General features: G+C 40.5%; 2 protein-coding genes and 1 pseudogene across 3 annotated transcripts; 1 reads left to right on the forward strand and 2 right to left on the reverse strand.

Moving 5' to 3' along the window:
* The first annotated feature begins 2,988 nt into the window (after positions 1-2,988).
* On the forward strand, positions 2,989-37,320 carry LOC309654224 (cyclin-Y-like protein 1). Its single transcript, XM_082478811.1, has 10 exons — positions 2,989-3,236; positions 12,334-12,408; positions 14,295-14,329; positions 20,382-20,482; positions 24,040-24,075; positions 26,273-26,324; positions 27,297-27,416; positions 31,222-31,388; positions 34,663-34,825; positions 36,388-37,320. The coding sequence occupies exons 1-10, from the start codon at positions 3,011-3,013 to the stop codon at positions 36,502-36,504; spliced, it is 1,092 nt and encodes a 363-aa protein (XP_082334937.1). The 5' UTR covers positions 2,989-3,010; the 3' UTR covers positions 36,505-37,320.
* LOC309654223 (10 kDa heat shock protein, mitochondrial) lies at positions 14,583-18,953 on the reverse strand. The gene has a single exon (XM_082478810.1). It carries the CDS (start codon positions 17,576-17,578, stop codon positions 17,270-17,272), a length of 309 nt encoding a protein of 102 aa, XP_082334936.1. The 5' UTR covers positions 17,579-18,953; the 3' UTR covers positions 14,583-17,269.
* A 19,516-nt stretch (positions 37,321-56,836) lies between the features above and the next one.
* On the reverse strand, positions 56,837-59,886 carry LOC309654222 (thioredoxin, mitochondrial pseudogene; annotated as a pseudogene). Its single transcript has one exon. The product of its transcript is annotated as a thioredoxin, mitochondrial pseudogene (transcript).
* Between the last annotated feature and the right edge of the window lie 2,172 nt (positions 59,887-62,058).

A 62,058-nucleotide genomic window follows, 5' to 3' on the forward strand; every position in this document is an offset into this window, starting at 1 on the left:
AGCGTGTTTCTCCTTGGGTTTATCCTGTATGGGACTCTCTGCACTTCCTGGACTTGGGTGGCTATTTCCTTTCCCATGTTAGGGAAGTTTTCGACTATAATCTCTTCAAATATTTTCTCTGGTCCTTTCTCTCTCTCTTCTCCTTCTGGGACCCCTATAATGCGAATGTTGTTGCGTTTCATGTTGTCCCAGAGGTCTCTTAGACTGTCTTCATTTCTTTTCATTCTTTTTTCTTTAGTCTGTTCCACAGCAGTGAATTCCACCATTCTGTCTTCCAGGTCACTTATCCGTTCTTCTGCCTCAGTTATTCTGCTATTGATTCCTTCTAGTGTAGTTTTCATTTCAGTTATTGTGTTGGTCATCTCTGTTTGTTTGTTCTTTAATTCTTCTAGGTCTTTGTTAAACATTTCTTGCATCTTCTCGGTCTTTGCCTCCATTCTTATTCCGAGGTCCTGGATCATCTTCACTATCATTATTCTGAATTCTTTCTCGGGAAGGTTGCCTATCTCCATTTCATTTAGTTGTTTTTCTGGGGTTTTTTCTTGTTCCTTCATCTGGTACATAGCCCTCTGCCTTTTCATCTTGCCTATCTTTCTCTAACTGTGTTTCTTGGTCCACAGACTGCAGGATTGTAGTTTTTCTTGCTTCTGCTGTCTGCCCTCTGGTGGTTGAGGCTATCTAAGAGGCTTGATGGGAGGCTCTGGTGGTGGGTAGAGCTCTCATTTACCAGTTTTATTTTACATAGGATGCCTCATTTACTAAAACCATAGATTCCAAGTTGCCCCATGAAAAATGTGATATTCTTAGCTGTCAACATTAGGGAATTTCCCCAATCACATTTTTAAATTGATTTAATGTGTTATTTTTGAAAACGTAAGTTGGGATATCACAAAATGGGCTTAGCCTGCAGAGGCTTACTTTCTACCAGAGAGCTCCATTTCCATGTTCTGCTTAACAGAACCCAAAATGATCTTCCTTCCCAAACCTCTTCCTTTTCCTGCACTATCTAAGAAAAAGTAACCACACTCTACATAGTTCCCTAAGCCAGAACCCTAGCAGCCATTTTTGCTTCTCTTTTCCCCTTCCCGCTCCATATCTACTCACTGAGCACTTCTATTCTACCTCCCAAATGACCTCAGATCCTTTCCCTCCACCCCAATCTCTGCCACTGCCTTTAGTTTGAACCCTCACTCCTCTCTTAGATGAATATAAAGTCTCTTAATGGGTTTTGTTGCTTCCATCAGTCCTACTTATTCTCAAGCGTGACCTCACTACAAACCACCTGATAGTGACTCCTTAACTTCACAACATTCAATGGCTCTCATGTTTCTGGGAAGAAAACCAAGCTCTTTACCCCAGCATCTACTTGGGATTAATAGATCTAGGTTTGAATTTCAGGTTTAAGTACTTTGCAGCAGTGTGACCTCAGACTATTGGGCTTTCTAAGCCTTTGTTTTCTCACCGTGCCTGAGGTCACTGAGGGCAGGACTATTTTTCACACACGGGTGCCTGGCATGTAGGAGGGACTAATCAATGTTGAATGAAGGGAAAGTATTTTAAAATCCACATCAAAAAATTGTTCCTCCTTAAAAAAAGAAAATCCTGATACCCTATGCCACTTCCAACCAAATTTGACTTCGACCTTTATTTTCTGATGATCACAATAAGGTGCCTTTGGGGATCCACACAATCAGGGATCAAATCCTGGCCACACCCCTGAGCAATCATGTGACCTTGGGAACGTGACTTAGCTTCTGTAAAATCTGTAAAATGAAGGTTTCTGAGGATTTTGTTCCCGAGGGTTAAATGAGTACCTCACTTGGAACAGGGGCGGGCGCATAGTGTTTACCAAATGTTAACTATCGTTATCATCTTCATCAAATCAAGACCGTGGTACTTCACTTTGTGACTCTCAAGTTTGTATGAGAAAATCGTGCTTTATGCGTTGTTGTTGGCTAAAGTAGGGAAACCTGGAAACTCCTGCCGTGGAAGAGAGCAACAGGCGAGAAAAGCGAGTTGCTGAATCCCAGCGCCTCAGAGGTGGGAGGGAGGAGTTCGGTACCTAATTTACTGATGAGGAAGTGGAGGGGTGACGTGTCCTCGAGTCTCATTCAAGACACAGCCACAGCTCTTTATTGAGAGTAGGACCAGGGCCCCGGGGGTTGCTATGGTTAAACTGTAGGTGGAAACTAACACTCTTTGGAAGGCAAGACAGGAGGAGCATTCAGTTATAAAAAACGGTCAAAAATTGGGGTGAAACTAAGTTCGTTGAGCAATACATCAAATGAGTCAACTGTGGACCCGGTGAAACCGAGTTGCTAACTGAACTGGCATTTTATGAACAGGGGCTTTCTACAGAGCCCACTGACTCAGGATGGCTTCGATTAACAAACTCCCGCGGCACTTCCCGCAGGACCGGAAAGCTCGGAGCGCGAGAGATGAATGGAAACCAGAGTCCGGGGCGCGCGCGCCGCTCGGGGGGCGGGGCAGCCGCGGGCGGGGGCGGGGCATTGTGAGTTACACGCCTGCGTTCCGAGGAGGGCGCGTGGAGGGAACTCTGGTCGTGATTGGTCCGTCGTAACCAGGTAACCAAAGGACACATTCCGGTAGGCAAGGGCCGGCCGGGCTAGTTACTTTCAGTCAGGAGGCGGCGGCGGAAGGAGGAGGAGCTCCGGCTGTGCTCTCTCCCTCAGTGGTTGTGCGTCTCAGCGCTTGTCTGGTTCCCACCCCTTTTAAATAAGCCGGTCTGGTCACCGCCCTCACAGACTAGTTGGCACCGGGGAGGCGGCGGCGGCGGGGGTGCGGCCGGGGCCGGGCCCCTGCCCGGGGCCCGGCGGCTGGGCGGACAGGAGAGCGGCGGGCGAAGTCGCGTCTGCATGTGCGGCACAGCCCCGGCATAGCCCGGGGCTGCCAGTGCCCGCCGCGCCATTGTTGGGGGAGGGGCGGCTTCTGAGCTCGGCGGAGTCGGGGGACGAGCGGAGGCGGCGGCGGCAAGGAGTGAAGGCGACCCATGGGGAACTCGCTGTGTTGTTGCCTGTGCCCCAATGCCAGCCCCAAGTCGGGCCGGCGCAGGGGGTCAGCGGAGCCGGACTGCGAGTCTGAGGTCTACAAGGCGGCGGCCGGGAACGCGGTGGCAGTAGCTCCGGCGGCAGCTACCGTGGAACCCGCCGAGTTGGATTTCGCAGGTGGCGAAGGCCACCACCTGCATCACATCAGCGACCGGGAGATGCCCGAAGGTAAGAAGCGGCTGGCGCGCCTCGCCCCTCGCGGGGTAGGCGCCGTCTGCTCTCGGGCTTACCTCTGGCCTCCACCGCCCCCAGGGTCCCCCGGGAGGGAGACGCCGCCTAGGGCTCCTTCTTGCCCGGAGTTGGCTCTCCCAGGGCTGGGCACCGGGAACGAAGGTTGGCTCTGCTTGGCATCCCCACCCCTTATTCTTTACCAGTCGCGTCCGGCCAGTCTCCTTCCCTCTTCCCTACCCGAATGCCCAATTCTTTCCCCCGTTCCCATTTCCCAGCCCGGCCTGAGACCCTCCAATCCGCGGCCCTTCCTGTTCGTGGTTCTATTTAACATCTCGTGGGACTTAGCAGAGACTTTCTGGTGTATTCTCTCTTTTCTTAATGCAAATTTAAATACTCTAACTTCGGCGTATCCATCCCGTCTCCCTATCCAGATGGTACCTAAGCGAAGGAACTAGGTAAGGGCCTGATGATAGACTTCTATTCGTTAAGGTAGTGGATACTCGAGACAATTAAGACAAACATTAGAGGATTTGTCATTTAAATTCAAAATAGAGATGGACAGAGTCAGTGTGGTGTTCTTAACTAAAATTCTTTGGATTTTAATGTTTTCAGTCGCCCTGATAGAAGCTACTTTATCCCTTCTAACTATAATTTGAACACGACAGGAAAGAAAATGGTGGGAGAGGGGCTTAAAATAACTGTGAACGGTGTGAAACGTTACTGCCACGGCTGCAGAGAATAGTTGTTGGGTTTTTTTTCTTTACCAGAGGAGACCCCATGGAGTTCTGATTACTTTTAAATTCCCACTTTGACACAAGTATGTCTTCAGCTGCACAGCCTTAACCGACTTCTTTTGCACGTTGCCTGTTCTAAGGGAGGGGTGAGGTGGTTCCTGAGACTGCTGGACAGAAGTTTCAAAGGAGAAAAAACAAATTCAGATTGTAATTTGTAATATAAAGGTTTGGGAGTTAACATACCACATCCATCCTGCAGAAAAATGTCTCCATGGCTCCCTCCTCCGCCCCCCCCACCCCGGTAGAATACTATTTAACTTTAAGAATGTTCAGGTAAAAGTTCTGAAGACTAAGTGGCTGGGGGTGGGTGTTGTCGGGGAGGAGAGGAGAGAGAGAAGAGAGGAAATGTTTGATTTTTGCCTCTAGAATTTTGGAAAGGGATGGCTCTAGGTTTAAAAAAAAAAAATTTCTGGGTAGCATAGTGGCACTTTAATAAAGACTGTTCTTTGAAGTATAAAACATTGTATCATAAAGATGTTAAAGCCCCACTGGCCCATTTGTTTCATTTAAATGCCAGAGATTATTTCATTATTTCATAGACGAAATGTCTTACAGCTCTTCTATTTAAATTTTAGTTGGGTTTATTTAATTTCTTTAAAAGTTAGAATAATTAAGCCTGTGGATTCACCCTTATGATGGACGTGGCTTTGTAAGTGGAAAGTACTCCCTTTTCAGAATAGTTAGATATTGTGAAAGAATGAACAAATTATGTGAATTAATTGTAGCTTTAAACACAAAGCATGTAAGTACTTGTGAAAACTGCTCTGCTTGTTGCTATAAGGTAAGCCTCTAAATGATTTTTAAAAACAGTTAGTAGTTGGCTAGTGTAGGATGAGAGACGAAAATTGGACCTTTATAGAATTCTTTTAAGATTTACAATGCATTTTCTTGTGTATTTCACTTGGCCCTTCCATCTACAAATAAGGCCCGTATATATTCTCCCTCTGTTGCCGATGAAGAAGCCAAGACTTAGAGATCTGAAATGACTGTGTAACACAGCTACTGAACAAAAGAGACAGACTTGGGAGGTGGTAGATATGCCAAATTCAGTTCTTGGGCTGCTTAAGAAACTGTTTAGAATGCACCTTATATTTTATAATTTATCCATAAGTTAGGCCTATCTCAGCATACTCCAGTTTTGATTATTGCCATTCCAGTTTATTGTACACAACTCAGAAGCAACATTTACCTCTCCATTCTCTGTCTGTACATACATTGCAATGGATATGAATAAAAGTAGAAGTCATGAAATAGCCTAAATTTATCAGTCAGGTAAACACGTTGATATAATTTAAAGAGTTTGTTCTGGTGAAATCCAATTGAAGCCGAGAATGCCCTGGACAGAGGGACATTAGGGGAAGCTGGTAAGCGGGCAGGTAAGGTACTAAGCATTTAGCATACGACTATGTATGATAAGGAAGGAGTGCTAAATCAGGAACTGGAAAAATAGAGTTCATGAGTACAGAATTTACCTTTTTATGTTTAACATGATTGTTAAAATTTCATTTCAATTTGTCTTTTTTGGGGGGGCATTCAATAAAGTGATAAGAGAAACCTCAACTTCAGCATTTGCCTATTAATTAAGTTTCCATAGAAACAAGGTCAGAACACCAAATATAAAGTACAGGCACATTGGAAGTTTGCTCTTAATGTCTTTCTTTCAGACAATTTTGTATCAGTTTCCCTGGAAACTGAGAAATACCTACTCAGATATAAAACATTTTGGCTTTTCTACAGTGAAGAATTATTTGGTTACTTAGAGAAAATCGTACATAAATGATGCTCTGTCTTGTTCTTCAGAAACATTGGAGAAGAACATGATTTCTTCAAGCCATCTCAAAAAAGTAACTCCTAAGAACGTAGTATAGATTTCAGATAGACTCAAAAGAATTTTTTACTACTTTGTCTTTAACAGTATATCTAATATAACTGATGGTAGTGTCATAATAGAAAAGAAGATGCTACGGTCCTATTATCTGATTTTATTTTTATTCATCAACTTTTCATACAGCCTTTATGTTCTGACCTTAGGAGCTTTGCTAATTTTCTGGTGAAAGGTGCTCTCTCAAGTGACCCCTACCTCCCATCCCCCTGAAGAGTGGGTAGGGAAGGAATTGGCAATATGATGTGGAAAAACCTCTGAGCAACAGATCTTTCCTTTTTTTGGTGACAGTATTAATGAACATTTGATGTAAAAGATTTAGAAAACACACAAAAGTCCTTCACTCACACTCAGAATATCCAGAATTTTTATTAATATTTTGGTGTTGATTCTTCCTGAACCTTTTGTATGCATATAAACATAACACTGTGTTTATTTTACAAAGATGGGATTGTTCTTTATGTGCCACTTTGTAACTTTTTGTTAGAAAGGAAAGTAACAACATGAAGCTTCTGGAACTGTGCTGACACCTAGAGAGTGCTCCAGGGTGATGTATTTCCATGCAGCTGCGCATAGCTCTACAGCCTGCCTTTTACCAACTGTTTACTGTGCCATCGAATGGTTGGAGCATAATTCATTTACCCAGCCTTTATGCTTGAGCATCTTTTATAATCCCATTATAATGCTTTATTCAGGGGACACAGATAAAAACTGATGCCTTGTATTGATACTTCCCTATAGCATTCTGATTGTACGCTTTGTCTTACGCCTTAATTAAATTCATAGGGTGAGTCATTTTGTAGTAAAGGTATTTGAACATTAAATGTTCTTTTCCCAAATTAAAGTTACCATTGATTTTTCACTGAACATTAGATTTCCTCTTTTAGGTTTTCGTGGTTCTTGGTAACCTGTCTTGTGTCTTTGATTCTGAGTAACTAAACTACTACTCTAAGAGATCTGAAATTAACTCTGGTCTTAGGTGACAGACACATCAAAAGACAGCATTAGAAGAAATCTTAGATGATGTGGGAAAATTGGGAGAAACTTAACTGGTTTTGGGTACACTGAAACATGATTATTAGGCACCATTCCAGAGGCAGGACAAACAGTGGTTAGACAAGACAAAACCCGTATCCTAACTCAGGTCCTTACTTTCTAGAGGTGCCTGGGGGCTGACGACACAAGAATAACATCAGGTAGTGAGAACAGTAAGAAAGAAAATGAAGGTAATGGGCTGGGGAGGAGGACAGTTTTACAAGGGGTGGTTAAAGACAGCTTCTCTCCTTAAGCGACCCATGAGCAGTCCTAAGAGAGCCGTGTGAGGCTGTGGGAGAAGAGGCTTCTGTGCAGTTCCTAAGAAGGGAATATGCTTGATGCGTGCCAAGGACAGAAAGATGGGTGGCTGCAGCTGAGTGAATGAATGACAGGAGGAATGTGGGGGATTAAGACCTTGTATGCCTAGTGGGCCTTGACCAAAAAATATGAATTTTAGTCTAATTGTAATGGGAAACCATTGAAGGATTATATGCAGGGGAATGATGTTAATTCTTAGAAAAAGGGAAGGGGGGTAGAGAGGGTGGAGGGAGATCAGACCAGCTACTGTGTGAGAATAGACTGTAAGGGTGGAAGGAAGCAGAGAGGGAGACCAGTTAGGAGGCTGGTGCGGTAGCTCAGGTGAGAGCCAACAGTGGCTTGAACAAAAAAGCGATATTAATAAGGGTCTAAAATAGGCTGTAGTATATAGATTGCTCTTGCATTTCATTTGATTCTCACCATGTTCTGAGTTAGGTAGTGTAGGAATTCTTCTCTTAGGTATAAATTGAGTTGTCCAAGGTTTTAAAAATGAGTATTGATAGAGAGTAGGACTGTAAATTCCAAATGCATGGCAGGCATATAGGAACAGAATTTATTGTTGACATTATGTGAGCTTCTTTGGAATACTACCTTTTTTCTCACCCTTTTTTGTTGTTGTTGTTTTAGTGTATTAAAGTAATAAAACTTAAGAGTTAAAACAGTAACACTGCGTAATGTGAAATGAAATGAAGGTAACTTGCAACCCAGAAAGGTTCTTAAAAGTCCAAGAAACTGAATAAAGTACTCTTTAGAAATATATAAAACCAGGTGTACTTACCTATGTGTCACCTCTCAGTCATGATCACTGTAACACTGATTGAGGATTAAAATAAGGCAAAACTGAGAACCAGGGTAGAGGCAGGTACAGAAGCAGTTGGAAACCAGAGCTGGGAAGTTTGGAAGCCAGGATTGTCAGAAGCTAGGAAAGCAGGATCAAGGCTTGGGTGAGCAGTAGCCTGGCAGGTGCAGGAGCCTGCTGTGTACCCGCTGGTGAGGCAGCCCAGCTCAGGGCTGGCTGGCAGGAGCTCCCTGACTGCGGTGGAAAGTGTGGACTCCAAGAGATGAAATCATCAGTTTACATGGTAATTGTAAAGATTGTAATGTTTGTATTATGAGCCATAAAACTAATACACTGCACAGTATAGGGATGCTAGGGCAGTTCAGTAAATGCAGTGGTTACCGTTAAGTAAACTGGTGCTCAGCAGTTGGCCCAGAAACTGCTGACATCTCCTGTTTATTTGGAATATATTGAAATCAATATGTCGATATTAATCGCTTTCTGAAATATGCTGCTTCTGTCAGATGCTTTCTTGGTCACTTCCCTCTCCCTCTAATATTTTAACAAGGAAAAATCATTTATCGACAGTTTGATAGCATAGTTGTAACACTTTTAGCCTTCAGTAATGCATTTCATTTGTTCTAAGTTGCCCATGTTTTCACACTTTTAACAACTGCAATTGAGATGGATCTTAACAACTGGTAGAATCTTAGATTGGAGGAAAAACAGTATTCAGTGTCGGTGGTGTTTTACAGGTTTCCTCTGAGGAATGTTTACATTAAGACCGAGTTTAATTTTTTTTTAATCATACTTTTTCTACATCGACCTATCATGCTGTCAAATAAGTTGCAATTTAAATTGATAATACAAAAATGATGGGTCTTAAAATACAGTTTTAATCATAACCCCTAATCATGAGCTCAAGAGTATTTCTCCTGGGTAAAACATTCTTAGAGGTTTCTAAAGAAATAACTTTCGGAAGAATCCATGTAATTTCCTGAATGCACAGTAATTTCCTGAAGTCTCTAAATTACTGTGTGTGCATGTGGTGGGGAGAGGGATGAGAGGGATGGTGGGTGGTAAAGCTTTGCTTAATAGTTGGCAGTCTTACCTTTGTGATAGTGAAGAGTGTGGTAGGTTTTATCATAGTCTCCTTAGGCTCTTGGGAAGATAGTTCATGGCAAGTGCAGAAATATTGTGTGTATGTATGAGTTTACTGTCTAATGGCTCACATGTCCATTCTATAAGATAGTGATGTGGTATTTTTCATTAGCAAAAAGTGCAAGTTATATAGAAAATTGTTAGTTATATAGGCTATAAACAAAAGATTAATATTTTCTGAAAACCTCATGCAGACTGACAGCAGTAGGGCCCTGGTGTTTACAGTACATTCAAATGATAGGCCAACTCACCAAAGTGGAAATAACACTGATAACTGTGGGAAAATGGTCAAACTGTGTAATCAAAAGAAATACAAATTAGATCTACAGTGAGGTTCCTCATTCATATCAGTAGGAATTTTTTTTTTTTTTTCAAGTATCCAAAGCAAGGGTAGGAACTCAAAATGTCATGATTGGTAGCATTATACCCTAATGTGCCCCCCACCTTCTTTAGGAAGCAATTTAGCATTGTACACGGAGCCGTGAAAGTGATCTAACCTTTTGGCTTAGTCATTCCACTTCCGAAGATCTTTGCTAAGGAGATAAAACCATTATTTTAAAAAACTATGCACGTGAAGATTTTCCTCATAATATTTTAAGAATAGAACTTTGTAAGCACCAATCCCCAGCAATAGGGGATTGGCTAAGTCCAGTATAGGAATAACACTTGATGGGCCAGTGTGTATTCATTAAACAATAAATATGCAACAGTGGGGTGGAGAGCGCTTGTTAGTAACAAGAAGACATAAATTGTACACTAATTAGAGCTTTTTATAACGTATAAGAAAAGCAACTAAAAGTAACGGTTGTGAATCATTGTGTGTTAATGATTGTGAATGGTTGTGTGTAATTTTTAAACAGAGCATCGTTTTGTCTCATGCAGATTTTTGTTCATGATATTTGTTAAAGGAATGAGCAAGTGACTTTTACCTTTCCCCACCTTTAGTGTGATCATCAGTACTGCTGATTAACCAGGTCTCCTTCAGTTGCAAGTTAAAAGAAAATCACAGAGTTAAGCACTACTTGACCCAGGAGTTAAATGATCTCCTCAGTTCTGCTCTCCTCTGTTGATGTCTCCTGAAAAGCCTTTCCCCTCATGATAGCAAGGGGAGTGTCCAGCAGCTCAAGACTAGCTAAGGATCCTAGAGTACAGTTCTGCCTTTCTCTTTTCTTGGCAAGTCCCAGGACAGCTGTGATTGATTGGCCGGTCCTGGGTCCTGTGCCTACCTTTGAACCCCCTAGGATAGAGTAGGGAGAGTGCCAGCTTTTTTCTGGTCACTTGGGCTAAGTTTACTTTTTTTTTTTTGCATGTTGTCATTTCTTTTATCCCAGCCTTCTTGATTTTTGTATTTAGATCTGTAGTAGCACATCTTGGTTTGGCGGGTGTGTGTGTGTGTGTGTGTGTGTTAAAGCTTGCTTCTCTTTGATTCTGGCACTTAATTTTCCTGGACTTCCATTGAAAATTGTTAAGTTTTACCATGCCATAGACACTGATAAATAATACAGCTACTTTGCAAACATTTCTGCTTATTTTTTAGATTCAAATGTAGTCTATTTACTTTCTTTTTGGTATAGGTAAGTAGTCATGAATTCTTTCGGAAGCTATAGGTTAGAGGCAGCTGTGAAAGTCTCTGCCTGCCATTTTGTGTACAGCTGAAATAATTTATTTTCCCATTGTCTTAATTTTTCAAATATGTAGGAGAAAAAAACTTTAAAATAATTATATGGGTCTTTTACATAAAAATGTTGAATAGAATATTTTCTCCAAAAGCAGCTTGATAAACTTCAAATTCAGTGAAGGAATTTTCATGAAGAACAAAGCAGTTGGTTTAGCTCTGTAAATTACTAGTGCTGGCAATGACATTAAAATGGATGGCTCAGATTCCTGTTAAAACGGGAAGTCCAAAATTACTGTTCGTGCAAAATTCTTTCTGGGTGGGAAAAGGGGATTCTAGGTAGATACATTTGTGAAATGCTGGGTTAGACAGAATTCACTACTAGACTAATTAGTTTTTAATATATCAATGTGTGTATTCTTTGGATTCTCTAAGAGGCAGGGATATATTTGTATTTCACTTTGACCATCAAAGCCATCTTTCAAAAACAGATCAGTTATTATGTGGTTTGGGAAATAATTGCCTTAACCATTACTCTTTATCTGAATCTTGGTCCAGTTTCTTAAAAGATTGGTTAAATGGCTTGAGATGGACTTTGCTGAGGAAATGTCATAGGGCTTTTATGTTTGTTTGTTTGTTTGAAACAACAACCTTACTATCCTGTGTGGTAGCTTGTGCTTGTTTTGTATTTCTGCCTAAATAGAAGACGCTATCCCACCTGGGTGCAAGGTGGGCTACAGGCAGACCCACCTTTTCGTGTAGGTATGGCCAAAATTTTTTTCTAGTAGCCCTATGATCTGCTCCAGAAAGTACTCTTAGTGAAGCCCCAAATTAATCATGCAGCGTGGAATGAAGAAGTGAGTTTAGCTTTGGAAATAGAGGGCAAAGTTAAAAATCACTATCATGGAAGTGTTCCTCTAGATTAGAACATTGAACTTTTATGTAGTCCTCTTAAATCTGCCATGATGAATAGCCCCCAGATAAACCACAGCCAATTAAATGAGTTCACTTGTTGAATGGAGTTAGAATTAGCCATTTGATTGTCTGAAGAACATTTGCCAAAAGCAACTCACTTCGTTTTGGCATATTTGATATATTGAGCTGGTATCTGACAGTAGTTGGCCACAGCATAACTTGCTTCTTGAGACTGTTCCTGGAATGTGCTAGTAATATCAGCTTTAAAAGAGGGTGACTGAATTTTTAATTGATAAATAGGAGGGGAGTCACATATATGATTCATCTAAAAATGGCATAGATTATTTAGGTGCAAGTTAAAGAAGTCTAAGACATAGCCATGGTTTTATTCCACATGTATGGAGAGTTTCTACAATTTTGCTGTTTCCCAATAGAATTTTTATATTGTGCCTTTACTAAAATTGCCTTTTTGTCATTACTAAAAGCTCTTCTCAAGACTATTAAAAGTGGTTTCCATCAATGTGTAGCTATCTTTAAAATCATGTACTTTTCTACTCAACTAAATCACCACACCTTTTTCTCTTCTTCCTATACAGACTTAGCTTTGGAACCAAACCCTTCTGACCACCCAAGTGCAAGCACACTTTTTCTGAGCAAATCTCGAACAGATGGTAAGGCAATGCTTTTTTTTTCCCTGAGAAAAAGAGTGAAAACTGTTCTTGTTTTGTGTATTATAGGAGGTACTTAGAAAAACTCTTACAGTGGTTTAAATGTTTCACTTTTTTATGTATTCACTTGTCTTATTTTAATATGTTGATGATACAGTTTCCTTTAGTTGTCAGTGTTTTAGGGAGGAGAACACTTGGACTATCTGTTTATACATTTTGCCACCTCTTTATCAACATAGTCAACTGGCCACATGATTTAGATGTGGTCTATTTCTCCATGCTACTTTGTCCTTTTCCCCTTGCTCCGAAGAGCACATATGTTAAAGACAAATGATAGGGTTTAGATCACAGTTAGGTTTTCATTTGATCAAATCAGAAAAATCAGTTGTTATATATGGGAATTGAGCCTTGTGATTTTGGCCCTGTTTTACACAGTGTTCAACCAGACGAGCCTATCTCACATCCAGATTTATGCTACTCAGAACTTTTAAGCTATTCAAAACTTTCTCATCCTAATGTAGTGCTGTGCCAGGGTAATAAGAGCAACATGCCATATGGGGTTTTCCAGAAGATTATCCTCAGCATGTGAAACTCATATAAATTTCCTGTGTCCTCCTTGTTTTAAGATGAGAATCAGAACCGTAGAATATTTTGCACTCCTGCTTGCCTGCTTGTCTTCCTTAATGTTATGTTAAATCCTAGTTTATTTGCTAAAAAGCCACACGTGACCAAGTTTTTCAGTTGATTACGAGAGCAGGAATACAAGAAGTGAACATTCCATAATATTTAAAGTGAAGCAGCACAATAAAAAACGGAGGTTTGGTTTTTTGTTGCTGTTGTTTTGCTTTTTGTTTTTTTCCGTTAGATCACTGGTTTTTATAAAAGGATATAACTCAGGAACAGCCAGATGGAAGAGATGCATAGGGCCAGGCATGGGGACAGGGCACAGAGCTTTGATGCCCTCTGCAAGGGTACTACATGCTCACCAACCTGGAAGCTCCTGGGGTTTCTAACTTGCATTTTTCTAGTGTGTGTACTTGAGCCACTCATTTCTGGTTAGGATTGCTCTATTTCTCAGTTTCTTCCAGAGCCATGAGCTGCTCACATGTAGAGGGGCTCTGGAGACAGTAAAAGAAAAGCTGTCCCATGCCTGTCTCTCTCTTCAGCCTTAAGGAATCCGTGCCTGTGATGCCTGTCTGGAGTTAAAGGAGGCAATGTGAGCAAGAGTGTGGCCTAAGACCCTCTTCAGGCTTTTATTCTTCTGGCCTTTGTTGGAGCAAAACAGTTTTGTGTGCTGTAGATATGTTCATTTAGGTCAGCACACTCATTTTAAAATTTACGTTTAACATAGGTTACTTTCCAGTTGTGTATTTTTTCAGTAAGGTATTTGAGTAGGTTACCATTAAGTGGTTCAGGATGCTTCCAGAGATCCTGGTGCGTTGGGAGATGAGTGCCTGGCCAGAAACTGGTTCGTAGAGTTGTCATCTGTAGACTGTGGTAATTAAAGTAAGCTGTGTGTAAATGAAGACTTAGAAAATACTCCTGGCTAGTAGTTCAGCTATGCAGCAGGTACATTTTTTTATTAGCTAAGTTTCTCACCTGGCCTAATTTGCTTTGTCCTTTTCTTTTGTAAATGGGGAGTCTTTCATTTGTACCTAATACAGAATATCTATTAGGTCAAAAAAGTGAAACTAAGTTTTTAGATTTTACTTATAGGACTCATCTTGCTGGGTGATTTAAATTATATATTTTGTTGGAAATTATTTTAAAAAATAGAATGGAATTTTATCTCATTGTGTTATTGGTAATCCATCAGATAATTAGTGACTACTTTTATTTTTCTATGGCATTTGTATCAGAATTCATCAGTTAATTTTTTTTATTCTTAGTGCGGGAAAAGAGGAGGAGCAACCGTTTAAACCATGTAAGTAAACAGTTGAAAAGTTAAGAAATTAATAGTTTGAATTAAAAATATGTCTGCCATGGTTCCTAAAAAATATGATGGATCCAATACTGTTAGCCTGAACCTCTTTTTTGTAGATTTTCTAAATCTCTATTTTCCTAATTCTCAAATGTATTCAGGAAAGTCTTTGACTTAGTAGTGCCCATTTTTTAAGGGTTCTGACATTTAAGTTAAATTTCACTAATACGGTTGTAGTATAAAGATCTGCCTTAAATTCTTTTGCCTTATTTTTTTGATCTTATTTTTTAACCAAAGTAATAAAAGTATAACAGGTAAGTTAATTTTTAGCACTGTCCATTGACTTCTTGTCATAGCAGGTGAAAGCTTAGCTTCTTCGCTCCACCATGACGTTATTTCCCTCCCTGTGTTCCCTCAACATGTATCAGTTTTTATTAAATCAGAATCAATGTTTACATTACTACGACTCTGCAAATATTGTGCATTGCTGAGCCATAGAGTTCTCTGACTGTGCCTCCTCCTTGTACACCCTTCATTCTTTTTCTTAAATATTAATGAAATTGGAGCACTTCTGCACTTCTCTAGGATAACCCAATCCCCCTTTTCCTAGCCAACGTGATCTCACACAGCCAAATGCAGTAAGTAGCTCCCTGCCCGGTCTCCCTGCTTTCACATTCTTCATTTTTTCTGTGGAATTAATTTCCTGACTATATTCACTTGCCTGTTTTCTAACAGCTATTTTTTTCCCCAAATGTTTTAACATTTGTCACATGCCTATCAAAAAAATTTTCCGTCTACTAAGCCACATCTGTTCCATTTTTTTCTTGGAGACACTTTGCCCCAATCTTTTGTCTTCCTACTCCCATATAGACTAGTGTTCCCCTAGGCCTGCTCTATGCCTCTTTCCCTGGGATATCTGTGTGAAGTCATCTGGGATCTCACATAACTCTGCTCTCTTATGTTGGATCCCCTATGTCCTAGATTCTGTTTCCCTCTTGTCTTGTTATACTTCCTTGTTTTACTGGAGCACATTTTCCTGGGAAAAGGGCACATGGGCAGAAAGTTTATAGAGATCTAGCCTCTCTGAAACTCCTTCTATTTGATAAAGTATAGAATTCTCAGTTGAAACTAATTTTTGCAGTTCTAAAGACATTTCCCTCTCATCTTCTCATTTACACTGTTGCTCTTAAACCTGTTGAACATTGTATGGTACATTGTGCATTACCGATTTTAGTCATTTTCCCCCATCCCTTCCTTCTCGGGAACCTTTTAGTACCTTCCCTCTCCCTGGGATTTTGAAATTTCATAATTTGGTTTGGTATAGACCTTTTTTGTGTGTTTCTTTGATATTCTGTTTTTTTCTTCCAGGTTCCTATTATTCAGATGTTGGAAGTCTTAGACTTACCAGATCGCTAACTTTTTTCCCCTCCTGCTTTGCATTTTGTCTTTTTGTCCTGCTTCCTGGAGATTTCCTTGACTGTGCTCTAATCCTTCTATTGAATATATTGTTTTGTCTACCTTATTTTCAATTTATAGAGTTCTCTTATATCCTGTCATTCTTTTTTTCACTGATGCAATTTCAAGTTTTCATTTGCTCCTGAGATTTTATCACTCCCATCAATTCCTTCTTCCTGTTTTGTTTTGTATTTTTAAAGCATCCTTATATTTTATTTTATTTATTTATTTTTTGGCTGCATTGGGTCTTGGTTTCTGCACGTGGGCTTTCTCTGGTTGCGGTGAGCTGGGCCTACTCTTTGTTGGGTGCGTGGGCTTCTCATTGCAGTGGCTTCTCTTGTTGCGGAGCACAGGCTCTAGGGCGTGCGGGCTTCAGTAGTTGCGGCTCATGGGCTCTAGAGCGCAGGCTCAGTAGTTGTGGCGCATGGGCTCAGTTGCTCTGTGGTGTGTGGGATCTTTCTGGGCCAGGGCTCGAACCCGTGTCCCCTGCATTGGCAGGCGGATTCTTAACCACTGCGCCACCAGGGAAGTCCCATTCCTTCTTCCTGTTTTGATCTCTCACTTGTTGGGGGCTTCCCTCAAACGTGTGATGGTCCTTGGCTGTCTGTTAAGATCTAATTGGAAGCATCACTTGGACAACTCGTTAACTGATGGGCCTCACTGCAAGGATTTGGGGACCACGCCTCTGAACTCTGAGCCTGCCTTGGGTTCTGTAAGACAAACTGGTTTTCTTGTTCCTGTCCTAGTCACTCTCTGTAGGTACCAAGGTTGTGCTTCCTCTGTTCTGCCATGTCAGTTACCACTCCTTTATCTAGTCTTTTCACCTTTCAAACATTAAAAATCATCTGCTGTTTATCCTGTCTTATGTATAGCTTTTTTAAAAAAGGCCTTTAATTCTAATGAGATGATATCTGAAAGAAGGGGGAGAGGAAATAGATTTGTGGTCAGTCTACTCAAACTTAGATTTATTCTTTGAGTATAGGTTCTGAGTTTGAAGTTTAATTCAATATAATTAACGATATTAATTCAGACAATATTTTTGATTATACCTATAATTAGAATATTATACTTTTCTACTAAGGCCTTGAGTATGAATTCTATTCAAACCACTCACCCTACCATATTGTCCATTAATGTGCAACATAGATGGAGTATTACAGACTTTTCAGTTAAAGTCATTGATTCTTAATAAACGTATCCAAAACTTGTGAAAAGGGGGAAGAAAAAAGTGAACTTCAGCTTTATTCTCTTTTTTTTTTTTTTTTTTTTCATTTATATACTTTTATTTGGGAATGTTTAAATCAATACAGAGAAAACGAAATTTCAGGGACACTGAATATCATTAGTTTGGATATCATTACTTTATTATAAAAGAAACACGGAAATTATTTACAGGATGAAAGATTTCAGAACTTCAGTGGCAGCTTCACGTGATGCCATTGGGGGAACGGGCAGCTTCACGTGATGCCATTTCAATAGTGACTTATTTTAGTCGACATATTTTCCAAGAATGTCACCATCTCTAAATAAGAAATAATCCTTGTCATCTAGAACTACTTTGGTGCCTCCATATTCTGGGAGAAGAACTTTATCTCCAACTTTCACACTAACTGGTTGAATCTCTCCACCCTTTCCTTTAGAGCCTGATCCAACAGCTACTACCATTGCTTGCAATACTTTTCCTTGCGATTTTTCTGGAAGCATAATGCCTCCTTTGGTTACAACTTCGGGTGCACTTCTTTCAACTAATACTCGGTCAAAGAGGGGAAGAAACTTTCTAAATGCCTGTCCTGCCATGACTCGGGTTGCCGCACTTCGTACTCTCGCTCTCTCCAGCTTTATTCTTTTAATGGGTTAAAATCAGAGGCAGTAGGCACAATGGGAAGAGTCACTGGGTGGGGGCAGGATTTCAACAGGTACTTGACCTTTAATGATGAGCTTTGAGGGTTGTTACTTACTAGCCTCCTAGGTATGATTATTTTCTAGTCTTCACCATTAAACCTGAAGTCTACTAAGCAACCTTTCCCCTTATAAAGATTGTAAAAGTCCATGTATTTTGTCCTTAGTGCTGAATGAAGATAAATACTCTTCTTCAGTGACCAATTGAAATAATACCTATGAACATTAAACTGTCAGTAGTGTTTTTTGCTACTTGTTTTTTTTTTTTTTGTATTTGCATTTTATACCCTTATGTGTGTCAGTGCAGTTTATTGAGGTTGTGAGCCAGCAATGGTAAGGCTTTAATCATAAAGGACAGTTATCTTAAATTTTCAAGCAAGATGAGAGGAAAGTAATCTGCTGGCAGCTAACATATCTAGGCTTTGCTCAGAGGCTTCAATTCTGCCATCCTTTAGTGAACACTAGATGCTGGAAAGTTTGAATAGTTTCAGGAGTAGGCCTGTGGAAGTGTTTCTTTTGTAGGATCGAGCCAGTAGACTGTAAGTTGCTGATACATTAAATGAGCCCCCATAGGACTATAGAGCACATCTAATTAAAAATTTTAAATGTTTTAGCAGTAATATTTCCAAAGACAAATCAATATACATTCATAATAGAAAAAAAAGTTTTTAATAGAGGAAAACAGGATAAATAGCACCCAAAGCTCTACCAACTAGTCTATATTTTGGTACATTTCCTTACTATTTTTATTCCCCTCATATATATAGATTTTTGGTCAGAATTGACTTTTATTACGTGTAGTGTATGTCATATTATACCCTAATAGTAGTGACCTTAAAAGATAACCTGCTTCGTTTAGAATCAAAGTATTTGAATGAGTGAATTTTCATTTTTCATGCTGTATCTGTTTTTTGAGATTCTAAAATTACACATTAACCAAATAGCTTAAGGACCATATCAGAGTTTTAGTTTAAAACATTTCTAGCTTGAAGGAGAAATTAGTCTTCCAAATAGTGATACTTTTCAAATATGTTACATCTAGAACTTTTTGTTAATAAGGAATAAGTGGCTTTGCATAAAGCATCTGAAACAAGCAAAATGGTGTTTTATATATGCCATTTGGATATTTCTGATTATTGGATACTGACAATTTTTATTTAAATGCTCTGTATTTTAAAAAGCATCAACTAGATTTTCTCCCTGCCTCACCTTTCATGTATCTGTGGAGGACATTGATGGGAGAGTGTGACAGCATGGTGAAAACTATTTTATATTAATAGGGGGAAGGAAGGCTCATCTGAATTAGTAAACAAACAAAAACCAAAACCAAAACCCAGCTTTAAAATTGTTTGTATTCTGTGGTATTAAAGAATGCTACTCTTCCTTCCAGTGGCTTTCAGTGATTGGGATTTGGTTACTGGCCTTACTTTAAGGAAGAGAGTTGTCCTAACATAGTTTAGGCCATTTTAGTATTTGACTATTGCCGTGTTCATGGGCTCTTCACAAATAAATGGATACTTCTAAAGTGTTTTAAAGATAGTTCATTCTCTAGAGGGTCTCAAAAAGTTCTTTGTCACCTCTCCAACACCACTGTAGATAAATTCTCACGAATTTGTATCTTTAGTAAGATTTACCTCCAGTTGTAACTGATCTTAAATAATTTCTCAAACACTTGTTGAATCCTAATTTGTCCCAGATTCTGTGCTCAGTAGCTGGAGGTAGGAGAAGAATCTTCCTAACATGGAGAAGCTTGTTTACTTAAGAGGGTGGTACTATGCAAGCAGCTGAGACCTTGGAACAGTTGGTAAATTAGATGTGTGAGTGTGCAGAAAGTGAGAAGTTTTGTGGTGTGCCTGCTGGCAAAGGGATCCTAGAGGAAGATGGGGTCAAGCTTGCTGGGACAGGAGGAAGAAAAAGGCATTGCAGGCAGAGAGCAGCATGGGTGAGGCAGGAGTGTCAAATAACACGTAGAACAGAATTAGTACAATTTTGAAATGAATGGCAAGTATTCTCTGAGGTTCTCACTTGAGTAATGTAACGGCAGTCTGACTTAAACATGAAGTGAGAAGTTAAATTCTCAGAGTTGTTTTATCCGTTTTTTGTGGATGCGAGAGAATCTTTAAGCAGTACCTTTTTGTCCTCCAGATAAGGAAATTGAGGCCCAGAGAGACTTATGGCCCCCAGCTTTTTAGTGATAGAGCAGCCCTGGCATGCCCAGCCTCTGATTGGAAAACGTTTGTTTCGTCACACTGTCTCCTGAACTAATACATTTATTATTGGTGTTCATTTACTGCAGTCAAATGCTCCTACATCAGTATTACATAAAGCATTACGTTTTATTGTAGTAAATGAATAGAAATAGGAAATCTCAGCTGCATTTCATTGCTTAAGGAAAAAACCCTGAAATCTTATTCTAAACTTTTTACATTATTATAAAGGTAATTTATAATAGGTGCTTGCCAGGTTTGATTATAGGTACTATATCAAGGCAGCATTTTATAACCCATTTCTCAAAGCTCGTCTGTGGAAGTCAGAGTATAGAGGTTTCCCATAGAGCTGCACATGATATCACACTCAGGCAGTTCATGGAGTGTAAGAAAAATCTTAATGCTTTATCGTTTGACATTTTAACCAAGGAAAAAAACACACTTTATAGGTTTAACTTACTGTGACATTTTCTTCTATTTCCCTTCCCCTTCAGGTATCTCCAGGGCAGCTTACTAAAAAGTACAGCTCATGCTCAACAATATTTCTAGATGACAGCACAGTCAGCCAGCCTAATCTTAGAATCACAGTAAAATGGTGAGTACAAGTAGCTTGCCAAGGGCTGAGTGACAGACCCCCTTATCGCTAAAAGCCTCCTAGCCATACATAATTTCATTCATTTGAATTGTCCTTTTCAGTGATCAGGTTAAAAAACTGGTGTCAACTATAGATTGATTTCAAGGACCTAAATATGAATTTTCAGTTTACATTTTAATCTTAGAGCGCATGATAGAAGGGAAAGCCAGTTAGCAAATAAGAAATCCCAGAAAAAGTATAAATCTTCATTTGACGCGTTTCTGTTGCTAAGCCATTGTTGAACACGATGAGAAAGAGAGGTGCTTTTGATTGGCTGTTTCTAGAGACAATTATTTCTGTATGAGTTGTAGTCCTCAAACAATGTGCACTACTTCGGAAGCTACTCTTAGAAGAAGGAACAGCTTGTCCCCTATTGGCACCAAAGCGAATCTGCATTTAAATTTCATTGGAGTTTGTCAGATTTATCCCACTGTGCATTTTTTTTTTTTTCCTGCACTCTTTCTGTATGAAATTTGACTTCTCCTTCCTGTCCCCCAAAGAGGGGGAGAATATATCAAACCAGTCTTAAGAAATACACACTCAAGCTTAATTTCTTTGTAGATGAAATTTGTTCAACTGAGGTTTTAACTTAATAGACACATTTAATTTTTGTTTATATATATAAATATATCTCCAACACACTGTATCAATCACAGCAGAGAACAATAAAAGAGGTGAGGTTTCGGAAACATGGCTGTGGTCAGGCTTATACTTAAGGAGACACGAACAGTGTCATGATGATGGAAACTATTCTTTAATTTCTGGGAGCACCTCATAGTCCACAATTGGCGATGCACTTTCAAAACACCCTAATGATGAACCTTTCAAGCTTATTTAAGAGAAAAAAACCAAATGGGATGCAGAGCTTCTTGCCTCCTCCCTCGCGGTTGTCCACGAAACATTAACATCTCCTTAGGATATGAATGTTGATTTTCCAGAACACAGTTTGGGAAATGCTATTTGAAAATATTAATGTCCTATCCTTAATTTTATTTGTTGTATTAATTTTATAAGCTAATTATATTTTTAATTGGTTTTTAATGTGCCAGCTCTTTTTTTAGCTATTTAAATTATCAGTAACTTCTACTTTAATTAAAGACAGCAAGTTCACAGTCATAATAATGTAACTTTCCTCTCTTGCTTACAATAATAGTTGCAGTCAAATCATGTTTCAGCAAAAACTGAGCCCCATCTCTAAAGTCCTGAGTTTGGGCACTTATCACATAATCACTGAATGTTTTTATTCAGCCAAGACACTGAATCTGTGGGTACAAAAACCACTCTACTTTGGCTAGAGTCGCAGCTTCTTTTGAATTCAAAAGAGTCTGATGTCCAGTATATAATTCAAAAGTACTTTGAAGGTTAACCTTGCTCAGGGACTTCCCCGGTGGTGTAGTGGTTAAGAATCTGCCTGCCAACGCAGGGGACACAGGTTCGAGCCCTGGTCTGGGAAGATCCCACATGCCGCAGAGCAATTAAACCCGTGCGCCACAACTACTGAGCCTGTGCCGTAGAGCCCGCGAGCCACAACTACTGAGCCCGTGTGCCACAACTACTGAAGCCCACGCACCTAGAGCCCGTGCCGTGCAACAAGAGAAGCCACCACAGTGAGAAGGCCGCGCACCACGACAAAGAGCAGCCCCCGCTCTTGGCAACTAGAGAAAGCCCGCGCGCAGTAACAAAGACCCCATGCAGCCCAAAATAAGTAAAATTAAATAAAATTTAAAAAAAAAAAAAAAAGATTAACCTTGCTCAGACAAGTAGGTTTCATCCTTTTTTTTCCCGACCTAGTCTAATTTTTGGAAGTACAGTAAATTTTAATTTGCTCTCATGAAGTTTTAAAAATGATCATTCATCACATTCATTATTGGTGAAATAAAGGTTTACTGAGAAAATTAATAGGGTCAATTGGCTTTTAGGAATGATTTTGAAAATGTTTATCATGGGGTTAGTTTTCAGTGGGGTAGTTGTTCTCAGTGGGGTAGGTGAGCCTTATTAGAATCACTTATGCAACTTTTCAAGATGTATGTTTCTGGATGCACAAAGTCCACCCGCCTGCCCCCGCCTCCAAGACACAGTGTCTGTGTGTCTGTCTGTCTGTCTGTCTCTCTCTCACCCACGCACACACACCTTTTGACAAGATGGGGAATGATGTGAAGCATGATTATATGGACAAAAGCATCCCGAGTGATTCTCCGATCTTAACCCTAACTCATTCATCCCTAAACTTTGCTGCACGCTGCAGTCATCTGGGGATCTTTAAAAACAGTCCTGATGCCCAAGTCATACCCAGTGCCGGTTAAATCAGAACATCTTGAAGCAGAAGCCAGGCAGTTTTTAAAGCTTCTCAGATGATCCCAGTGTGCAGCTGAGCTTGGGAGCCACTATTTGGTTAGAGGGCAGGAGAAAGAGAACTGCTTCTGCTAATTAGTGGGACCTTAGGTAAGTCAGTTTTAAGCCTTGGTTCCCTTATCTGTAAAATGGGTTGTTTAATTAAATGTCATCTACGGTTCAGTGGTCCTTTCCATCATAAAACTTCTAATGCTGTGATTTTAAAATCAATTTGAAGATGAAACTCTGAAGCACTATAGAAGTATCCATCTTTGATGCTAACGGTGTTACAGGCCTTTATACAAGTGCTAAGATTCTATAGACCTATTATAAAATTCAGATTTGCCTTCCCTCAATTATTTTGAGTTTCATTTTAGACACTGAGAACAAAGGGGAGCATATAACTTAACCAGAGAACCCCTTTGTTGCCTAATATACAACAGCTGTGAATAACTTAGGACTATAGTAACTTAAAAAAGACTACCTAAGGACTTGTATCTATCTGTTCGTTAATACTTTATTTAAAATAATTTGGAAATACCTGTCATTAATAGTGTACTGTGTAGTATTATGCTGTCTTATTAACACTGCTTATTTCAGGATAGCTAGACCTATCATCAGTTTTGTGGCTATAAAATTTTGCTATTAAATTTTCTAATAATTATGTAAAAGTGATTTGAAATCATTTTGGTATAGAGCACTTTTATTATTTACTTTTAGGGAAATAATGGAAAACGGATGGGTAGGTGGGTAGCGAACTAAATCAACTGAAATGCAGGGGCTAACAAAAAAACCACACCCCCACACACACACCCCCACACACACACTACTATATGGCTTCAATTTAAGCATGTGTATAGATAGATATAACTTGTACAGGACAGAAGGTTTTGTGGGTAGAAGGACAAATGACAGGGGAAATATGTAATAATTTATATATTATAATAATCAACCAAAACATGCCTTCTAACAGCATATCTAGCATTTTGGGTCTCCTAATTTTGCTAAAAGCTGAAGAACCTAAAACAAGGGGGAAAGCACCCACGTGGTACTGTTCTGAATTCGAGGATTTCGGGGCCACTGGGCCTCTGGAAGGTCTTCCCTCCTTGCTAACCCCTTTTTAAAAATGTCTTCAGGCCTGATATGATAAAAATCAGTTATTACAATGTATTTTTTTTCCTCCACAGTATGACCTTAGCAATATATTACCACATAAAGAACAGGTGAGCTCTTTTAAAACCTATCTTGTTATTCCAGCTAATTAATTTACAAGGTATCAAGTTTCGTGTTAGGTAATAACTATAGATGTTACTGGCATAAGCTTTTATTATTAGAGTGCTTTTATTACAATATAGAAGTGAATCATTTATTTTTCTCTTAGGACCCTTAATTCTTAGGTTACTGAGCATCCCAAAGAGTATTTGTTTATATGGGTTATATTGATAATTTACTGTATTAGAAATTGAAATTGAGAATTTAAAAAATTAAATCCATTGTATGTTAAAACAGGGTTTGCCTTAGCACTACTGAAATTTTGAGCTAGATAATGCTTTGTTGTGGGGTGTCGTCCTGTGTGTTATAGGATATATAGCAGCACCCTTGGCCTCTACTCACTAGATGCCAGTAGCACCTTCTTCCCTCCACATTACGACAACCAAAACTGTCTCCAGCCATGGCCAGAAGTCCCCTGGGGGACGAAATCACCCCTGATTGGGAACCCCAGTGTTCAACATGTCATTTTTTTTTTAATGAAAAATAACTATTTTCCACAAGAAAAAATATTGAGAGAAAAGTATCTCCTTAATAGAAGACAGCTGATTCTCATATCTATTCTGTCTTCAGTCATTTGTTTTGAAGAAACAATGTGAAGAAGATCCAGCCGCTTGCAGATATATAGTTGGAAAAAGATGTATTTTTAAAGCCTTCAGATAATTTGGTATATTCTGTGATACTGTACCAAAAGTCTGCATGTGCTAGTTTCTTAAATTAGTTAAAATGGAATTCTAAATCATATCAATGAACTTGTAATAAATACTATGTTAAATTAATACCCATTGATCTGTCATGCATACTGAGTAGATCTTTTTACCTGTACCTGACTTTATAATATTATACATTGGTCATTTGGAAAGTATTGGTTCACATTTCTTTAGACAGTGTCAAAAACTCACTTTTGTTAGTATCACCACCAGTCTTACCAGAAAAGTCTTTGAAGTGTTGAGAAGTTGTCAAGTTCACAATAGAAGGTAGAAGTTTTCCAAAAATCCTGATATTTTTAGCTTGATGGCTTGAATTTTATCATTGGCAACAAATAACTTTAGAGTTATTTTCCTTGAAGTGACAGGCTCACTTTGTTCATTTTTGAAAGAATGTGTCAGTTGTACATTCAAATAACGATGGTGTTCGATGAAAAAAGTGTTTCAAATAAAGATGGTGTTCTATGAAAAAAATGACTTACCGCCAAGTCACAAGTGCTTTTCCTTAACACAGCCATATTTCAGTATGTAAAAGTGCTTAATGCATACTTTCCACTTATTCAGAATATTAAAAAGAAGGACCAAGGTTTAAGAACACTATTAATTTTTACTCTTTTATCAAGGATGTTCTTAAAGCAGATTTTTTACCTGCAAGTGGCAGTGAATAATTGAATGACTTCTAATTCAGTTTGGTACCACTGCCTTGATTCATGCTCAGAAACCAGCAGTTTTACCCACTTTTGCTTTTATACATCCATAGCAAATGTCACACAATGTGAAGGGCAGGTAGTGTCTTAGTATTCTTATAAAAGCAGTTTTGACCTCTTGGGCCTCCTGAAGGAGGGGATAGGGGAGAATCCCAGAGGCCTGCAGACCACATTTAGAGAACCGTTGTTCAAATGAGCGCAGTGTATTAGTGTGGTGAAATTTTAAATTAAAAAGCCTGGTTTCTTTTAAAATAAAAAGACAATTACATTTTTAACTCAAACTATTTAAAAGAGACAAGAAGAAATACACAATAAGAATATAAAGAACTAAAGAGAAAAAAACGGGAAAAAACCATGAATCTCATATTCACATTGATTGAAGTTAGAAGAATTTATTGCCCACCACCACTGCTTTATAAAATGTTCTTGCATATTCCAGTGTGAGGTTAGAGGAGTGAAAATATATTGGTTTACTAGCATTGCCTGTTAGGGAGGGTCAGTGCTTATAGAGGCAACTCTGGCTGGTTGTTGTAGAAAAGATTTCACAGAACTTGATGTGCTGAGTAAAAATAGGTCAGGAAACCTTTCTAAGGGTGGAATCCAGGAGAAGAATTTATAAAACTGTTTGCTTCGTTGAAGGTTAAGCTTCCTCTACCCCTCTCTCTACTCCTAGCAGATATGTTACTAAGATAGTAACCCCTGAATTAATTTTTTAAATGCACATTCTTATTTTATAGAGATGCAGATAGATCCTTGGATATTTTTGATGAGAGATTACATCCACTCACAGTAAGTGTCAGTTTTATTGAAGTGGTATTTTTCTCTTATACAGTTGTGTTTATTTCACGCTGATTTGCTTTGAAATTAATTACTAGAAGAAAATTACTTCCTCCAGCTCGAAGTCAAATTCATCTTCCTTTAAGTCTTCTTCCCCACGCCATGTTGTGTCTAGTCATTTTCCCTAAGGCGTGTTGTATAAGGGGTTGATGGATATGAACCGAGTTGCACTTTGTGTGAATAGTGAGCAGGTAAGTAAACATACCCAAGTAACAGAAAATGTCTCTTTTTAAAGGATGATTTTCCATAGCATCAAACAATATAAATATTTGTAAATAAACCTAATCTGATAAGGCCTCTAAGAAGAAAATTAGAAAACTGTTTACATTTTAAACGAATTAAAATGACAAAGTTTTAAAATTCACTTCTCCGGGCGCTCTGTGGCCACACGTGGCTGGCGACTGCTGTACAGGACAGCACATTCTTAGAGCCTTATGGTTACAGGACACTGGAAATGTGTTTTCAAGGTTGATTACAGAAAAGTATGCCATATGGTGATCAGCAAGACTTTTGAGCCTAAAAATATTGGGTTGGCCAAAACGTTTGTTTGGTTAGTGAATATATTGTTCAATAAAATGCTTGGTGAAAATGAAAACTGTGTCTTTTATTTTTACTTAAAACCAAATGAACTTTTTGGCCAACCCAGTAGTTTGCATTTGGTTAGAATTCTGTGGGGAGGAACGTGGAAATACATAAATTTTCTGCGGTTGTGCCTGTATTTTTCTTTAATGAATGGTGGTGAGTACTGGATCACTGTGGTATTTTAGGACCCCATTGTTTATATTTAAAAGACTACAAGACATGTCACCCAATCAAAATTATTTTAAGGGGCACGTGGGCCCAAGTGTGAAGACTGCTATCTTGAGGGTACTTTTAAGTATTTTTCTTCCATGGATACTTAAATTGCATTTTTTCTCCTTTCAGCGAGAAAAGATTCCAGAGGAATACTTCGAGCATGATCCTGAACACAAATTCATTTACAGATTTGTTCATACTCTTTTTAGTGCCGCACAGCTAACTGCTGAATGTGCAGTAGTAACTTTGGTAAGATAGTTTTTCTTTCGTAAAGCATCTGTAGAAATTTCTGTCTTGTACACATGGTATGGTCCTGTTTTTCCCAAATGAAAGTAGGTTCCTGAAATGATCATTAGAACTTTATTCAGAGAAACCTATCAAAAGAAAGTAAAGTATACACATTTGAGCATTAATCATCATTATGATTTAAAATGTTGCCATTGCTTTTCTCATCACAAAACAATTGCTATTAAAGGCAGCAGGAGAGATTTCTGGTTTCTCCTTCCACACCTGAGGGGACACACGCACGCACAGCGCACACACGCACACACAGACGACGCGTGTGGTGGTGGTGGGGCGGGGCAATCACTGAGCGCTCTGGTCCACAGGCAGAAACAGGTTCCGGGCAGTTTGAAGCTGAATTCCAGACTGTACTGCCTAGGCAGTTCTGATGTGTGTCCTGACTGAGAACTACTGCCCTCAGTTCTCTGTTCCTTGGATAATGGATAATGGTGTTAACCATCCCTGCATGTGAAGTTGCCCAGGACTAGGGTGCCAGTAGGACTTCAGAAGGCTTTACTCTAGTTAGCCTGCTAAGCTACAGCTGTGTAAGGACCTTTTTGTCATCCATTCCTAATTTCTATGGTAAGAGTTTATCATTTGAATAATAAATCATATTCAAGTGAGAGGTAGTTGGGATTGTTTTACTCCTCCCTATAGCAAACCTGTAGGGGGGAAAGTCAGCTGCGTGGTCTGCAGGGAAGGAATACTTAGGCCACTCACTGCCTGCTCCTGTCAGGGCAGAATTTAGGACAGGAGGCTTGTCCTTTTGAAAAGAGACCCCTCAGTGGGTGGGTACTGGATCAGACACAGGCCTTTTCTTGGAGCTACAGGCCACTTGGAGTGCTTAGCACATGCTTGAGAGAGGCAGGAATGGTGCTTGCGTATGGAGAGCTAGGAAAGGCAGGAAGGAGAGTATTTGGGTTGGAAGAGGGGCATTTCTTTGTAGACAAGTTAAGCTTGATGTACCTGCGAGACAGCAGAATGGCAGTGTCTAGTAATCATTGGAATATATGGGATTGGAGCATGAATCTGAGCTAGAGGGAGGGAATTAAGTGTAGCTGTTCAAATGCAGAGAAAGTATGTAAAATAAAAAGTGGGTAGAAGATAGATCCTACTAGGGACTGTCAGCACTTAAGGGACAGATCCCCAGAGGAGTGGCTACAGTGGTAGGAAACCCAGCAGAGAACCCTAAGAGACACCAGGAGAGGTTCAAGAAGGAGAGTATGGTCCAAACGCTAAATGCTACCAAGAAGTTGCTCATGTCATAAATACCATGTCACTGAATACCTACTCTGTGTCACTTTTCTACATGTGGGGGGTGGAGGAGAGAACAAGTTGGATAAATAAAGTTCTTGCCTTTATGGAGCAAGTGTGGAAGACGTAAATTTTTTTTTTTTTTTTTTTATCGGAGTACAGTTGATTTACAGTGTTGTGTTAGTTTCAGGTGTATAGCAAAGTATAAGTGTTTTTTTTTTAATGAGTGTTTTTTAAAAGATGACTATTTCAAGTAGTGGTAAAAACCATGAAGAGAAAGCAAGGTAAAGGGATAAAGTGATTAGAGGGGCTTACTAGAAAGCTCAGGAAGAGCCTCTTTAAAGAGGTAATGTTTGAACCCAGGACCTGGCTGAACTGAGGAAGATCAGGTACGCTGGCATTACGGGCAGAGGGGACAAGTTCAAGGCTCTGAGACAGGAACTTGTTCTGTGTGTTCAAGGAAAAGCAAGGTGGCCATTGTGATCCGAGCGGGGAATGAGGGAAAGAGCATAGGTGATGAGGTCACGGAAGGACAAGGCCGTACCGCACAGGGCCTCGTAACTTGCAGGCCACGGGAAGAAGGTATTTGTTTGATGGGAAACCTCTGGCAGATCTGGAGCAGGCGCATAAAGTACTCTTAATTTAAGAGGCTCTCCTGGCTGCTTTGGAGAGAACAGACTGTAGTCTGTTGGGAGGCAGAGAAGTTAGGCAGTGGCAGCGATACAAGTCAGAAGTGACAGACAGAAAAGCGGTCAGGGTACCAGTGAAGGTAGAGATAACAAGAAGTTCTAACAGATTGGAGCAGGATACACTCAAGTGCAGGTTTTTGGTCTCAGCGACTGGGCGTGTGGCAGTGCTCTTTCATTTATGAGGGAAGGCCTGGGGAGTGGAGCTCTGGGACGAAGAGCTCTGGGTTGTTTGTGTGAAGGCACCGGTGACCACGGCAAGAGTAGTCTCTGTAGAGTGGTAGCAGCAGGAGGCTGACTGAAGTGGGTTAAGGAGAGGATGGGAGATGAGGAGCTGGCCTCAGCCCTGAGGACGCCGTCTAGGGGCAGTGGGGGACAGGCTGGGGACATGGAAGCATTCACACTGGAGGAAGCCTCTGACAGAGAGGGAGAAGTTGTTCAAAAAGAGACTAACTGTGGGCACAGTGCTCTGCAGAAGTGAGGTGGGATCAACTTCATTCACAGGAGAGTTAGCTTCAGTGAAAAGAAAGAAATCTCGCTTCCTCCAAGACAGGAGGGCAAGTGGGATAAATGAATATCGGCACGTGTACCAAGTTTGCCAGTACAAAGGTGAGAGGAAGTTGAGAGATTGCCAGTGTCATTGCAGTGCCTCTGATTAGTCCCATAAAGTAGAGAGTTGAACCTTGCGGGGAGAGTCGTTCTTAGGGTACTAGAGAGTGCTGAGTTCTTTGGGGAATGGGAGCCGAATTTCACTAAGAACATATAATCTCAATACCCGTGTTTGAAAACACAGTAGAGTTTGGAGGGCATGGGCGAATCTGAGCTGTCAATCTGATAACCCTTCAGAGAGTAAACAGACTCTTTCAAACTGGACATTTTTCTTTTTGTCAAATGGCATATACACTCTTCTACAGAGGTAACAACAAATCACAGCTTACCTCTCTAATCTTTGCTCAGCTGGTAACTCCATCCAGTTCTTTGTAGGGTAGACATTTGATACATGTAAAAGAAACCATGAAATCATCTCACAAACCGGCAGGTTTAGAGGAGCCCCAGGGATACAGACACAGGCAGGTCTTCCCACCTTAAAACCAAAAGAATTGACTAAGCTGCAGATTATGTAAGACAGAAATGAATAATGAAATGATAATGGAGATGTGAAAAATTGGGGCTATGAAAAGGACTACCCTTTGTATGCATGTGTGTTCCTTAAAAAGGCACTAAAATATGGGAATACTTGACAGTTGTAAAGCCCCTTTGTACTGCCTGTCCTGCTGTGCCACGCAGCAGCCACTGGGAGGCTCTCTTGACCACCAGTTTTTATCTTCAAGTTCATGCCACAAAAGGACTGGTGACTCTGAAGAGAAGGTAAAGATGTGCTCAGTCTTACCAGAATTTTACACACTCAAGCGTTATGTAAAATCGCCATGCAACCACCACCAGTCTTGTAGTTAACATTGCACGTGATAGGCACTCAAGCATTTACTGAACAGTTGAAGTCGACACTGGGCTGTATGTGCTGCCCTTGACAAGTGGGAAGGTAATAATACAATGCGTGTCTTTAGAATGCCCTTTGCTGAGATGTCCTTTCATTCCTGTGACCAAAACTGGGTTGGAAATTCACACGGGCAGAGTAGAAATATCAGACTAACAGAAATATCTGACTTAACAACTGTGACCTGGCCTCTGGCCTTGGCTTGGCTGAGCAAAGTCTTTGTAGAACCTAGGAATAAAAGGGGTGTCAAAAAGAGATGAAATCTGTCATTCCTAACAATTCTTATCACAGCACTTCAACTGAACTAAAATCAAAGATCAGTGCTCTACTTTTGCAGGTTTACTTAGAAAGGCTCTTAACTTATGCTGAGATCGACATTTGCCCCACTAACTGGAAAAGAATTGTTTTGGGAGCCATTCTGCTTGCCTCCAAGGTTTGGGACGATCGGGCTGTATGGAATGTGGACTACTGCCAGATCCTCAAGGACGTTACAGTTGAGGACATGTGAGTTTGTAAGCTTACCATGAACTTTCTAACCATTTTCCAATACCTCATTTGCTCTCATAAGTTTACATTTTTAAGAAATGTTACATTTTAAGAAAGGTTACCTTGTGCAGAGAGCTGAAATAGACATACAATTACAGCCTTCTTTCTATCTAGCTGTAGTATAACAATTTGTATTTCCCCTCATTAATTGGTAGGTCTTGATGTGTTATTGTTGTAATATTCTGCTTGATAAATTGAAATTATTTTTCTGGTGGTTTTTGCCAAACATTTTACAAGCTCACTACCAGAACAACATGGTACAGTAAGTAACTTGACAGCTTTCTTAAAGCTGTCTACCAGGTCCAGTCCATTTTTAAGGGGCACATGCCTGGTCTTTGAAGCAAGTGGCCACTGTTAAGGTCTTAGGGCCTCTAGACTACTGACAGGTTATAATTTCAACCTGAGTCACACATTGTGTATTTGCTTTTGCTGGTCTTTTTCTCCTTTTTATCTGAGGTTCTGTTGTTACAGAAACTATGATGTACAGGTAGCCACATATAAAGGTTTCAGATCCCTGTGTTCCTGTCTCCTCCCCTAAAGTCTGCCGAGTTAGGAAACACCTACCTCTCAGGTCGTCCGGGAAGCATCCCTGGGGCCTCACCCAGGGCACTCAGCAAACACAGCGGCACTTTGTGGGGCCTTGAGTTAACTAGGCAGGTTCTCCTCACAGATGGCACGCTCACATTGGCATGAAACGCCAGGCTTCCAATCTGGCTCTGGTGAAGGGCCCCAAGGGTGGGAAGCAGGATGAGCCAGAGAGGTAATTCCAGCAGACTCTCGAAGTGCCCGCTTGACAGTGAACCTGTCTTTGTGGGTGGCATTCAGGAAAATGTGAAAGGACACCTCTTGATTATATTGGACAGCAGAGGCCGATCAAGGTGGCAGGCAGGGGCAAGAGCTTGTTTTTGTTACCTTTGCCCCTTACTCTAGATAATTCACAATTACCAAAGTGCATATTTACAGCTGAAGCGAGGAAAGTTGTGACTAAGAGAAGGGACCAGTGACTGTCAGTAGCTGTCAAAGTGGCTTTTGGTGAAAATGCCCACTTTGGTGATCATGTAAACCAGGTGGTCGTGGTGATATTGCTGGTAGCAATCTTAGCAAACAGTGTAACAGCAGATAATGAATTTGAAATGAATAGAAGTACTTTTGGAAGTTGCAGAAACTAAAGTGACGTTGACCAACACTATCATCAGTCTTTAAACTGGTGCCTTGAAGGAAGGAAAATTTGTAATCGTGAACACCATCCCTGCCATGATGGCAGCTGAAATTTTCTCAGAATCTGCAACTGAGCTGACTGGGGCTCTGGTTCCAGGTACAACATCCGAGAACATGCAGGGAAACGTGTGGGTGTTCATAGGCATTGAGCCCAGGAGCATTGGCGGCACTGTCCAGCTATGAAGAAACTAATTCTAAACAACGCTTTTCTGTGTAGAACGGAGAATCACCAGGAGTTATGTTTACAATAGGCTGCTTTTGTTTATGATCTTTGGGAGTTGGAAAGCATTGCAACAAAGTGTTTAATACACATTTGTTTCATCCCTCTGCTGTTGACTACTATTTGTAATGGTCTCATTTTGAGTCTGAATTGAAAAATTGCTGTCTATCAGCTTTTCCTTAAAACTTTCTAACATCTCTGTGTCTTGTTAAATATATATTTCCCTTCAAAAGAGTAAGTTAAACTGAGCAGCTGCTGTTCAGACAGTTTGCTGCGCCTGTAAGTGGTAGGCTCTTCAGCCACCTAGCCATTTAAAAACAGCAAAAAACACAGAAGATGCATATTCTGTAGGCATAATGCTTTTCTTCAGTGATTAAAGCTCTATTAATAGACATGTTAATCCTATGAAGTACTGTATTTCCACACAATTAAAATGTATTAGTGGAGAAAATATAAAAGGGATAGTGAAGTGCATTTATTCCTGTAGTAAATTAAGTCCTGATTAGCTGATTATCAAAACATTATCTGATTTACATTTCTATAGACTTCTGGCCGTATGAACAGGAAATTAATTTTGGAAGTAGGTTCAGTTAGGTTTAAAGTTCAACAAATGAGAAACCTCATTTCTGCTCATACTCTGCTCTCCATACAGGAGAACATGGAGCATTTGTTGATTTATCCAATGGATAAAATATTAACACTTTAAAACCAAGAAACCAAATGTATTGTAAAATAAGCCACTTGCATGTTTGTTTGGGTATTTATCATTTTTATATAATCAACTCTCTAAAGTGATTGCTGTGAAAAGTGGTAAGATTTACTCTAACTTTATATTTATTTACTTAAACATTTGGCAAGCAAATGGCTGGATATGGTCATATAGCAGAAGCCTGCTCCCAGCACTCTACTTTCCCACTTCATTGAATTCGCCCTCTGTGGGCGTGTGCAGTCTGTCCTGGCAAGGGGCGGTAGGTCTGAACATTCTGGGCTGCTCTCCTAACACCGGGGGCAACAACTGCTCTATCAGAGGTCGTATCGTAAAGTGGGTTTAGTCTAGCTGAGACATAATCTTACTGCCTTCCTAAGCTTAAAAAGTGCATCCTGTCCTGTCATGGTGACGACAACTCACCCTAGTAAGGTTTTAAGGTGAACAGAAACTTGCATCATGCCCTTTGACACAGCCCCATGCACGGGGTGGGGGTGGGGGGATTCCCTTTCCCATCGAATGTAGCTTATTTATTTATTTACTTGAGATGAATCCTTGTTGCCTCAAGAGTTTTCCCCCCTCAGAGATAATAGCAGTGGCTCTCGATGGATCCATTTGTTGCCGTGGTGATGTGCCCACTCCTTTTGTTGGCTCGTCTCTACTTCAGTAAGCCCCTTCCTGTCATCAGCCCGGTGAAAATGTCTGCAAGTTCTTCAGAGCTAATAAACAGCATACATCATTCCTTTCGTCTGATCACTAGAGCGGGGCCTCGTGAGTGAGTGTGGAGCATGAATCGTACAGCTGCACTAATGGAACTCTGAAGAATGAGCCCCTGAGTCAGCAGCATGAGTGCATAAGAGGGCCATAACCTCTTCCCCCTTGTCCCAGACTCAAAGTGCTGGGACGCAGAAAGGACCACAAATAGCTGTACCTTGTTTGAGCATTAGGGTATTAATCCAGCTGGGTAGCCATTATTTGTTTCAAAACAGTATTTAGAGCCATCCTAGTAGCTCAGAATGGTATTTTTGAAGATAGCCCAGTTGACTAAAATTGTCCTGTGTTGGTTTTGTCTTCTCCTCCTCCCCCAGGAATGAGATGGAAAGGCACTTCCTGGAGCTACTTCAGTTTAATATGAATGTTCCTTTCAGTGTGTATGCCAAATACTACTTTGACCTTCGCTCCTTAGCAGATGACAACAACCTGAATGTTCTATTCGCTCCTCTTAGCAAAGAAAGAGCACAGAACTTAGAGGTAAGGCTGTGAAATCACTAACTGGGGTTTTCTGTCAGCCACCGAAGCCACATCTGTAGCTAAATTATATTAAGCAGTGATTAGGAAAATGGAAAGCTGTTAACAGTTTGAAGAGCTTATTGACCCGTTGGCATCATATTTCCTGTGTCTTTTATGGTTTATACAGGGATCCCACATTATAAAAAAAAAAATTGTCTCTTCTGTAACCATAATTCAGAATACTTTAAATCATATTTAGTCTGTTCTTAATGGTTTTCCATTTGAACCTCTACACTTACATATAACCATACATGAATAATTTCTTAAAATTGTATCCCTAATCATATGTACCTACATAATCTACTTACCACTCTTAACTGTCTTTTTTTTTTTTTTTTTATAATTGATGTTTTGGACTATTTCTACTGTCTTGACATTTTTAATAAATAAATAAATGTATTTATTTATTTATGGCTGCATTGGGTCTTCGCTGCTGCACGCGGGCTTTCTCTAGCTGCGGCGGGCGGGGGCTGCTCTTCATTGCGGTGCGCAGGCTTCTCATTGCAGTGGCTGCCCTTGTTGCAGAGCACGGGCTCTAGAGCGCAGGGTCAGTAGTTGTGGCGCACGGGCTTAGTTGCTCCTCGGCATGTGGGATCTTCCCGGACCAGGGCTCAAACCCGTGTCCCCTGCATTGGCAGGCGGATTCTTAACCACTGCGCCACCAGGGAATTCCCTCTTAACTGTTTTTTACTCAGCTTGCAGTTCGTGTGTGTGTGTGTGTGTGTGTGTGTGTGTGTGTGTGTGTGTGTGTATGTGTATCACAGTTCAGTCCCATGAGTTTATTAGACAAAGCATCTGTGGCTAACCTGAGAGACCTATACTTGGAAGGTATAATGTGGATTCAGATACTGGATGTAGAAAGTACATGAGTTTTGAATATAAATGGTAACGTACATGGAACAAAGTACTACTTATGGCTTATGATTTTTGGTGGGTATACAGCAAAATTCACAACTGAAATGAACACATTTAAAATTGATACTTTCTGTGGTACCTTGGTGGTACTTTAGAATAAGATGTTTTTCTACCATAATTTATGTGCAAGTGAAATAGCACCTTTCAGCGCTTGTCATTAGACCTCTCCTACCTTCAGCACATACCTACCTGATTAAAATTTTCTTAGAGTATGTAATAACTAATGAAAACTGAATAGAAGTTGAATAGCTGAGTAAACACTGATTTTGCCCAAGTGTATGTCCATTACGTTTAAGGATCACGTGTGTAGGTAACAGATGATATTGCTATTAGGAGCCTATCATTAGGAACCCAATTTTTAAGTAACTCTAAGTTATTAGGGCAAGTTACCCCTTGCCCCAGCAATCCAATCATAGCCCTTAAAGGTTATGACCTTAGGGAACTGTCAGTTAGTGTAGATATCAGCTATCCAAAGTAGCAGTAACTATGAACTATCTAAACGAATGTAGATGTGTGGCTTATCAATGATGCTTTTTTTGTTTTTTTAAGGTCCGAACATTTTTTTCCCCCCTAATTATACCTATGTTCTACCTGATTGACTTTCCTAGGCCATTTCCAGATTGTGTGACGACAAATACAAAGACGTGCGTAGAGCTGCTATGAGAAGGTCTTTCAGCGCTGAAAATTTCATTGGTATTCGGCGCTCCAATGCCATCCTCTCTTAAGGGAGAAGTGAGGGGTTGTAACATCATAAACCCCTCGAAACAATGACTGGAGAAATATCACCTCTCCTGCTCAGAAACCAGCAAAGTTAGTATTTTCACCTTAAAGAAAGACATTGAATTCAAGAGACTGATGCACAAGCGAAGATTATGCTCATAGGAAAGAACGGGACCTCGTCAATGTAACACGCTCTTCTGTCCTTTTTATTGTAAACAGAGTTACAAAAACCACTCCAAAGCTAAAAGCTCCCAATCCACGCACAGATATCTGCTCCCAATCCACGCACAGATATCTGATAGCTGTGAGCTATGCGAGGTTTTTTAATTAATAGTTTAAATTTTTAGACTTTAAAGACACTACCTATATAACTTCTATGTTTTTCTTACCTCACTGTCCCATACTGCTGCATATTCCTTTAGAATCAGTGCAGTATTACCATCAAAAAATGGGACTCCAAAAAAAAAAACAAAAACAAAAAAACAAAAAAACAAAAAAGAAAAAAAAACAAAAAAAAGAAAAAAAACAAAAAAACAAAAAAACAAAAAAAAACAAAAAAGAAAAAAAACAAAGAAAACAAAAAAACAAAAAAACAAAAAAAAAGCAAAAAAAAAACAAAAAAGATAAAACAAAAAAAAGAAAAAAAACAAAAAAACAAAAAATACAAAAAAACAAAAAAGAAAAAAAACAAAAAAAAACAAAAAAGAAAAAAACAAAAAAAAGAAAAAATACAAAAAAACAAAAAACAAAAAAAAAACAAAATGAAAAAAAAACAAAAAAAAAACAAAAAAGAAAAAAAAACAAAAAAAAAACATGGGACTTCTAACAACTCATAAAGCCAAACTTTTTTAATTAATAGTTTAAATTTTTAGACTTTAAAGACACTACCTATATAACTTCTATGTTTTTCTTACCTCACTGTCCCATACTGCTGCATATTCCTTTAGAATCAGTGCAGTATTACCATCAAAAAATGGGACTCCAAAAAAAAAAAAGAAAAAAAACAAAAAAACAAAAAAACAAAAAAAAAGAAAAAAAGCAAAAAAACAAAAAAACAAAAAAAACAAAAAAACAAAAAAGAAAAAAACCAAAAAAAAGAAAAAACAAAATAACAAAAAAACAAACAAAAAACAAACAAAAAAAAAAACAAAAAAGAAAAAAAAAACAAAAAAAAAAAATGGGACTCCTAACAACTCATAAAGCCAAACTTCAGAACAGACTGTTGTAGCATCGTTAGGTTTTGCAGGGTTCTTCCTCCCTACTATATCATTGAAGCTGCTAGTCATTATTGGCAATCAATTTAAACCAAAAAGCTGCTGAATAACACATGTCATCCAAATGCTTTGCAGGCAGTACTTATTAGCATATTAGCATGTTTGCGATCATAAACAGAGAAAGTAGGTTATTTCCTTCTATTGGGTCCGTGCTGCATTTCTTGTTAACTATAATGGTGCTTCTGATTTTGTGATGATTTTCCTCTTTGTTATATACTTGTATTAAAGGATATTTTCATAATTCCAGCCAACATGGTGGTCCAGTAATTAACAAGCCGGTGATGAAATAGAAGGTGTCCCAAAAGTCTTAGAACAATTTTAAGCTTTAATATAGTGTGCTTGGATACTCCAGAACACTGTCGCAGAAGTATAAATGCTAGACTGGCAAAACATCACTTGAAACTTTAATCGAATTTCTTCTAAACTCATTTACTTTTGTACATTTTAAACATTAAGCTTTTATTTTTTTATTTTTTTATTTTTTTAAATGAATTAATTTATTTAATGGCGTGTTGGGTCGTTTCTGTGTGAGGGCTTTCTCTAGTTGTGGCAAGTGGGGGCCACTCTTCATCACGGTGCGCGGGCCTCTCACTGTCGCAGGCTCTCTTGTTGGGGACACAGGTTCGAGCCCTGGCTTGGGAAGGCCCGTGAGCCACAATTACTGAGCCTGCGCGTCTGGAGCCTGTGCTCCGCAACAAGAGAGGCCGCGATAATGAGAGGCCCGCGCACCGCGATGAAGAGTGGCCCCCACTTGCCACAACTAGAGAAAGCCCTCGCACAGAAACGAAGACCCAACACAGCCATAAATAAATAAATACATTAATTTTAAAAAATAAAACAATAAACGCTTAACGTTTAAAATTTACAAAACTAAATGAGTTTAGAAGAAATTCGATTAAACTTTCAAATGATGTTTTGTAAGTTTGTGGCATTTATACTTCTACAAGTATCAAAGCTTAAAATTGCACTAAGACTTGAGGGGATACCTCCCCTCCTCTTTTTAAAATAGTCCTTTGCAAGGCTGGGCTGCTTACCTGCTTGATCACCTAAGTTTCTTTTTTCTAGATTTGGTAAAGGAATTATGAACAACAGTGTTAATTCACATGTAATAAATTGAAAGGAACTGGACCCTAATAGTAGGGACAGGAGAGTAAGTGATACGAAACAGCTTTTCTATCCTGTGTGTTAACCTGGCTGTAGGTGTCTCACTTCAAGTTCTATGTAAGAGGAAACATATAAACCTTAGGAACCCTTACCTCAGGCTTTAAAAGGCAGGGAGGTCCAGTAATCAGTCTTTTTGGAGATTGGTAACGATGTCACCTAAACTTGAAATATTAAAAAAAAAAAAAAAAGTGTTCTCAACTATGTGAAATCTTTCTCCTCCTACCTTCTCAAATGTAATCCTAGGAATTTTGCCTGTAAACAAAGCATTTCTGGGCCAGAAGTACTTTCTCTCTTTATAGCAAGGCTTCACATTATACTGAGTGCTGCAGGTTCCATCATTTTTAAGGGACAGAGACATAAATGATAAATTATGGTATATAAAATACTACAATCTACCACCTCAAAAAATATTGTTTATGGAGTTTGGAGCTTGGAAATTCAAGTACTGATTGCAGTTTTATTTTGAAAAGAATGCTACAACTTATGTGGTTTTTCTTCCTCATGTTTATATTAAAAGAAAAGCTAATAAACTCTATTTCAATTAAAATATATGGCTACTGTGTTTGTAACACTTCTCACTGTTCACATAACATTACAACTCTGCCTAACTCAAATGTTTTCAGTCAGCTCTGATAGTCGGGCCTTAAAGCATTTTCAAACTAACCATTCATAAGTTGTTTTGACCCCTGCCTTTAGTTAAGATGTAGACATTTATTTCTTCAGCTTACGCTCTTTTCAACCTGAAGATAATCTAGTACACTTAAAATCACTGGCTACAGTGCTCAGTGGCATAATGCATTAGATGGCATTTTTGAATTGTTTGTTATGGTGCCAAGATGGAAATGCACATTGAAAGATAAAAGTAGGTAAATACACAGAGAAAGGAATTACAGGAATACTGTAGAATCAGAACTTGTTGTTTGAGAGCTTCAAGCAATTGAACAGGAAAGAACATGGAAGAACAGGAAGCAGTAGAATTGTGGTTGCTGTTAAGAGGGTGACTTTTAAACAAGCCACGTAATTTGACTTTAACATGCTATTTCACTTAACATTCAGTTGGAAATATACCAGATCTCTAAAGTTTCTTTTAGACCCTAGCCACTGCACTTGAGCAATATTCCATCAGTCCTGATAGTATTGCCGTAGTATTTCATCCACCTTAGTTACCTTCCTAAGGTCACATCTTTAACTTTGTTCTTGTTAAGTTGCTGATGAGGAGAAATGATCTGATTTAGTACAGAAGGGAAAAAAAATCTATCACAAGTCACTGTTTATATCAATAGTTTGCACCACGTAGTAATATGCCAGTTACTAAGCAGAAATGCTGACATATCTCGAGTGGTCGAAGGTTTAAAAAAAAAAAAATTGGGGGTAGGAACATTGGGCATGACTGTAGCTTCAAGAACAAGTTGGTAGAATAAGGGGAATCGCTAAAAATTGCTTTTCCCCTTCAGCTTTAATTCTAGAGGCAATACAGCCATTTTAATAAATGGGAAATTGAGGCAACTTAAGGTAAAAGTTTAAACATCACAAAGTAGGTTCTCCAACAAATATGGGGCATGGAAACTAGTTATTAATAGGGTGGCAACTATGGCATTTTTTTCCAGATTTTTATACCGAGGAAGGGTTTGTTCCCTAAAGTAGTAAGACTATAAAAGAATATCTGACTACCTGAACTCAAATTTTACTTTTTCGCTTTTTAAAAAAAATTATTTTTCTCTATTGGAATACTGACATCTGTGCAATTTTAACTCTGGTATACCGTGAACTGAACTCTATTCTTTACAAGGAAAAGACAAAAGTTTGAAATGTATGTTTGAACCAAATTAAATTGCCATTTTTGTATGTTAAATTCATGTGGTTGACCCTAAGACAACTTCTTAGGGCCCAGTGTTTCTGGTTAAGAGAAATTTTTTCCACCCTGTATCAGATTCCATCATGACCCTATTCTTTCACATTTACTCCTAATGTACCCTGTATGCCCATTATTGAAATTCAACAGCACTAAATCCTAGTTTTACAACAGGTCAAATTTCATTTCTTAGTTTTCCCATTCTATAAAATATACCATTCCTTGATTTTTGAAAAATGCTGAAGCCAGTATTTACTGGAAAACAATTCACTCTGTATTCAGGTTATGCAATGTTTTGGGAAATGTTTACCTATAGCGTGTAGGTTAGCTAAAATCTTTCATCACCCAAGACTTCTCTCTAACCACATGTAAAATGACTACGACTGTTCCCTCACCCAGAAGCCGCATTCTTGAGTATAGAGCTGTTTGGTAAAGCACTTGACAGCTGGTAGGGGCTCTCCCAGGGGTAAGTGCTAATTTCTATGCAGAATCTGTAGATTACACCCAGCATCTATCAAGTTAAGGATTAGATCACCTAAAATCTTAACTGTTAGCCACTCACCAGCCTGGCCAGCCTGACACCGTGCCAGCAAGAATACAAAAGATCTAGGAGCCCTTCAGAGACACCTGGTCCCTTGTACACAGGTGCAATCTGTTTGGCTTCTGAGGCAATTTCCACTAGTCCATTTTAAATGGGTTTGGCAGATGAGATAACATGTACTTCATGTGAAAGAAATGTTATGAATACCAGTTTATGGTTTAGGATCGCTAACATGCAGAAAGAACCAGGAAAGTGAAGTAGTATAGAAATTAAGAGAAATCCAGAGTCAAATGAAAAGAGGTTAATGTTCTTTAAAAAAAAAAAAAAAAAAAGGAACAGGTTAGGTGATTACTTAACTGCTGTGAGGGCAGCTAAATAATTTGAATGTGATTAGAGAAAGTCAGTGACAGCCTCAGAACCTAAGGTCCTCAAGAATATGTCGATCTCTACTTCAAGACCTCAAATTACTCTGCTAGCTTTTTCTTACAACATCTATTCCTTCATCTTACCGTTCTCAATTCTACTGACCTTTACTTCTAGCTCCCCAGATGGTGGCCCTTTATCTCCTCACTGTGGGAACCGACTCTTCCAAACGCAGGGCATCAGTGTTTTGTCCACCTCCCACTGCCCTCTCTCAACAAGGTCATCTCAGCTTCACCCTTTGACTCTCTGCTCGTGTCCAATGTGGCAGTGCTTGATGTTGGTTACTACTATGACCCATTTCTAAAACACTATCGCCAGGTTCCAGGAAATACAGGATTTCTATGGCTCACGGGCTAACTGGCCCCTTGTAATCCCCTTTAATCAACTACTTGAGCCCTCCTGTGTTCCCACAAAGTAGTTGTTCCCAATTTGCTGCACTCACTCCCCTGATCTGCCCACAACCCTAGATGTATCTCCTCAGGCTAGGCAGCAACCCCACCTTCCAAACTCCAAAACTCATTTCATCTGGCATTAGGAATAGATGCCTCACTTCTTAAGGTAACCCCTCTCATCTAAGGGAGAGGATTCCATCCCAACTCTTCAAATCAAATTTCTATATCCAACACCCCCACCACCAGGATGGTGGTGAGGATGGGGCAATTTGACCTTCCTCAGCCCTTGACATGTCCTAGTGTTTCTCAAGATGTGGTCTCCAGACCACCTGCCTCTCATGGGCTGAAAGTCCCTGTAAGAAATGAAGCTTCTCTAAATGCAATGTGGAATCCTAGAACAGATAAAGAACATCAGTGGAAAATCTGGTGAAATCCAAATGAAGTCTGGAGTTAACAGTAGTGCATTAATGTTGACTTCTTAGTTTAACAAATGTGCTATGATAATATGTTAATATTAGGGCAAAATGGATATATCTTTGCAACTTTTCTGTAAACCTAAGATAATTCTAAAAGTTTACTAAAACAGAACAAAAAGACCTAATTCTTGGATCCCAAATTCATCTCAATTCCTGGAGCTGAAGCCTGGGAATCTACATTTCTAATAGGAACCCCAAATGATTCTTATGCAGACACAAACTTGAAAACTAGTCTTTCAATTCCCTTTCCATTCCATGCCTGAATGGCTGCTTCCTCCTTGGTTTACTTACCTTAACCTGATTTCATCTTTTAGATCCTCTCAACCCTAAAATATAAGTACTATCATTATCCCCCTTTCACAGATGAGAAAGTACTAAGATGCAGTACACAAACGAAGTACTAAGAGCTTAAGTAATTTGTTCAGGATCAACAGCCCATGAATGATGGAGCTGGGAGTTGAATCCCTAATCAGTCTAGCTCCCAAATCTATGCACAGAACCATTCTACTTCCTCTCATTCTGTTGCACGTAAGAGCTCTGTAACTAAATCACTAAAAGAAGCATTATTACCTATTTCTCCAACTTCCTAAGTCCAACAGTGCCCCCCTTTTCCACTGGGGGGAATGAACAATGAGAAAGCATTGGGAAGATGTGCCAACTAGAGACCTGTACGGGTAAGGCACAGTGGCTCTTGCACCAGGATCCAGCTCAACTGCTGGTTTTTCTGTTCTCCCAAATGCCCTAACATGTACCAATCTAATAATGCTCACAGTACTCACTTTGATGCTAAATTAATTATCTCAGGTTTACTAAGCATCTGTCCAGATTGTCAGGGAAGTGCCAACTCTAAATCAATTTACAGTTGGCCCTCCGTATCCACAGGTTCTGCATCAGTGGATTCAACCAACCATGGACTGAAAATATTTAGGGAAAAAAATTTCAGAAAGTTACAGAAAGCAAAACTTGAATTTGCTGCACACCAACAACCATTTGCATTGTATTTACAACTACTTACTTAGGATTTGTATTTGGTGTTATAAGTAATCTAGACACGACTTAAAGTATAAAGGAGGGTGCGGGGGAAGATGGGAGGATTGTGCGTAGGTTATATGTAAATACTGCACCGTTTTATATAAGGGACTTGAGCATCCATGGATTTTGGTATGGGGTGGCACGGGGGGGAGGGAGACTACTGGAACCAATTACCCACAAATACAGAGGGAGAACCATATATCCTTTTATCTTATCTGGGTTCCCTGACTTGTATTTAGACCTTAATACAAAGTTGTGGATCTAACTGCTGAATGATGAAGTTTTGGGAGTTTCTGACTGCAAACCAGACACACACAACAACAGCAGCACTTCTATCCAAATTGCTTCAGTACAGAGTATAGATGGAGGGTTGATAAAATAGAACACAATCTCAGGTAATGTCTCTGTTCTTATGTGTATTTTCCTTCATTTCTTCAAGTGAATCATGAAACAATCACAGGATCAGCAGGAGAAACCTATGAAGTATATTCATTCAGGTAAAACATGTTTTCATTAGTTCTCCTTCTGGTGACTGGAATTTCTTTGATTTTATTATCAATAAAAACGTTGCCACTTATATTCAAAGTACATCCGAGAAATCTGATCATGAAGTTAGAATGCACATACCTCCTTCAGATACTCTTAGAAAACAGTGTCTCTCCATGAAAGCATGAGAAAAATACTTGTACAGCATCTTATTTGCTTTACCATTGCTTTAATGCACTTTAAAATTTATCTACATTAATTGGGAACAAAGAAACAAAAATAGACATTTCTTTGTTTTTCATAAATAACTACTCTCCATATTTGATATAAATCTCAAAGCATTATTTTAACTTCCCACAAATATAATACATACAATTTTTTTTTCTGAAATAATAAGGTCAGCAAATTAAGTATCTTGACACTAATATAACCACATACAACTGCTATTCTACTGACTTCCAGGAACAAAACAAAAACAGAAAACTTCTTATCAAGATGCTCTGGGTTTCCTTTTGCTAGTGTTAGGGATCTGGAATTATAATCATCTGCCAGTAATCATTTTATAGATTCTAGTTGACTGTCTACAAATAAAATATCGCTGGCTCTGCTTTGTGAGTTCTGGATTTGACATGACACTGACAATACCGCATGGGACAGGCACTATACACACATGGAAATCAGGAAAAGTACTGAATGCCCTGGACTCGAACTACTGACTCAGTATGTGCCTCACTTGGCTCAGTAATAAATTCACCTGCACCAAACCCGTATCAAAAGTCACTAAATCTCTCATATATATAATATATATTATTTATATACGCACCCACAACACATACACACTATACATACGGTTTGTAACAACATGAAGTAATATTGTCTTCAAATGATGTACCACAGACTGAAATAAATCCTGTAATTGTCATCAAGCTGCTAGAAGCTTTTGAGAGTTCTGAGCCAGGTTACTTAGTTACTTTCATCCTGCCTACCCTTCATTCACCCTGCTTTAATGTCTTGGTAGCTTTTTCTTTCAAAACCACCCTCCTCAACCCAGGCGTATTTCTTTCCCAGGATCACTTGATCGGACTTTGGAGGCAAGAAAGGGCATGCAGGGGGAGCAGGAAATCCTCAGCCACTGTACCTCACACCTGCCTAGATTTGTGATGTTCTCTGTCCTGTTGGCCACATTTGGTGTTAGAAAGCAGCTATTCAAAGCTTTGTCCCTCCTACCCCCCTTGGTCTTTCTGTAGAGCACAAAAGTGAAAGAAGCCTCTTTAGCAGGGGTAGCAGTTCATTAAAATATACAACTACATTTCCTAGCTCTGGGGTTCCCATTCTGTACTTGAGACTGCAGGTCACGGATGCTGTTATTAAGGTGCGGTGTGGGCTCCATGAGGTTTTCTCCTGGCAGCCGGTGTCAGGATTAGCGCAGCCCTAGCCCAGGAGGAAACGGCCTAATGAATACCAACTTGGAAACAGTGGTGTCAGCACGTTATTTAAGCTTGTACATTGCTCACAATTACACACAACACACACACAGGCTTATCACTGGAAATGACTACGAGAAAGCATGACAAAGGTTTGCAAGGATAAACCAATAAGGCACCAAGAATACTTATTTTCAGCCAATTTAGATAACTTCAAAGTGTGAGGTTAATAATATAAATTAAAATGACTTCCTAAGTCTTATCAACTGATTTACTGAGAGGTCACATATTAGTTCCTTCTAAATCTTTACCCCCTAATCTGTGATGGGAGACGTTGCTTACAATTGAACCATGAAAGGGACAGCCCAAAAGCTGTACATGTGAAACTACACTGGGCCTTAAATCCTCACTAAAATCACAGAGCTGGCTGTGAAGAAGCTGCTAAACCACCCCACAACCTTCCATTTTATAATTGTTTTCATGAGTGTGGATTGTTTGCCTAATAAAAATAAAAATCAGAAGAAAACAGCATATGAGATGGAAATAGGGGGCGACCATAAGTAGATGGGCTTCTCTGCCCTGGGTAGCGGGAGGGGTGGCTGAGGTAAGACTTGAGGGAAGCAGGTGGGCTTCATCTTTGAGGGAAGGGAGGGGGAGAGCAGCGGTGAGAACAGAAGCTGAAAACAGAGGCAGCTCTGAGAGTTGGCCTGGACCTAGACCTCCAAATGCATTACCTGTATTGCCTCTCCTTGGCTTAGTATCCTTTGTCTTAACTGTCTTTTTTTCTTTTTTAAAGTAAATTGGTTGTTCTTTTTAGGTTTGGTATGTTGCCAAAATGAAAAATAGTTGTTTTAACAGGAAGAATTAAATCACTTCAACCACATCATCCCACAACTTTTAGATACATTCTGCATCATCTTTACACTCCTCCACAAAAAAAAAAAAAAGGAAGAGGAAAAACCCAAATTAGGCACAATGACCTAAGGCAGCAGAATAATCTATGTACTTTCTGGGAAGACATGTTAACTGAGGGAAGAGGTCAAGGTGATCAGAAAAGTTCCTCATTTGAAAAACAAGAGAGGAACTGGCCCTCAGGCAGGGGATCTATTTCAAGGGTCTAAGAAGCTTCTGAACAAGTAGAGGAATTAGATGTGCAAAAAGTTCTGTAGCTCTGTGTACAAGGTTTTGTCGAATATACTGAAATTTTGATTCAGAGGATGAGTGTGTAAGAGCAGTGCATTTTTAGAAACGTGAATAGCTTCTGAAAGTCCATGAAAACTATAACACCAGGCTTCTTTCCACCAGCAAAGTGCTTAAATACACTATGGAAACTATACACTTGTTTACTTAATATCCATAATGTAAAAACTGACCTGGGCTTAAATCTGACTTTTCCAACTTTGGTATAAATGAAGCGCAAATCCCTACACTTGCTGTTTTTCTAGGGAGACATCCTCAAATTTTAATTGTTTTTGCCATTTTAGCTTCTTAAATTTAGTCCCCACTCAGTCCTGGTCACTGGTATTCTGCTGGCCAATGCACTGTCACCCCCTTCCCCAGTAATGGCCTCACACTCTTCTTGAATGAATGGTTAAATAGATTAGGAAAGCAAACAGAATTTTTAACAGTAAAGTATGTATGCGTGGTGTGTGTACGTGTATTCATCAATACATAGGCTTTCATATATAAATGAGGGAATGGTTCAACAGATTAGAAAAGCAAACAGAATTCTCTAACAGTAAAGTGTGTGCTCATCACTATATAGGCTTTCTCAGAAGAGGAGCCGCAGTGGAGTCACGGCCTCGGGCTGACTGGCCTCTCCCGCCCAGCCTGGGTCACCTGCTTCTAATGCCCGCCGGGAGGCTCCGCCCCGGCCCCGCCCCTTCGCGCTGGGACTCGGTTGGTGGGCCGCCCCGCCACGCTCTCCGCGCGTCCCCGCCCACTGCCCCTCGGGCTCAGCCTCTCCCCAGGCGCCCTCCGGCCCCGCCTGGAGCTGGCAGCCGAGGAGCGTGGGCCAGTCGCCGGCCGGGAAGCTATGGGGGGGTGGGGCGAATGCTAATCACGCCTTCTTGAGACACGGAGCGGGAAACCCTAGCTAGAAGTCCCTCCTGAGTTCTCTGCTGGCGTCCACTGGTGCGGGGCTCACTTTCCCGTAATGTTCTAGCTTATGAACCCTAGCTTCCAGGGCACCTACCGGGTCTCCTATCTGCAGCTAAGCATCCTTAGAGTCCAGCGCTTGTTTAAAAGAACTGCTCAAAGAATCATTCTTAACCGTGGCACCTGTCTCCTCTCTGCGCTGCCCTCACCAGGTGAGCTCAAATTGAGAGAAGTACAAATGCTTACTGAGCCCCTACTGTGTGTCAGACGGCGCGTTAATCGTTCTCATCTTAATACAGGATGTCTCAGATCCTTACAACAATTCTTATAGGTGAAGAAACAGAGTTTAGAAGCATACCAAGGGAACCGAGCTAATGATAGTTCCCCCAAGAAAGCCACAACCTAGATAATCTTGTTCAGCGCGGTATTCCGACCGCCTAGCACAGAGTAGGCTCTCAAATGGCAAACCCGGGATTCGAACCGAGATAGTTGGGACGCGACAGCCACAGTTTTTACCACCTCCTCCCCCCTCCCCCCATATGCGACCGGTTATCTCCCAGGCTTTAACCTTTACTTTTGCATTTCGTAACAAAATCTTACTGTTGCGACAAGAAAGTGATTTTCTTTCTGTCTTTGGAAGACTCCAGACGTGTTAGTCCTTTATCAGTTTATCGGGTTAAAAATCCAGGCAGTTCGAAGTCGCCCGCAGAGAAAAGCAACACTGGCTCCGGGCTCTGTGATGGGCAGGGGCCGCCCCCCACCCCACCCGGGGCTACCCGCTGCTTAGCTGCGCACCCGCGCGCCGCCGGGGATCCGGGGCGCACGGAGCTGCGGGAGCCCGCGCGAAGACCTGCTGGGCGCCTCGACCACTGGGACGCACTGTGGCGCTCTCCAGATGGGTTATTATGCTGCAAGTTTTAAATGTCCTAAAAATTCCTCTTTTCTACATGTTCTAATTAGGTTGGAAGACTGAGGTGTTTAACATTCTTGAAATTCATTCACACGCTTACAAAGAGGGTTTGAATTGTTTCCCGCTCCCCCCACCCCTTCCTTCTACTGGAAGAAGGCGGGAAAAAGGCAGGAGGGCCTGAGTTCTTGAGGGACTCAGGACTGCACTTTAGGGCTGAGTCGTTCTTGTGTCCTGGATCCCACTTACACAGACTGGGAGACAAAATTGCAGAATAGCCCTCTTCCTCCTGCTTATCAACAAGACTTTGTGAGAAATAATGAGGAATACGTGTATTAATCCCAGCCTCAAAGTTAAAAGAAATAAATATAAATCTCTTCACAAACATTAAAACCGTTAATAAATATGTTTAAAATGGACTTTACCTCTTTCATTCCCTGGGATTCTACAGGTGCTTATATTTTTTTGGTTTTTTTGGAACTACTTGGCACTCAGTGTCGGCAAACATCCCAGGGTTGAAAGTAGTGGGAGTTGAAAAGCTATGGAATAGCAATCAAAAAGAAAGGGAAACCCTCAGTGGAAAGTATGCACAGATTGTGAACATGCCAAGAGAGGCTGCCTCATTCTGTGGCCTGGATGCAACATGTGTATTATTGGGGATGGACAAGTGTTGGCTAATAATAAAAATTATTTGAAGTTGGAGAATGTTAATCACTCATGCTGGAATTTAACCAGAATACATGTGTTATTTCACTTGGTTCTGACTCAAAGGATGTTATCTCCTAGTCTGTAAACCTCTCCCTTCTTAATCAACAGGGAGATGTTATTTTTGCTTGGAGATCTCTAATAATAGTAGTAATAATAGCGGGAAAACTTGGCCAAAAGAAACGTATTTTGCATTGTATAGCTTTTTGTATCATTTGAATTTTTGCTTTTCTGCATATAGTATTTCACTTTAAAGGCAGTTTAAAATATGCTGTTTAACATGTATTAGGCAGGGTGCTACATAATTCATTTCAGTTAGCTCATTTGATCCTCACAACAATCAGATGGAACTGGCATCATAATGGCTTCCTTGAAGTTACATGTTTAGTCCATGGAAAGGACAGAAATCACAATTTTCTTCTGAGTCATAGTTATTGTTTAACAAACTGGAAAACACTGAATTATTTTTAAAGATGCAATTTTTAAGCAACTAGAACATTGCCAGGCATTCTTAGCTATTAATTCACTCATCTATCCTTCCATCTAGCCATCCATCCATCCATCCATCCAAAAACACCAAATTTCTGACTTGAAGACACTACTGTTATATTAAACGTGTTGCTAAAAAGTGGAATTCATGAGGTTCAGCTTAAATTATTGTCCAAGGTGTACTTATTAATTGATGAAAATACGGAGGATCATGCCAAACATTCCATCTAGTAAGACTGTGACATTTTGAAAGTTTTGAAGTATTGGTTTTGGATTTTGTAATCAGAGAATAGTTATTGCATTTCTAATCTTACTATACTTGTATTGATTAGACATATTGAGACACTTGAGAGTTCAATGCTATAGGAATGACTGGACAGGTAGCCTCTGTATACTCTTCAGTATCTTGATAATCAAGCCTGGAACAGTGTGCTGCCCATAGATGCCTTTGGTAAATATTTGTGAAATAAATGGATGAATAAATGGCAACTGAGATTAACTTTTTAAACTTTAGCAAGTGGCATTGAATCCTTGGATAAAGCTTACCTTATGAGCTATATATATCTCTGAGGTTGACCCTACCCTGTTAAATGCAGCATGAGTCCAAACCTTGGCTCTTCCTTTACTAGCTGCCACTTTGGACAAGTCACACAACAGCTCCAGGTCCTCTTTCCTCATCTGTAAAGTGGAGTTACCCCTCATAGAGTTGTAGTGAGGGGTAAATGAATTTATATGGTGAAGAGCTTAAAACCATGTCTAGCACCTCGTAACTCTATTTAAGTCTGTTATTAGTTTCTACTGGGTTCATGCTATTTTTCTGTTTTCCCACTCTATTTTCTTTTGTGTATCACTTTAATAATGGGAAAAAAGTTACATTTTTTAGATGTACAGGCATACCTCAGAGATATTGTGGGTTTGCTTCCAGACCACTGCAATAAAGGAAATATCACAATAAAGTGAGTCACATGGATTTTTTGGTTTTCCAGTAATGTCTATAAAACTTATGTTTACACTATTCTTCAGTCTATTAAGTGTGCAAGAGCATTCTGTCTTTAAAAAAAGTACATATTTTAATTTAAAAATACTTTATTTCTAAAAAATGCTAACCATCATCTGACAACTCAGGGTTGTCACAAACCTTCAATTTGTGAAAAAGCAAAGTCTGCAAAGCGCAATCAAATGAGGTATGCCTGTACTTTATGTCTGAGCACACTCCCAGCTGTCACCAGCTATCTCTAGCATTTAGATATTAGCTAGATTTTATGCCAAAGCAGGGATCATTTCACTTGCCCTGGATCAAAGTGCGTACACCTGACATCAGCAACCAGCCCGCAAGTGTGCGAGTGTGCCCAGGGCTGGCACAGGACAGACACCCACAAGCCAACTTGAAATCCCTCACAGGTATTTCCAGACTAGCTTTTTCCATGTCCTAGAGCATTTCTGATAACTCCTGTTCTCATCAGATCAGACACCTCTAGATGAGAAACCCAGACACTAATCAGAGGATTAACATCATGAGTCATTTATCCAGGTTCATAATAAGAATGCCTTGTTCACATTATAAGTGGAATCATTCAACTGTAATCTTTAGTCCTCTCCCCTCCTCCACTGTGGTGGCGATTATAGAAAAGTAAGAGCTTCTTTCTTCTTTCCCAGAGGCGATGGAAGCGCTAATCTTTCCTACTCTCAGCAATGGCTCTCGGCTGCACATTACAATCACCTGGGGAGCCTTAAGATCTACTGATGCTTGGGCCCTACTGAATCCGAATCTCTGGCTGACGGACCCAGACATTGTTTCTTGGTTTCGTTTTATTTGTTTCTTTTTGTTGCCGTTTTGTTTTTAGCTCTCCAGGTGATCCTGATTTTCAGCTAGGGTCGAGAGCCACTGACATAGATGGTTTTGTTATTTCCTCAGCACAGCCCCAAACTTGGGCCTAGCTGGATCTTCTGCAGAAAAGGGTTAATCACATCATGATGTAAAATGGAACACCTCGGGAGAAAGTATAGAGAAGTACGTTCTAGTCTAACTGCATGTGAGTCTGTTTGGGCTGAAGGAAAGTATATGTATATGAAGTAAAAAATATGTAACAGAATTGTGGTACAGTGATGGCACAGTCAGCAACAATGGTAGCCGTAACAGTAACTGATGGGTATTGGGCATTTCCAATGTGCATGCACTGTGCTAAGCATTTTACATATATAATCTCTTTTACCCCCAAGAATCCTGTGAGGTTGATATTATCAACCCCATTTTATAGATTAGGAATCTGAGGTTCAGAAAGTAACTTGCTACACAACGGCACACACCTTCCAACTTGGGTTTTCCTCGCTCCAAAGGCTATGCTGCCATTGATTGCAGGCCTCGTTGTAGGCCCAGCAGTAGAGGGTCCTGAAAACCACCAGATGGTAACTCTTGAGATAAGCAACTTCCCTTGTTCCTTATCATCCTTTTCCTGGGGACCAGGTCAAATGTTCAATTCTGGTGTGGCCTCTTGTGTGGGGGACTAAAGTACGGAAAAGCTGAGGGCTCTGGATTCATCTAGAATCCAGTATAAGTCTAGAGCCACTTGTTCTTTGGGCTTTGCAGACCAGGCATGAGGTGGGGCACCCTTTAGACTAGATTTCAGGACCTGTCTGGTATCTTGGCAGAGGGAGCTTCAGTTCGGTAAATATTGATGCTGCACATGCTGTGAGCCAAACACTGGTGCCAGGGGTGCAAAGATGAAGAGGCATGGGCTTACCAGGCAGGACGTGGTGGGAGCACAGAGGAAGCACCTGGCCCAACCTGGTGGCTCAGGGAAGACCCAGGCTGTGCCTGGAAGGCTGAATATGAATTAGGTGATCTATGAGTCAGGGTTTAGTACAGGAAGAAACCACTCTAGGTGTTTCAAACAGAGAAATATTTAATACTGAGAATCAAACAGAGGCTTACAAAATTGATGAGCTGGAGGGGCAGAAGTCAGGGGGGTACCCCTGGGCTATTGAGTTCATGGGCCTACCACAGTAGCTATGTTCCAGAAGTTGGGATGGTGCTGCAGCAAGGGCACTTCACACCCATGAAACTGGTGACTGGACACTGAAACAGGACATGGAGTCCAACAGCATTAAATGCCTCTTAACATTATTGCTCAAACCTTGCTGGCCAACAGCAACAGCAACAGAACGATGCCTTCTCCTTGCATCTGCCTCCAAATCTTACACAGGTGCACCTGATTGACTGAACTTATTTCAGATCAAGACCCTAGCTGCAAGGGAGTCTGAAAAAAGTAGTTTGGCAGTTCGCCATCTCTTCAAGCAAATTACTAGAAGGATAGAATGGACGCTGGAGAGGCAATCACTAGTATCCACTATAGGTAAGGAAACTGAGAAGGACTTCCTAGCCAGAGGAATCAGCACAAGTAACGGGCACAAGGCCATGAAAGAGCACGATTCAAGTGGTGAACAGCTGGGCATGGCTATGCTATCAGAAGCATCTGAATCAAGGTTTTTACCTGAAAGTGCACTCACGTCTAATCAACATATTTTTGATTAATTAGATTCGTATGTACACTGTACACATGACACTCTTTCCTATTGATACAGCGATTGATGTATTCAACTGACTACTAGTGCAGAGGAGAAAGGAAAGGAGCAAAAAGCATGAAAAAGAATAAATAAAATTGTTAGGTAATAGTCATCCACAAAGAAAACAGAACATTAACCTTCCCCAAGCCTAATGTTGCAAACACTGTTGATTATGTGCCGAGGAGTCATCTCCCCTTTTTCCTTCCTAACAAAACCCCCGTTATTTGTTTTGTTCTGTTTTGTTGGGGAATCCACCCTTTTCTGCATAGCCCTGTGCTTCAGGAGAGGCAGGAGCTTCAGGTCAAGCCCCAAGGAGTAACACGTGATTAGTCTAACTGCTCGTGTTTCTCCCCTTCTTCTTATCAGCGTTTAGGTTACATACATGCATGGGACACAGTTCTAGCCAATAAGGCGTGGTGTGGGGGCCAGTGTGAGGTAAGTCTGTCAGGGGCTTATGGGAAAGATCTTACTCCAAAGGAGAAGCAGTCCTCTCCCCTGCTGGGTATTGTTTTGTCTGCCTGTGATGCCTACCACTGTGGGCACCATCTTGCAACCACAAAGGAGCTAAGTTGACCCAGTGAAGAAGGATGGCATTGAGGCTGCCTGAACTGTTGGCCTCCAGACTTGTTGTTATGTGATACGATACGCTGCTTATTTTTTAATACATTTGAGTCCCTGTTTTCTTTCACTTGCAACCAAGAACATTGTAACTACTACATGCAGTTTGTACACTTAGGATGAGCTCTGCCCACTTAAATTTGGCTAATGAAGTCTCTGGAGGAGATTTAAGGAGAAAAATTTATTCCCTTTTTTTTCCACCAGAAAAATCGTTGTTTATCCTTCAAGAGCATTCAAGACCCACTCAAATGTCATTTCTGTCAAGCTGAGTGCTTTGTTATTGCCTGTACTCCCACAGCCCTCCCACTACTTCTCTATTACAGCACTTTACTCATATACTCTTTCAGCAAATATTTATTGAGTGCCTATTTTGGGCTTGGTAGTGTTTTAGGCACAGGGGTTACAGTAGGAAACTAAATGCATGGAGATTCCAATCTAGTAGAAGACAGACAATGAATGAAAATATTTTAATGTGATGACTCTTATCAAAGGGAAAAAAAAAGAATTCTTGTAAAAGAGGGGGAAATAACTACCTTGAAATTTATTTTATTGTACTGTGATTCTCTGTTCATATGTCAGTTTTTTCCACTAGATTGTGTGTTCTTGTAACCTCACATCACCCACCACTTCCCTGGGGGATTGCATTTTCCAAAGATGGCTGCGAAAACCTCTCCCCTCCCACAGGTTTTTCTGCAATGTGATCTTGCCATTCCCCATAAGGGAGGGATGTAGGAGGTCCTAAGTCTCCTCCTCTTGAATCTCAGTGGGCTTGTGACGGTTTTGACCCATGGACTGTGTTGGAAGTGATGCTCTAAAACTTCCATGGATAGGTCATAAAAGGCCGTGTAGTTTCTACCTGGGTCTCTTGGGACACTTGTTTTTTGGAAGTGCTTTTTCTTGGGACACTCCCTCTTGACACCTACATATAGATGCTCCACTTGACAGTCCCAGCTGAGTGAGCCTTCAAGTCATCCCAGGTTAGGTAAAGAAGCTTCCAGATAATTCCAGCCCCCAACCTCAAGTCATTCCTAGTTGTTCAAGTCTTCCCAACTGAGGCCCCAGATGTCATGAATCAGAGACAAGCCATCCCTGCTGTGCCCTCTCCAAATTCCTGATCCACCGTATCCATGTGCATAATAAAATGCCTGTTGGTTCACACCACTACTTTGGAGTGGTTTGTTACACAGCAGCAATGACTGGAACCCCCCAGATCTGCCTTTCTGTGAAATTTTAATCCAGTAGACAACTTTTTTTCTTTTCACCTGACCCAGTTGGTGATCAACTTATGCACTGAAGCTTGAGAACTTTCATCCATCTTTCTTTCATCCCATTGAGTGTCGCTGTTGATGATATGCATGTGAAATGTCTAATCTTTTAAAACACAAATCTTCACCATTGATCTTAATATCCTGCTGCAGTGAGTTCCCCAGTTCAATTGTGTGCAGTGGGAAAAAAGTGCCTCCTTTTATCCATTTTAAACATGCTTCCTTTTCATCTCATCTTGTCCTCTTGCTCTTCCCCAAGTAAAGTGATTTCCATTGTGTGGGTACCTAGACACAGAGAACTGAGTTGAGACAATAATCTTTCTTTGGTTACCCAGAAGGCCTCGGGCGTGCTGCGACGGGGAGCAGTGGATTTTAGCTGGTGACTTAAAGGTGGTGGAACACTGTATTCTAATTAGTCACAAGTTTAGTTCCAAACTTTCAAAAACTAGTCTAGATTCTGCAAGACACAGTAGGTGTCCTCTTGTGGTGCTGGGAAGTAGAGCACAGTAGAGAGGGAAGAGCATTGGCCAGTACATAGGCAATCCGGATTCAAGTCTCATCTTGTGAGCCAGCTGTGTGCCCTTGGGCATAACACTTAGCCTCTCTGGACCTCATTCTCCTCAACTATAGAGTGAAGAGATTCAACCAGAGGGTTCTGGAGCACCCTTTTGCCTCTAACTTTGTATGAATTCTATGTATTTGCCAGTCATTTTGAAACATCTACTACATAAATCCACGGGAAGAAAAAGTTTGTATTCTAAACAGTTTGCCATTTTAGCTTCAAAGTTGAGTTGGAGAGAACCACCACTCCCCCCTAAAAAATTTTCTAGTTTTTAGAAAACTAATGTTATCGTTTTCCAAAAACACAATCCAAATTAGGCTTCAATTACCAAAAATATATCCTGCTGTGACTGTTAAGTGACAGGTCTTGCAACCTGAGTCCTTTTAGTTTGGGGGTGCACCCCAGGGCTCCCATCAGCCTTGCTTTCATGAGCCTATCAATTCTCACGGTGCCATTGCTCGATGTTTGCATGGGGACAACTCCATTCTAAGTGATGAGAGTGAATGGATGGGGTGAACTGCTGCTGCATATGGCCACCTTGGGGAGGAAAAAGAATATTGTCCCAGTGAGCAGTGCAGTAGGAACTATTCAAGTGAATCTCTAGAAATCTGAAATCTCTTCCCAATTCTTTCTCTCCCTACAGAAGAAAAAAGGCAGTTACCATGTGGGACTTGGGGGAAGCATTCAGTCTCACTCAACCTGGACTCATTTCACTAATTTTCTGGTCTGCTTAATATTTCTTCAACAGTTGTGATTCTTAGAACTTCGTGGGCTCTAACCCACTTCTTAAGCTCTGCATCCTGTTTTGTCTTACTGAATTTTCTCTTTCCAATCCCAGGTGGGTGGGGGAAATGCTTCTCATCTCTGATTTTAAAATTCATTACAGAATCTCCACTATTGAAGTGCTACCATGCATTGAGAGGACAGATTGCTTTCACTGTTGGCTTAACAAACTCTATCAATAGCAACAAGTAGCATGACGAGGTTCTACTCAACAGAAACTTACTTGTAAGGTTAAGAAAACCCCTGCGGTCCTTAGACAAAACTTCAGGTAACAAGTAGGAGAATAACAGCAGTAAAAGTAATAAAAAATATATCTAGTGTTTAGAAGAGCTTTTTGAAAATATCCTAAAGAAGAACCCTCCCACACTTTCCTTAATAAGATATCTCATATGTGATCACACATATCCACTTCCTTATCATCAGTATCATATGCGAGGATGTTTTGACGTTTTTGTTAAGGCTTTCAAGGAAGGCTTGAAAACAACACAGCAGCATCTATAATGCATAATACTGTCAGTTGTATCAATGGGAAAACTGAAGACCATGTAGGATGAATCACTTGGTTATTATTTACTTATTTAAGTTATTTGGGTAAAACAAGTCAGAAGTGTCGCTTGTTTCTTAGAGCGGTGCTACCCCTGCGAGGCTGCCTTCATGTGCTCAGTGACTCCTTGATTGTAGCTAAAAGGGGGACCCAGGGTTCCACACACCACATTCTGTTCCCCCTTCTGTCATTCCTGCTCACACTCTAGTGGGGGGATGAGTTTGAAGGCTTGTTGTCTTCAAAACCCTTCTGTCTATGTGGGCTATGCTGCATCATTGCTTGTTGCCCAAAGGCGCTCTGCAAAGATAATTTACTGCCTAAGAAAGTGGTATATACAGAACTGGTCAAGCCATGGGTTGCACTTTTTACAAAATTAATAAACAATTTTTTAAAGCAGTTTTAGGTTTACAGAAAATTGAGCAGATAGGGCTTCCCTGGTGGTGCAGTGGTTAACAATCCTCCTGCCAATGCAGGGGACACGGGTTTGATCCCTGGTCTGGGAAGATCCCACATGCCACAGAGCAACTAAGCCCATGTGCCACAACTACTGAGCTTGCGCTCTAGAGCCCGTGAGCCACAACTACTGAGCCCGCGTGCCACAACTACTGAAGCCTGTGCGCCTAGAGCCTGTGCTCCACAACAAGAGAAGCCACCACAATGAGAAGCCTGTGCACCATAACAAAGAGTGGCCCCGCTCACCACAACTAGAGAAAGCCCGCGTGCGGCAACGAAGACCCAACACAGCCAAAAATAAAGAAATAAAGAAATAAAGTAAAATAAAATTTAAAAAAAGAAAATTGAGCAGATAGTACAGAGAGTTTCCATATATCCTCTCCTTTTCCCACTCACAGTTTCTCCTTAGTGCGGTTCTTAGTTCTCTCTTAGTTCTCTTGCCTTAGTGCAGTTACAATTTATTACAATTGATGAACCAATATTCATATACCATTACTAACTAAAGTCCATAGTTTGCATTAGGATTCGCTCTTTGTGTTATACAGTTCCGTAGGTTTTGACAAATAATGTCATGTATCCATCAATACGGTATCCTACAGAATAGTTTCACTGCCTTAAATATCTCCTGTGTTTCACCTAATCATCACTTCCTCACCCCGCCTTGACCCTTGACCCCTGACTATCACATCTTTTTACTTTCTTTCCCAGAATGTCATATCGTTGGAGTCATTCAGTATGCAGCCTTTTCAGATTGGCTTCTTTTATTTAGCAATATGCACTTAAGGTTCCTTCGTGTCTTTTCATGGCTTGATAACTCATTTCTTTTTTTTTTTTTAATATCCTCTTTTTTTTAGAAGAAGAAATTACAGATAACAAAACATTAGCAAAATGAGTAGAAAGTACAGCGACTTCTCATATACTCCCCCTGCCCTCACACATGCACAGCCTTCCCCATCATCAACATCCCACACCAGAGTGGTACATTTGTTACAATAAATGGACCTACATTGACACGTCGTTATCACCAACGACCGTGGATTGTATTAGGGTCCGCTGTTGGTACTGTATTCTATGGGTTGTTTTTTTTTTTGTAATTAATTAATTAATTAATTTATGGCTGTGTTGGGTCTTCGTTTCTGTGCGTGGGCTTTCTCTAGTTGCAGCAAGCGGGGGCCACTCTTCATCGCGGTGCACGGGCCTCTCACTATCGCGGCCTCTCTTGTTGCGGAGCACAGGCTCCAGACGCGCAGGCTCAGTAATTGTGGCTCACGGGCCCAGTTGCTCCGCGGCATGTGGGATCTTCCCAGACCAGGGCTCAAACCCGTGTCCCCTGCATTAGCAGGCAGATTCTCAACCACTGCGCCACCAGGGAAGCCCTGGGTTTCTTTTTTGCTTCTTCTGTTTTTTTTTTTTTTTTTTTTTTTTTTTTTACAAAACAGCAGCAAGAAAGAAAAATGCAGGAGGCAGATGAGCCAGGCACCGGGGTTCAGATCAGAAGGGAGCAGGGAGACCAAGCTGTTACTGCAGGCTGGCCCCGGGACTCTGTCCCAGCATCCTGGGAGCACGGCAACAAGCCCTAGAAGGAGCAGAGAGTGGGTGAGGAGACGGCTGTCCCAGCTCGGTGGCGGCACTGCTCCTTGGGCGGCCACCCTGGCGGTCAGCCAGGTTGGGAGCACTTGAGGCTCCTGTGTTTGGAGGCCTGGTCTCCAAAGCACGGACCCACAGGGGCCAGGCAGAGGGAGGAGGTAGGAAGGGCCGGCACAGAAGGGCTATGAGTTCTATCTGGGTCACCCGGGACCACGGGGCCCAGGTGGGCAGGGGCAGTCAGGACGCTTCCCTGCTTGTCAGACAATCAGCTTCTTAAGGAAGGCCTCCAGCTGGTCCTCATCCTTGATGCCCACAAACTTGTCCACCACATCCCCATTCTTGATGGCCAGCACGGTGGGCACAGCTGATACCTCATACTCTATGGCGAGGTCTGTGTGGTCATCAATATCTGCCTTGGCCATCACCACCTTTCCATGCTGCTTGGCCACCACCTTCTCTAACCTTGGCCCCAGGATCTTGCAGGGACCACATCACTGTGCATGGAAATCCACAACCACTGGTGTCTCACTGTTGACAACTCAGTCTTGAAAGTCTGGTCCATCCTGGATGTTAAAGGTCATTGTACAGACTCTGGTGGTGTATATTGACTGGGCTTGGCTGGGTGTTACTGTCAGGTTATTAGGACTGCGCTGTGGGGTCTGCAGGGCCCTGGAGGCAAGGGGCGCCCACTGACTCTGAGAGGGCTTCCTGCAGATTATGGAGGCCAGGAACCTCCCCAGGAGAAGTCGCTAAGCCATCTCCCTGCAGCGAGAGCAGAGGGGTGCACAGCACGGCCCTCCCCACCGGTCAAGGGCACTTTTGTTCCTTATTCATTTCTTTACTCACTGCCTGCCATCCAGCTTGCACACATCCCCAGTCACCCAGTTGCCGCAGCCAATGGTATTTGTAGCTTTCCTGCCCCATGGACAACACTGGACAATTGCGAATGGAGCATCTACTGGCCAGGTACTGTGCTAGGTGCTCTGCTCCAGAAATGAGAAGCAGATGTGATCCCTACCCTCATGGGACTCACGTGATCAGTCATTCCTAATTAGTACTCAGGTCCCTTGATTGCCACTGCTCCCTTTGGCAGGTTTACTTAAATGCCACTTAAATCTCCCTATTTTTGAAGACCTCTTCTTTCCTTCCCTTCCTTCTCTTCCTTCCTTCTTGCTTTCCTTCTTCCCCTCCTTCCTTCCTTCTTTCCTTCCTTCCTTTCTTCCTTTCCTTATTATACATGTCTTCTCAAGGCAATCACTTCTATACCTACAGCTTCAATTACTTTGTGTATACTCTAATGACAACACAATTTTAAATGTTGTTTTCATTTACCAGTTTTTTTTTTGTTTTTTTGTTTTTGGTTTATTCCTAGGTATTTTATTCTTTTTGTTGCAATGGTAAATGGGAGTGTTTCCATAATTTCTCTTTCAGATTTTTCATCATTAGTGTATAGGAATGCAAGAGATTTCTGTGCATTCATTTTGTATCCTGCAACGTTACCATATTCATTAATTAGCTCTAGCAGTTTTCTGGTGGCAGTTTTAGGATTCTCTATGTATAGCATCATGTCTTCTGCAAACAGTGACAGTTTTACTTCTTCTTTTCCAATTTGTATTCCTTTTATTTCTTTTTCTTCTCTGATTGCCGTGGCTAGGACTTCCAGAACTATGTTGAATAATAGTGGTGAGAGTGGACATCCTTGTCTCATTCCTCATCTTAGAGGAAATGCTTTCAGTTTTTCACCATTGAGAATGATGTTTGCTGTGGGTTTGTCATATATGGCCTTTATTATGTTGAGGTAGGTTCCCTCTATGCCCACTTTCTGGAGAGTTTTTATCATAAATGGGTGTTGAATTTTGTCAAAAGCTTTTTCTGCATCTATTGAGATGATCATATGGTTTTTACTCTTCAATTTGTTAATATGGTGTATCACATTGAATGATTTGCGTATATTGAAGAATCCTTGCATCCCTGGGATAAATCCCACTTGATCGTGGTGTATGATCCTTTTAATGTGTTGTTGGATTCTGTTTGCTAGTATTTTGTTGAGGATTTTTGCATCTATATTCATCAGTGATATTGGTCTGCAATTTTCTTTTTTTGTAGTGTCTTTGTCTGGTTTTGGTATCAGGGTGATGGTGGCCTCATAGAACGAGTTTGGGAGTGTTCCTTCCTCTGCAATTTTTTGGAAGAGTTTGAGAAGGATAGGTGTTAGCTCTTCTCTAAATGTTTGATAGAATTCACCTGTGAAGCCATCTGGTCCTGGACTTTTGTTTGTTGGACGATTTTTAATCACAGTTTCAATTTCATTACTTGTGAATGGTCTGTTCATATTTTCTGTTTCTTCCTGGTTCAGTCTTGGAAGGTTACACCTTTCTAAGAATTTGTCCATTTCTTCCAGGTTGTCCATTTTATTGGCATAGAGTTGCTTGTAGTAGTCTCTTAGGATGCTTTGTATTTCTGCGGTGTCTGTTGTAACTTCTCCTTTTTCATTTCTAATTTTATTGATTTGAGTCCTCTCCCTCTTTTTCTTGATGAGTCTGGCTAATGGCTTATCAATTTTGTTTATCTTCTCAAAGAACCAGCTTTTAGTTTTATTGACCTTTGCTATTGTTTTCTTTGTTTCTATTTCATTTATTTCTGCTCTGATCTTTATGATTTCTTTCCTTCTGCTAACTTTGGGTTTTGTTTGTTCTTCTTTCTCTAGTTTCTTTAGGTGTAAGGTTACATTGTTTACTTGAGATTTTTCTTGTTTCTTTAGGTAGGCTTGTATAGCTATAAACTTCCCTCTTAGAACTGCTTTCGCTGCATCCCATAGGTTTTGGGTTATCGTGTTTTCATTGTCATTTGTCTCTAGGTATTTTTTGATTTCCTCTTTGATTTCTTCAGTGATCTCTTGGTTATTTAGTAACGTATTGTTT

Source organism: Balaenoptera physalus (assembly GCF_965194825.1).
Source record: "Balaenoptera physalus genome assembly, contig: HAP1_SCAFFOLD_2335, whole genome shotgun sequence".
Taxonomy (NCBI): domain Eukaryota; kingdom Metazoa; phylum Chordata; class Mammalia; order Artiodactyla; family Balaenopteridae; genus Balaenoptera; species Balaenoptera physalus.

Coding starts and splice junctions, on each gene's coding strand:
- LOC309654224 (XM_082478811.1), top strand. CDS start 3,011: ATGGGGAACTCGCTGTGTTGTTGCCTGTGCCCCAATGCCAGCCCCAAG. Junction 3,237..12,333: donor CGACCGGGAGATGCCCGAAG/GTAAGAAGCGGC, acceptor CTTCCTATACAG/ACTTAGCTTTGGAACCAAAC. Junction 14,330..20,381: donor GGAGCAACCGTTTAAACCAT/GTAAGTAAACAG, acceptor CTTCCCCTTCAG/GTATCTCCAGGGCAGCTTAC.
- LOC309654223 (XM_082478810.1), bottom strand. CDS start 17,578: ATGGCAGGACAGGCATTTAGAAAGTTTCTTCCCCTCTTTGACCGAGTA.